Source organism: Coptis chinensis, chromosome 9 (genome assembly GCF_015680905.1).
Source record: "Coptis chinensis isolate HL-2020 chromosome 9, ASM1568090v1, whole genome shotgun sequence".
In the NCBI taxonomy this organism is placed as follows: Eukaryota; Viridiplantae; Streptophyta; class Magnoliopsida; order Ranunculales; family Ranunculaceae; genus Coptis; species Coptis chinensis.
The window spans coordinates 22809093-22881181 of record NC_141464.1 but is presented as its reverse complement, the minus strand read 5'-3'; the positions used below and the strand labels follow the sequence as shown (position 1 = coordinate 22881181).

The 72089-nt window shown below is 35.5% G+C and overlaps 3 protein-coding genes and 2 long non-coding RNA genes across 19 annotated transcripts; 4 read left to right on the top strand and 1 right to left on the bottom strand.

Annotated features, from left to right (window-relative positions):
• Window positions 1–42929: 42929 nt before the first annotated feature.
• LOC147475238 (uncharacterized) lies at window positions 42930–43868 on the bottom strand. The gene is made up of 2 exons (XM_086585330.1): window positions 43832–43868; window positions 42930–43750 (listed from the first exon to the last, which is right to left on the bottom strand). The coding sequence occupies exons 1-2, from the start codon at window positions 43866–43868 to the stop codon at window positions 42930–42932; spliced, it is 858 nt and encodes a 285-aa protein (XP_086441456.1).
• Window positions 43869–45347: 1479 nt separating this feature from the next.
• Window positions 45348–49240, top strand: LOC147475237 (uncharacterized). Its single transcript, XR_015207988.1, has 3 exons — window positions 45348–48742; window positions 48815–48866; window positions 48946–49240. It is a non-coding gene; the product is annotated as an uncharacterized LOC147475237 (long non-coding RNA).
• A 689-nt stretch (window positions 49241–49929) lies between these two features.
• LOC147475236 (uncharacterized) lies at window positions 49930–51117 on the top strand. 5 transcript variants are annotated; one of them, XR_015208814.1, is made up of 4 exons: window positions 49930–50231; window positions 50383–50511; window positions 50673–50796; window positions 51062–51117. It is a non-coding gene; the product is annotated as an uncharacterized LOC147475236 (long non-coding RNA). The 5 variants fall into 5 exon arrangements; XR_015208812.1 differs by having other exon boundaries at window positions 50634–50796; XR_015208813.1 differs by lacking the exon at window positions 50673–50796.
• A 168-nt stretch (window positions 51118–51285) lies between these two features.
• On the top strand, window positions 51286–55370 carry LOC147475235 (BRAP2 RING ZnF UBP domain-containing protein 1-like). Of its 9 annotated transcripts, XM_086584164.1 has the most exons (8): window positions 51287–51727; window positions 51814–51878; window positions 52073–52127; window positions 52220–52410; window positions 52830–52946; window positions 53984–54096; window positions 55059–55168; window positions 55311–55370. In XM_086584164.1, the coding sequence occupies exons 1-4, from the start codon at window positions 51533–51535 to the stop codon at window positions 52307–52309; spliced, it is 405 nt and encodes a 134-aa protein (XP_086440290.1). In that variant the 5' UTR covers window positions 51287–51532; the 3' UTR covers window positions 52310–52410; window positions 52830–52946; window positions 53984–54096; window positions 55059–55168; window positions 55311–55370. The 9 variants fall into 9 exon arrangements, 6 of the variants coding, with proteins under 6 accessions (XP_086440294.1, XP_086440290.1, XP_086440292.1 ...); XM_086584168.1 differs by having other exon boundaries at window positions 51286–51727; window positions 52872–52928; window positions 53984–55168; XM_086584166.1 differs by having other exon boundaries at window positions 52872–52946; window positions 53984–55168.
• A 14-nt stretch (window positions 55371–55384) lies between these two features.
• Window positions 55385–58125, top strand: LOC147475234 (uncharacterized). 3 transcript variants are annotated; one of them, XM_086584161.1, is made up of 6 exons: window positions 55385–55456; window positions 55566–55641; window positions 55715–55807; window positions 56726–56827; window positions 56929–57282; window positions 57800–58125. In XM_086584161.1, exons 1-5 carry the CDS (start codon window positions 55404–55406, stop codon window positions 57154–57156), a joined length of 552 nt encoding a protein of 183 aa, XP_086440287.1. In that variant the 5' UTR covers window positions 55385–55403; the 3' UTR covers window positions 57157–57282; window positions 57800–58125. The 3 variants fall into 3 exon arrangements, with proteins under 3 accessions (XP_086440287.1, XP_086440286.1, XP_086440288.1); XM_086584160.1 differs by having other exon boundaries at window positions 55545–55641; XM_086584162.1 differs by lacking the exon at window positions 56726–56827 and having other exon boundaries at window positions 55545–55641.
• Window positions 58126–72089: the final 13964 nt, after the last annotated feature.

Below are 72089 nucleotides of genomic sequence, written 5' to 3'. Positions count from 1 at the left end.
GATCTCTTATTGTTGTTGTTGTTGTTGTCTGAATATTGATTGCTTTATTTGGGTCCTCGCCTGTCGCTTACTGCGAGGACTTATTTTCCTTTGCACTGGGCCATCCATTCTTCACATTTTATGTACTTGTTGACTCTGTGATACAGATCCTCTAGGGTCTCTAGCTTGTTGCGCATAAGGGACCCTGCTAGGTCGGAGTCGTTTAAGAGGGTGTTTGTGAACGCAGAAGTTGCAAAGCTGTCTTTGAGTCATGATTCCAGTGAGAGGAGGTCCTTCTTAAAACGTCCTAGGAACATATGGATTGTCTCACCATGCTCTTGTATTAGTTGGAGCTGCGAGTCTAGGTTGGCTTGTTTCTTCCTATTGTGGACAAATTCTGCTGCGAATGTTTCAGCCAGCTTGTCGAAGTTGCTGATGGAATCAGGAGGGAGTGTGTAGAGCCAGTCTATTGCTCCGTCCTTCAAGCTGGCTGGAAAGAGTTTGCACTGTAGGTAGTCATAGTCCGAGGCGCTGTAGAGTGTAAGGATCTGGCTAGAACGAGCTATGTGCTGGCCTGGGCATGAGTTACCGTCATACAATGGGAACTTTGGTTGGATGAATTCTGAGGGAGGCTGCTTGTCCCTAATTTCTATGGTGAATGGTGATGCCTTGTACGTCTGCAGCATCTTCTGAGCGATCTGGATCGCGTTGCCTTTGTTGCTTGACTTCTCCAACCGTTGGGCGAAGTCTTCTAGTCTTTGATTGGTGGTGGTGGTGAGGGCTGTGACGGCGTTGTTCTCCACTACCTCTGGAGTGTCGTTGTTAGTGTTGGAGGTGGTGTGGTCGCGCATTGTTTGGTTCTCTTGTTGAAGTACTACAAACGACTCTTGTAGCGTCTTCATCTGATCTACTAATGCTTGTAATTGTGCTTCCATGGTGGCTTGTTTGTAACCAGCTTCGTGGGCTTGAGAAAATGGTGTGTGTATTTTCTCAAGAGAACAAACTGGCAGACGACACCAATGTAGATGTTTGTTGTTTACTGGACAACGACCTGATGATTTGTATGATAGGGAATGGCTGCACTCTTCTTGGGATAAGAGTTGCCTACGTATCAAGTTTCTTGGGGTAAACTTGAATCAAGCCTTACGTAGTTCATCTCTCTCTATTTATAGATGTTTGAGCTGACCTTCCATATTTGCTCTAGACCGTTATAAAGTGTAGATCCACCTTGTGTGCTATCTTGATGATTCGTCATTACTTTACTGTTACAAAGTTAATGTCTCCTTGATTGTGGCGTTGATTGAACTCCAAGATTGCGCTATTTGATTTGCTTCCATAAATGGCTATAACTGATGCTGTGGACGACCTAGATGTTGGGTCGTGGGTACGGTCTGATGGTGTGGGGCGAGCTGAAGGAGGACGACCTGGTATGTGGACACGTGTACTGTAGTGTGGAATGGAGGGTACTTACAGTCATTATATTCAATATTCTGTTTAGCAAACTCCATAGCAAGACTACCAACATTGCCCATAAACCTACCTGCACCGCTACCACCTCCATTGAGACGATTTTTGAGTTTGTCCACATAATAATTCATGGCTTTCTTAATCTTAGGATTGGTAACCTCTCCAAAGATGTCAAACAATGCAACCTTCATATTCTTTACAGTTATGTCTTTCTTACTTGACTTCTATTTCAGTATTTCTATCAGTTTTAAGAGAGACAAGGAGCATTGTTATCCCATGTTTTAGTATTTCTATCAGTATTTCTATTTTAGTATTCTTTACAATAATGTGATCTCCCATGTTATCATGGTGTACCCTGCTTCATTGGCAACATTGTGTGTCGTTCACGCCAAGTACTTTCTCCAATTTGCTCTTTTGCATTGTCAATTAGTCCACCAATTTTAGCTGTGTTGTTTACCTTACCTTGCTTACCAGGCTCTTGCATTTCTAGGAGGGTCTAGTTCGGTGTCTGATATACTTGATTGCACTGAAGGAGTAAGCTAGCAAATTACGAACCTGTTGTAATCGAGTCCAAATGCTAGGTGAAGTCCTAATCTCCTATAGCGCTATGGCTTGTTGATCAATGCTGTTAGGTGTGAGTCCCTCACCATGAGACATAAATAGGTACTGTTCGTGTGAAGAAGTTAGAGCGCGCGCGCTCAGATTGGTCGTGCCCTTGTCTTGAAAAAGAAGATAGTTTTTTTTTCAGCATCTCACAAAACATGTCTACTGGAGTTTGGGAAAACTGGAAATATAAGAGGGCGCACACGCGCTCCATTTGGCCTTGCCAAGAGTGCGCCCGTGCTCATGCCTATTCATACCAGGGTTCGATATTTTGCCAAAATATCGAGAATGTGTTTTTACACAGATTTTTTACCCCCAATATAAATAGAAGAGTTTTGGGTTTTGGAAAACCAAGTCTTTAATAGAAACTCAATGTTAAGAGCTAACCAAAATTGGAGGAAACCCTTGCAAAGAGAAAAGTTTGTAAGGAAAGAGGAGTGTATTGGGGAAAACGATACCAATCGATTCCCACTAAGATAGCTTGTACTTGGATAATCTACTACTCTAATAAAAAATCTAAACTTTAACTACAACTAATAACCACAACCTAAACTATGGATATAACTATCACAAATAGGCAATAGTAATATAGATAAAGTAAAATATACCACAACACAAGATGTACCGTGGTTCGGCCAATGATGCCTACTTCTACAAGAGCTAATCCTTTTATAAGTATGGGAAGGAAGATTGTAATCACTCCTCTCAAGTCTCTCCAAACTTACTAGATCACTCATCTCTCCTTACAAGCTTTTTCTCTTTGCAAGGGTTTCCTCTCAATTTTGGTTGCTCTCAAAATTGGGTTTCTATTCAAGACTTGGTTTTCCAAAACCTAACTTCTGTTTTTATAGTAATCTAAAATTTCGGCGTGTCTGCGAAATTTTGCGTTTACTTGTAAAAAAATCATAACCTGAGATGTTAAGGCATGAGCGCGGGCGCGCTCCTGGCAAGGCAATTTGAGCTCATGCATGCCTTCTTATTTTTCCATCCCAAAACTCCAGTAGACATGTTTCATGAGAGGCTAAAAAAAACTATCTTCTTTTTTTCACGGCAAAGGCATACAGCCCCGTTACCAATCTGAAGGTCGCGTCTTGCTCGGACTTCTTCACACCTAACAAAGACTTGTTTTTCTCCTTCTTCCTCATGTGAGGGATAACTCCAATAGAGTGATCTAGTAAGTTTGGTGAGACTTGAGAGGAGTGATTATAATTTTCCTTCCCATACTTATAAAAGGATTAGCTCTTGTGGAAATAGGCATCATTGGTCGAACCATGTTAGATCTTGTGTTGTTGATTGCTTAGGAAGTTGAGTTGGTTGTTGGTTGTTGGTTGTAGTGAAAGTTTAGATTTTTATTGGAGTAGTAGATTGTCCAAATCCAAGCTATCTTAGTGGGGATCGATTGGTATCGTTTACCCCAACAAGTGGTATCAGGGCCGTGGTTAGATTAATCATAAAGGAGGTTATCCAAATCTTGCTCGGAAGGTATTTGATAAAATTCTGAGAGGAGGTTTGAGTTGAAATAGCTTGTTAAGATGGATCATTCTATAAACACTCTCATGACTTGTCTAAATAGAGGTAACTACACTATTTGGAAAGCTAAGATGGAAGACTTGCTTTACTGCAAGTACTTGGCACAACCCATTGAAAATAGAGGAGTAAAACCAGACACAATAGTCGCGGCTGAGTGGAAGATGCTTGATGAAAAAACGATTGGGTGCATTAGATAACAGATTGACAACAATGTAATCCGCCTTGTATCCCAAGAGACCACCGCTTTCAACTTGTGGAAGACATTAGAAGACCTCTACGAGAAGACAAGAAAGGACGCACAGAGTAGCTCCTGTCACTCAGAGATCCTTGTTATAGAAAAGCAAGAGAGAGGCAAAAGTAGAGAGCCATCTCATTCTAGAAGTGATGACAAAAGAAAATCTAGGAGCCCGAGTAGACCTCCTAAGAAAGACTTGTCGTGCTATCATTATGGTATCCGTGGGCATTTCAAGTATGAATGCATAGAATTGAAGAGGGATGAGAAGACTAGTACCGTACACGAAGACAAGTTAGAGTTGAAAGAAAGCACCACCAGTCAAGACTTCACTATTATAGCTTCAGAAGGTGAAGTAGGAATTGTGTCAGATGGTGACGAGTTATGCTTGAGCACTTCATGCTAGGGTACATAGTGGGTGGTAGATACAGGTGCTTCCTACCACGTCACACCCTACAAGAGTTTCTTCACTACCTACAAATTGGGTGATTTTGGTGAGGTGAAGATGGGTAACAATGAAGTCTCTAAGATTATAGACATTGGTGATGTTCATGTAGAAACCAATGTTAGCTACACCTTGACACTCAAGGATGTAAGACATGTCCCTGACATTCGACCAAGCCTAATTTCCGCTAGGAAGTTAGATGATGATGATGGCTTTCAAAACTTGTTTGGTAACGGGGTATGAAAACTGAGCAGAGGTTCCATTGTAGCAGCCAAAGGGAAGAAAACTTGCTCGCTTTATAAGACACAAGTTAGTTTGTGTAAAACAAAGTTAAATGCGGCACAAGAAGAAGTTTCCTCCAAACTATGGCATTAGAGACTGTGTCATATGGGAGAAAAATGCATGGAAGTTCTTGCCAAGCAAAAATCCTTGCCAAACATCAATGTACGCATTTAAATAGATGTACTCATTGTTTGGTTGGAAAGCAACACAGGGTGTCTTTCCAAAGATTCCCCTCTCACCGAAAGGAGAATGTCCTTGAGCTAGTACACACAGATTTATGTGGTCCTATGAAAGTGAAGTCCCACGGGGGAGCTTTGTACTTCTTGACTTTCATTGATTATGCGTCAAGAAAGATATGGGAATATAGTCTGAAGACCAAGGATAAAGTACTTGGCATGTTCAAGACTTTTCATAGCATGGTGGAAAGAGAGACAGGGAAGCCTTTGAAGTGTATTCGCTCAGATAATGGGGAAAAGTACATTGGGTCGTTTGATGAGTACTGCAAGAGTCATGGGATTCATCATGAGTAGGCAGTTCCCAAGACACCGCAACAGAATGGTATTGCCGAGAGGATGAATCGTACCATTGTAGAGAGGATGAGATGCATGTTGTCTCACTCTAAGTTATCAAAGAGTTACTGGGTATATGCAATGTGCACAGCCGTACATGTGATCAACCTATCGCCTTTGAAGCCTCTGAATAGTGATTATCCAGAGAGAGTATGGTCAGGTAGAGATGTTGATTATGGATACTTGAGGGTATTTGGGGTGCAGAGCATTTGTTCATATTCCCAAGGATGAGAGATCCAAGCTTGATGACAAAGCCAAGCAGTGTATTTTTCTGGGTTATGGGGATGAAAAGTTTGGTTACAAACTTTATGATCCGATCAACAAGAAGATAATCCGAAGGCGAGATGTTGTGTTCTTGGAATACCAAATAATAACAAACTTTGAGAATGGTGAGAAGCTAGAAGTTTTCATTGATGATCTTGTGGATTTAGAACCATAACTTCCTATTATGGAACGTTCAGAAGGCATTGAGAATGTAGATAACTATGGGTTTGAGGCTCATGATGATGATCCCATTGCTCATGATGGGATAGAACCTATTGATATAGAAGATGCAGATGAAGTGCATGGACCACTACCTGAGCAAGCATAAGTGCATCCTCCTGAGCCACAAGAAGATAGGGTAAGGAGGTCCGAGAAAGAAAGACAAGCTTCAACTAGGTATCCACCACATACGTATGTTTTACTATCTGATGGTGGAGAACCTATGTACTATCAAGAGGCTCTTGAAGGTACAGACAAAGAGAAGTGGTTGAAGGTCATGCAAGATGAGATGGGTTTTTTGCATAAGAATCACACTTATAACTTAGTTGAGAAACCGAAAGGAAGAAAAGTTCTTAAGAATAAGTGGATCTTCAAAGTCAAGCATAAGGAGAATAATCCACATCCAAGGCACAAAGTTTGCCTTATTGTGGAGAGATTCGGTCAAAAGAAAGGTACTGACTTTGATGAAATTTTCTCTCCTGTAGTTAAGATGACTTCTATCAGGGTGGTATTAGGTCTGACCGCAAGGATGAACCTAGAGGTTAAGTAATTAGATGTTAAGATTCTTCATGGAGATCTTGAAGAAGATGTCTACATGGACTAGCCAGAGGGGTTTGAGGTCAAAGGCAAGGAGAACCTGGTATGCAAAGTAAGAAAGAGTTTGTATGAGTTGAAGCAGGCACCAAGACAATGGTACTTGAAGTTTGAGTCCTTTATGGTGAAACATGGATACAAGAAGTCCATTTCTACTCATTGTGTGTTTGTTCAGAAATTTCCAGATGGAGATTTCATAGTGCTCTTGTTGCATGTGGATGATATGTTGATAGTTGGCCAAAACATCAACAAGATATCCAAGCTGAAGAAAGACTTGAGTAAGTCCTTTGAGATGAAGGATTTGAGTCAAGCAAAGTAGATACTTGGTATGTGGATCACTCGTTATAGAAAGAGTATGAAATTGTGGCTTTCTCAAGAAAGTTACATTGAGAAAGTGTTGAAGAGATTCAACATGGATCAAGCAAAGCCAGTCAGTTGTCCGCTTGGTGGCCAATTCCACATGACCAAAGATATGTGTCTAAAGGGTGAGCATGAGCATAATGAAATGCAAAAGATTCCTTATGCATCTGCAATGGACAGCTTGATATATGGAATGGTGTGTACAAGACCGGATATTGCTTTCGCCGTTGGTGTTGTAAGCCGATTTCTGTCACATCCGGGTAAGGCTAGGAGCATTGGGAATGTGTTAAGTGGATATTGAGATATCTTAAGGGCACTTCCAAGGCGTATTTGTGTTTTAGTGAGAGTAAGACCTTACTTGAAGGCTACACAGATATATGCAGATATGGCAGGTGATGTTACCTCGATGAAGTCCACTTCCGGTTATCTGTTTACTTTTGCAGGGGGAGCAGTTTCTTGGCAAAAGAAGTTGCAAAAAATGTGTTGCCCCTATCCACTACAGAAGCTGAGTATATTGCAGCCACAAAGTGTTGCAAAGAAATGATATGGATGAAGAGGTTCTTCGATGAACTAGGGCTAAAGCAAAAACAATTTGTAGTTCTATGTGACAGTCAGAGCGCCATCCATTTGAGCAAGAATTTGAGTTTTCATTCTAGATCCAAGCACATATATGTGCGTTATCATTGGATTAGAGAAGTTCTCGAAGACAAGCAATTGTGCATTGAGAAGTTCCATACCGACAAGAATGGGCCAAATATGATGACCAAAGTTTTACCGAAATGTAAGTTTGATGTTTGTGTGCTACCGCCGGAATGGTAGCACACTCCTCCTGTTGATTCACGAATGTTTGGAGTACCCCCCTCATGGCTCGAGAGGGGGAGATTGTTGGTTGTGAGTCCCTCACCATGATACATAAACAGGTATTGTTCGTGTGAAGAAGTCAAAGCGTGCGCATGCTCAGATTGGTCGTGCCCACGGCGCGCCCGCGCCCTTGTCTTGAAAAAGAAGATAGTTTTTTTTTCCAGCATTTCACGAAACATGTCTATGGGAGTTTGGGAAAACTGGAAATATAAGAGGGCGCGCATGCGCTCGATTTGGCCTTGCCAAGAGTGCGCCCGCGCTCATGCCTATTCATACCAGGTTTCGATATTTTGCGAGAATATCGAGAACGTGTCTTTACACTGATTTTTCACCCCAATATAAATAGAAGAGTTTCGGGTTTTGGAAAATCAAGTCTTGAATAGAAACCCGATTTTGAGAGCAACTAAAATTGAGGGAAAACCCTTGTAAAGAGAAAACCTTGTAAGAAGAGAGTAGTGATCTAATAAGTTTGTAGAGACGTGAGAGGAGTGATTATAATCTTCCTTCCTACACTTATAAAAGGATTAGCTATTGTGGAAGTAGGCATCATTGGACGAACCACATTACATCTTGTGTTGTGGTATGTTTTACTTTCTTTGTTTTATTATTATCATTTGTGATAGTTGTTGATTGCTTAGGAAGTTGAGTTGGTTGTTGGTAGTAGTGAAAGTTTAGATTTTTATTGGAGTAGTAGATTGTCCAAGTGCAAGTTATTTTAGTAGGGATCGATTGATATCGTTTTCCCCAACAAATGCAAGTGATGGACGGTGCCTCCAGAATTAGCATAGCACGAAGCCCTCCTCTGCTCCCTAACTATACCTCATAACCAGCCCTATGTGGTTCAGGAGACATCCTGAATTCATGCTTATGCACCTAACTGCTGTATATAGAATTAGAAAGAAAGAAGTCTACTTTGGTATGCTTCCTAAGACACATAGAATTGGGATGTGTATCCCCGTCTTTCTCTATACACATTTCCTGTTCTGCGTTCATAAAGTCAGCCTTGTCTGGCTGTCCATGTAAAACATCATATAGTCAAGATGATTATCGCCATCATACCACAGACTCAAGATGTCTCAACGTGAAATTTGACCTATCTGGTTTGATATTACTGTACTGGTCCACCCTGCTGGGACTTCAGCCTCTTCTTATAAAACTGACTGGATCATCACTGATTTTTTATTTTCAGAAGTGACAAGACTACAAGAGTGTCTGTTCTAGAGAGCTGAGTTGCAACTAACACGAATATTTTCGATGCTATGCACCAATTGTAACTTAACACCCTAGTGATGGAAATTCGAAATTACAAGTATTCCAGTTATTTCTATCAACAAATAATCATTCATATAGAACAAATTAAGTCACAATCACTGAAATAACCACCATATATCAAACCAAGTCACAACACACTAGATATTTAAAAGAAGTTGTCCCCAAACACAGTTGATATCCTAGACACACTTGGGTCGCTAAAATCATCAACGACGATAATGTTTCCAAACTCTAAGTGATATGAATTCCAAATTATTTGAATAACAGCAACAAACTAAAATTATGAATCCCAAAGACCAATTAGTCATGCGCGCCGCAGCAACTTATCTAGACTGGTTAGAACAAAAGCCATAATTCTAACTGACTAGCGCATGAGTTTCACCATTGGTGGATCTACATTGATGTTGGAAAGTTGCCTTGTAGCTGAAAGTCGCTGAGACTGAAGCTTGGATCCATGACTGGTCCCCTAACACCATATTCCTGCACCCACCACAGTAAAAGAACATGACTTGAAAGAGGAAATAAGTTTAGTATTTACTTTTAAAGAGAAATAGAGCTAACTTTGAAGTATATGACATGCCTTGCCGCTCATGTTGTCCTCATCGGAAAGAAATTCAGGAAGGTCGTTGCAAGGAGGGTCCCTTAGGAAGTCAATCCAACCATCACTTTCGCCTCCTTCAAGCTGATGATTCTGTTGTATTTCTGCTACAGGCATCGCCTGGAAAGTGTTTGGGTTCACAAAACCATCGTAAGAAGACCCAGCTTGAGCAGCATTGTTGTAGTTGTTCGCGTCAAAGTTGGGAATGGGAGTATTCTCATCAACTGCTTCCATTGGTCTCTTTCCGTTGTGAATGTCATCCCTTCGGTTCATGTTCATATTTGTGTTTGATATACCATTGGCATTGGTTTCTGTCTGTCCCAATCTGATCATTTCGGCGTTGTTAAGCAGTTGAAGTCCAACAAAGTTGCTTCTGTAAGTGGAGTTGTTGTTTGCAGCTTGACAAGGACCTAGCGCTTCATTCCCTAGGCCATAGTATCCCAAGGATGCAGGATTGTTTTGGGCTTCAAGGTTTGCATTGCTGAAGTCCTGCTGATCGACTAGTACATAAGGAGAAACACCTGCATTCATTTGCATCCCCAAGTTGTCATAGCTATAAACATTATCACCTTGTAAGGGCGCAGTCCTTCCAAAAGTCGGGTAGCTCCCAGCATTTAGTTGGTTCATATCATTATTGACTTGTAAGGGCGCATCCATTCCAAAAGTGCGGTAGCTGCCAATATTTAGATTGTTAACATTTGAGCTATAGCTCATCCATGGCTGCTGTAAGTTTAGTTGGTTGCATCTTGAAATTGATTGTCCACATGTTGCTTGATCCATACGATTCTTTTTTGCTGCTGCTTGGTGGTATTGAGGAGTACCAATTTCAGGGTTGTCAAGAAGAGCATTGAGACCAATGCCTTGAATGTTGCTTCTATATCCTGGTCGAGATGGGATCAATAGATTATGTTGCTCCTCTTGAGCTGGTCCTTCTATGGAGTTGTAAAATACTGAAGAATTATGACCTAGTGCATGGCATGTACTAGGAGCCCTGTTTGTCAAGCTCAATAGATTCCTAAAATTGCCGCGAGATTGGCTTGGATCCTTTTCGGTTTTGAGATACTGACGATATTTCTGCAGAAATTAAAATTCAAAAATGAGATCTAAGCTCTAATAGAGTAGGAAAGAGGACAACTGATACGATTCTATATAGTAAACAAGAATCATCTCCACGTTTACTATAAACTGTACAATGTTATAGCCAAAAAGTAACATAACAGAAGTTTAAGTACTATCAGGTCAAATGAGCTTATTTATTGATCAGGTCAACAGAGTACTGCTGCGTGACTGCGTCTCCTAACTCTAACCTGGCCGTAATTTGGTGGTGTTAATAGTGGGTTTATGAATTTATGAATTTGGCAATTAAAAAATGGTTGATAAAAAGTATTTATTAGTAATACAAAAGTAGGTAATTCGTTTACTCAAAACACTAATTTGGTATGTTTTTCTTCCACTTTAAGGTTTTTATTAGAGTTAGCTATTTTTCCAACCAATTATTGCGACTCACTATTTAAATAACGTTAATTTGCATTGTAGAATATAAATAAACTATGATTCGTTGGTAGGTTAGTTGAATAAGCAGGCCCGCCTAGAGTTACTATTTTAAGGGAAAACAAATTTTTTCTAAACTGCTTTGTTTAAAGAGTGCCAATCCTGTTCAATTATAGAGAAAACCCATTCCTTTTTCTTTTTCCTTTTCTTTTATCATCAATAATCATGGTTTTCTTGAAAACTAGGTTTTCTGAACCAGATTGGCACATGGAGATCCCGGTTCAAACCGTTGGGTTATAAGAATCGTTTGTGCTGAAAAAAATCATTTAGATTACCATGGCTAAAGAGTAGAGAATCTGTTGGTCTCAACAAATCTTGCATTGGTGAGCATCGAATAACTTCTCAGCCATTTATAACCTAATTCGAAAGAGAAGATATGTATTACCAATTAAAACCATCAAACCGTTTATATGTTCTCTTTATTCTAGAAAAGATGCATAAAAATGTTTTGATCTTTTGTTCCCGGTGTTTTTTTTTTCGATAAGAAATTGTTTATGATGTTTTGATTAGGTTTTTCTTGTGATCCCTTAAAATAATTGAATGTTTAATACAAATTTTGTTATTTATTTTCAATTCGTAGAGACTTAATTTTGAATTGGGTATCTTCAAACTTGTTCTTTATGGCTTCTAGTATGCTACTATCAATTACGTAGTATTATCCTCGAACTTTTAAAAAGAAAAAGAAAAATCCCAATTTTAAACGTTGATCTGTGTGTTTAAGGAACTTTATTACGTTGCCAAACTTTTATAGTATGCCGAGTCAACTAAACCGAGTTGAGTGAAACCATGTGACTCCAAGCTTCCTTTGGTTTTGAACCACTGAAGTTTTATGGCTTCTTTCATGAATTGGCCGGTTCAGTTCAAACGTGTAACAAATTCGGTTCTTTACCGAATCAATTTAACATAAAAAAAAAATAGACTTGCACAACTCCGACTCATGTTCAAACCGACTAGTTCATAATCTTGAACTGGCCAAGTCTCAAAACCATGTTCTCCATTGACTAAAAGAGTGTTTTGGATCTTTATGAGCATGCTAACATGTGGCCGCATTATTGCTTTTGTACGATACTTTTTCTTTAAAGGATATAATTATGATTTTTTTTTTTTTCATAAAATAATGTTTTTTATGGTTTAAGTTATAAAAAACACACTAAAATATAGGTACAAAAAAGAGAATATGTACAATATATATATATATATCGGGCTGGCTACGTCGACATATAGAAATGACATACGGAATTGACTTACGCAATCCTACCTACCTATACAATGAACTAAAAGCTGATTTTATGGGGATGTGATCCCCACAACATGGAGATCATATATATATATATATATATATATATATATATATATATATATATATATATATATATATATATTTTTATTTTTTGGAATTTTTATTCTTCATTTATTGAGGTTTTTGGGTGTGTTCTCATGGGTTAATTTGACATGTGTTATGAGTACTTTGGAGGATGTATGAGTGTATTAATTATAGTGTACATGTACAAATGTGGACAACTATTACAACTATTTTTATATGTGAATTTAATTTGGAGGTTGATGTGTTAATTAAAAGGGTTTAAATTAGGGTTTGGATTTGTTATAGGCCTTTGTCAAATTGATGAATGTACATTATATATATATATAATAGGAAGGAGGGAGCAGATCGAGCCTAAAGCACTGCATTAAGAACAACGATAACCAACAAGTCATTGTCGCGTGCTAACGTCTTCCTTAAGAAAAACAAATAAATATTGAACTTAACAACTGGTCGTTTGGTTATTTAATGTTTGAGTGCTATGTCTCATATCATTTATATGCACAATATCATAAAGTGTACAGTATATACTTTATGATACTGTGCAAATATATTACTTCAACATTCCACAACAAATCAAATTGATAGTATCATACAGTTCAGAGGTCGTCACAGATCGGATGGCAGATATATAAACTAAGACATTCATTCTTTTATTTTTAATTTGTTACATTGATTAAATCTATATAGACAGATTACCGTGATTATAATTGCACGCCTAATGTCAAACTCAAATAGAAAGTCTTAAATTCATGCATTTAGAAGACATTAAATCTTGATTGTCTTTTATGATTCTGAACTACTTCTTGCATGAAATTTTATTAGGGAAAATGGAAAAGAAAAATGTTAAAACAAATATTGTTGGTAGATGATAGCGAACCTGCAAATGGCTTGCTATGTTTGTCCTAGATACTCCTCGAACGTTCATCATGTCAAGAATTTTCTTTGGAACAGCCTCTGATTCAATACAATATATAATGCATGAGTTTTAAAAAATCAATTAAAACCAAAACAAAATTACAAAAACATATAAAGCAAAGAAAAGTTGATTAGTATGGTCATGCAAGAGATGTCTTACTGTGGAGGCCTAAATTGTTGATTGCTTCTACAAATTTTCCATGAAGAATGGGTGTCCAAACCATCCTTGACTTCTTTGGTGGTTCTAGAGTTTTATCACTATTCTCTGTATTTATTGTTGTTGTTCTGTCATCCATTTTCTTCCTCTTAAGATCTTGTTGTCTCACTTTTTCGTGGTTGCCTGAAGATGAACACTCAATACCCACTCTCACTTTGTTCACATGGAATGAAGTCTCTTGATGAAAACTTTGTTCGACCTCTAAGGACCTTGGGCGTACTATTGTTTGGTTAGTTATAAGAACATATTGCCATATATTTTGAAGAATGCCTATAACAAGAGGCTTCACAAAGAAAGAGCACGCTCCATGTTGCAATCCTTTATAAATCACATCTCTTTTGTCATCTGCAGAGATCACTGCATTTGAAACTATCCAAGTTAGATATAGCCGTCATAAGGTTAGTTTTAGAAACAAAATAATCAAACATAACAACTCACTTATAACCGGAATCTTGAATTCTTTCCTCACGATAGCAAGAAGCTCGAATCCATTCATTATTGGCATGTGGACGTCTGTCAAAACTAGATCAAAGCCACCTTGCTTCTCATAAAGAATGTTTAAAGCATCCATTGGTCGACTAACAGCAATAGCTGAAGCATAAGATGTGTTGATATTCATGTTTAAGTCCAAGATGGAAATAAGTAAGGCAAGAATCTAGCCACTAATAAATCCATAGAAGTAAGCCATTTTTTGTTTTCTCAAATCTGTCACACTAAAATGACTTTAGATCCAACAAATATTAAGGTTTGATCTAAAGAGTATTGTTGATAAGCTAATTTAGAGATGGTTTTCAAATGCTAGCTATATTGAATACTTTCATGTTGAAAAGCATACTTGCATGTTAAATTCAATTAGAACAAACCATGTTTTTAGATCTGAATATCAACATGGAAGAAAAGCAAATCACTTATCAAAGTTTTTCCTGTTTGCTTGATTTCCATTTCTTGGCTTTTCAAAGCATATGATCATAGAAAAGAAGACTTTAAAACCCTAATTTCACTAATAGCTTAAATCCCCATTTTTTTTTAAAGGATTAGACGTCAAATGAATATTAAATAAACTCTAAATTGACTTTACCAAAAGGAGTTTTTTTTTCGAGAACCATAAAAAATAAACAATCAACTCAACCAAAAAATTTCTTTTGTATGTATATCACTGAAAAAGAAAACAATGAATAGAGTCAACCATATTATTCTTTTGTGGTTTACAAAGCTTAGCTTTTCGATTTGATAGCATAAAAGAGAAGAAAAAAAAATGCTACTTTCTATTATGAATGTGAGAGGCATGGATTCTCCGAGTAAAGCTACTTAGCATAACCATTAACCTTTAATTGGACCACATACGAAAAAATAAAAAATATTTCAAAATTAATAAAAATATACTCTCATGTGCATATGCATGCCTTCAATTAAATCATAAACAAAATCTCTTATGCCTTTAAACATACACGAGCTGAGAATCAAACCACCCTTTTATGCTCACCTTCATATCTGCAAATTTTAAGCATTCTTTCAATAACTTTAAGAGTTAGTATGTCATCTTCAACAAGCAAAACACGAAGACCGGAAGGATTATAGATGGTATTACTCCCGGAAGGATCAAATGTGGTATTACATCTACTTGTAACAATAGTAGTACTACCGCCTGAAAGAATTTCAACCACTTTTTCATCATCAGCCATGATAGGAGAACTCGTGTTCATAAAAGTCAGAGCTGGGGTTATAGAAATGAAGAAAAAGAACTGTGAAGAAAACACCAACACTAGTAAAGAAAACACTGAAACTATATGACAGGTAAGAGAGTGTATAGTCAATATATATAAAAAGTGACAAGAAAAACACCTTCGGTCTTTAGAAACTTTTCTTTTTCAGACAATGGGAAAAGAGTAATTTAGAGTTAATACATTAAACAACCTTAAAAGAGAAGTTGCCACTTGGCATGTGCATGTTGTATATAGCACCCTAAATATTTGGATGCAACAAATAGGGGTAAACTTGGAAAATAGAGATTAAAAAAAGAAATAGAATAAAAACAAAATGCTTTGGTGCCGGTGTTGCTCTTATTTTAGTGGTTACAGTGAATTTTCCGTTTAATTAGTATTTTTTTTAGCACACTACAAAACAAAATGACTAGTTTATCCTCCAACTTCAAATTGAAAATTTTCATACTCAATTGTTGAAATTAAAATTTTGCTTAATTTGAAATAGAATAAGATCTTGAAAATTAGATTTGGTATATCTTGCTCTAGCTAAAAAAGTCACCTATAAATGGGTAAGTTCTTTTTAAAGTTACACATCAATGCATCCAATTTTAATTTTTTTTTTTTTGTACTCCATTAATTCTTAAAATTAACCAAATAAATTGAGATATGGGAGTGGATTTGTACTAAAACTAGGTAAAAAAGATAAGAACTCCAAGAGATAGTGCATTTGGTATTTCAATGCACAATCCTAAATAAAATCTATTTTTTTTCCTCTTTAAATTTCCACATCTATGAATTAACTATTTGTTAAATTAATTACTTGGTAAGTAAAACTGCCAAAAATTGACATATATACTGTGTATTGTTAGCACATAGTTTTATGATACCATGTGGTTTAGCAATTACTGAAGGGAAAAAAAGATGGCCCACAAAAATAAAAAAAGTAAACCATTTAATTTAGCTAATAATCCTTTTCTTTTTTTTTTTTTTTTTTTTTTTTTTTCAAATTTTAAGATCATTCGTTTAAGTAATAAGAATCAAAATGTACAAAGAAAGTTTCTTCTACAAAAACTTACCTTCAAGAACCAAAATTTTATTTGGATAAATCATTAGTGTTTGAACAAAACAATTGGAATGTATCGAATTTTAATGCCGATTTGGTAAGAATCTGCCCAAGGATTAAATTATTTGGTCAAACAATATATGGGCATCAAAGTCCATTGATGGCCCATGGATTTGAGGCCCCTTTTGGTATGTGTATCGAAGTTAAATTAGGAAATAATGATGCCTACGCTATCCAGATTTTGTTTTAAACACCACTTTAATGCAATTAGAAACTAATTATATGGCAAATGAAAGTGAGCACCCTCACAATTTTCTAGGACCAAACGGTTGAAGTTTTAAGTCTTCATCAAAACACCCTTATTGGAGCCTCGAATCGAAAAAACCCACCCTCGCTCTAAATATTTTAATTTACTCGTTAGTTTAAAAAAATAATAGAAAATGACAATATTAAACAATTTAAGAAAGATATGTGCCCACAGCCTTAACCCTCAACCCACGAGCGTGAAGACTTGGATGGGTCGGAGCATTGGGTATCAAATACCCATACCACTCCTACCCTCAATGGGACATGAATGTCTGAGCATAATAAATAGTCTAAACGGCAATGAAATCAATGATATAAACTATTCACCAAACTTAACACTAAGTAGTATAATATATATATATCCCAGACTCATCATTAAAATTCATCTTATTCATGCTAATGATATAAAAGAAAACAAAGAGATTTTTGTTTTGAAAACTAATTTTTGAAATTCATTTATCTAGTACACCCTCCCCCCAACTTAACATATACATTGTCCTCAATGTATAGAAATTAAGTAAATGAAATGAATGAAAAAAAAAAAATGTTATCGGCCATTGATGCCGAATATCAATACATAGATCTTTATCTATAAGATAAAGGTTAAGCTTACAAAAATGGAGAAAATCATATATAATTAGTCCAAATCAAAATTAATCCTCATAATTAGCAAAAAAAAAAATAATAAATAGGTCTTTTTAAGTTAGATTCCTAAAACTATATCATATCATGCATTATCAATTTGGAGTGAGGAGATCAAATTTTCTTACCCAAATCTGAGGAATGTTCGGAGGACGTGGAGGTCTCACCTCTTGTGGCCCGTGAAAAATACTCCTTGATATGTTGGAAAAATTGCGAGTGAAGTTGATTCTCTACCTTGAACTGTTTCATGTCTAAAGAGTGTGTGGTAGGTCTTGTAGCTCCTTTGTGTACACGATTGATGAAAATCATTCCTTTTAACTGGACAATAGTATCTGATGTGCCTTTTACTACCAGAGTAATGACAGTGGATATCAGGCTTACTGCGCTCATGGTAGGTGGTAGACTCGTTCACACACGGCTCTCGTTCAGGCAATGATGGTGTAGAAGAAGCTTCAACATTGTAATGCTTCTTATCAATATGGTCCACTTTTTGCTTAAGGAAACTCATTTCAGTTTCTAGATTCTGTTGTTTTTCCAAAATTTCTTTAAGTTGATTCTCTAGCAACTGATTTTTCTTGGAACTCATATGTTGTTTATTCTGTCGTGCCTTCTCAAGATATGGTACTCTGTCAGCTATTTTTCTATTCTTCTCACTTAAATCTTGAATTTTTTGTAGAGATTCCAAGAACATGGCAAGCCAATGCCTCCATGGTGGGATTCTTAGGTTCATCACAACTTTCTGTAGATTAAACACTCTTAATTTTATCTTCGATTGGGAAGAATTCTAGTATCATGTTATCAAGGAAGTAGACAGCTTCACCTTCGTCATCATAATCCTTATTCAACAGGTGAAAAATATTTATTTCCATAGATATCTTACCAAAGTTGAGTTTTATTTCACCATTATGACAATTTATCAAAGCTTTTGCGGTGGCGAGGAAAGGTCGGCCTAGAATAATTGGCATTTTATCAAAGGCCTCCTGGGTGTTTAATGATATATAAGTGCAATTTTGAGATGTTATGCAATGATATGATTTACAACACAACATGACACACTCGTACACTTACATCAACACCTTACTCTCAAAATACATTGGAGTTAAATTCAAGTAAAGGTTCATTCTCATACCTAGACTTTGGGCACATGTTAATATTGGACTACAAACTAGAGAATCTTAGTGAGAGAGAAGGATTTTGACGGTTGATTTTATATTACAACTACTTTGCTTGAATTACAAGTTACTTAAAACAGGTATGATTTTACTTAAATACTAAAGAAGAGAATGAAGGAGAGAGTTGTGGAGAGTTAAATCCACTCATATAAGGATTACACTCCACTGTTTTGAAATCTAGTTCATTGCATCTCTAATCTTTCTTAGGATTCCTAAGAAAGGATTAATTTTGATCCATAATAGCATAATATCATCTCTGAGATCATACTGCTCGCATGAGAAGTTGAAGTGATATCTTATCTACTTTCAACTTCTGGCCAGATGAACATACACCAACTGCCATTTTGTGGCAGGATGCAAAATCTAACCTATTTTTCCTAAGCAATTAAATCACCAAAACTCTATGAATGGAGCATGTTCCTCACATGAGCTTCAGTAACTGATAAACACCTAAAATTGTAGTTTAAATCCCTTAATAGTATTCTACTTATGCCAATTATGTTATTAATAACGTGAGTTTATCACTATTTACTTGTTTTTATATATTTCAGGCTTTGGAGTTGAATAAATGTTGAAATAATGCCAATTGTGTGTGAAAATAAGCTAAATTGATTGCTAGGTGAAAAATATGGAGAAAAACCAAGATTTATGTAGAAAAAACATTCAAAAATCCCAAGTCAAAGGACTTAATTGAAAGTCAACCCGTAATAGAAAACTGTTGAAGAGTCAACAAAACTTCAAACAGTCATATCATTAGACTCAGAGCTTTAATTGAGGCTCATTTTATATCAAACTAACCGGTTCGGAAATAGCTTTCTAATGGTCTAGGGCTCGACCTATTGGAGTAGTATAAGTAAACAAAAAAGGCACAATAATAAAACGCTGCAGATTTGGACCTTGATTATTGGACTCCTAGTGAAATATTTTAGCCCATGAGTCTATGGAGAGATAGAATTTCGATCACAACATATAAAATCCTACTTGTTCTCTATAAAAGTAGAGGTTAACTTCAAGTCTAAGTATTCATTGTCGCATTCATTGTATTATCCAATATTAGTTTAGTTTTTAGGGTTAGAATTAGGATTTGTAGCCTCCATTAAACCTCCTTTAATAAAACTTCCATCTTTCTTTTTCCATATAGTCTAATGTCTTATTGTAATTATATTAATATTAATTTTCCAATGACATTAGGCTAATCCTCCCATTAGAGAGAGAGTGATTATGAAACCAAATGAGAAATAGATTGCTTGAGTAGAATTATTTAATTGTGATGTGTTTCAATGAGTTTAATTTATTGTATAATTTACAAAATAAGCATATAGTAAATTAAACTAGGGGTTGTTATGATTAAGTCGAGAGATTTAGTTGTAATAATCCTACATGTTAGTAATAATGATTATAGAAATGTAGGTTGTTGCTAGGGATGACAAAATTTGAGGCTTTAGGTTGGATCATTGCAAGAAAACCTAGAGAAATATTACTTTTCAATGAATAATTCGATTCTTGTATGAAACTAATCATTAAGTGGATTGTTACTCTTCTATATTAACTTCTATTCTACCCAAACCCTATTTCTATTAGTTTAGTTAAATTAGATTAAAGTTGAATCCATAGTATAATCATAGAATAGAAATTCTCAATATACTATTACTTTTACATTGTTCCTATTGATTTAATTAGTTGAATTATATTTAGTCTTGGTATTTTAAGAGTGGATTTGAACATTTACTGGATTTATATTATGTGAGAGAGAGAGAGAGAGAGAGAGAGAGAGAGAGAGAGAGAGAGAGTATTGATTTAAACACGTGTTTATTTGAGTGATTGTTTGTATTTTTCCATTAATAGTTATTCTTATAAATTTGTGTTTATCAAATGGTGTCGCTGCCATTTTAAATATATCAATACAAAGATTTTATTGTTTGAATCAAAGGGGAAATCCCCCATTCTCAATCCACCCACCCTTTTAATTTTTCGTTTTTGTTTTTCACGTTTTCGTTAATTGTTTACTGGATATTCTTACTGTTGATTATTTTTTGGCTGCAGGTTGTAGCGTACGATTGAAAAAAGGTTGTCCAGATATCTATGTGAGTTGTCTGTAAAAGTTTCAAGTTCAATGGTTAAGGTTAGGGGGCGCACACCCTCCCTTTTGCCATAAAACAAGGGCGCACACCCTCAGCTTGATATTGCGGTACTAACAGTAAAGAACACTCCAGTAAATGTATTTCTAAATGTCTGAAAATTCTGAAAATTTTCAGGCACAATCAGTAAGATGTTGGTGATTTAATTGAATATTTTCATATTTTTTGAAGTTGTTTTACCTAGTCAACTAATTCAATCTTTACAGTGCTGCATTTCAGTTTTCAAAAACATAAGTTTCTAGAAATCCTGTCGATCGGACGTACCTAGAAAGTTCCAAATAATTTGAAATTTTTATAGGAGAATCTTTGATAAGTCAGTAGGTTCATGTGAAAATTTTAAGATTTTTCAACCTGTTTTGACCACCTAAATAGTTGCTTGTTTCGAATGTATTTCTGCAGTTTTGCGACACTTAATTTTCTAGAACAACAGCCAATAAAGAGGGTCTTCTGCATTCCAATTTCTCTCAAATTTTTATAGGAATACACATGATTTGTCAGGAGTTTCCAGTAAAATTTCGGAGATTTGTGGCTCTGTTTTGATTGGTTACGCATTCGGTTGTTTGTATTGTGTATTGCAAATTATTTCACAGACTTTGCAGTGCAGTAGAAGGACTTTCATAGCTTTGATTGTTTTGAAATTTTACAGGCTACTTCCTGGACATCTCAGGATACTACTGTACAATTTTCAGATTTTTTGGAGGGTGCACACCCCTAGACCAGTATTCAGCCTGTCAATTTCTTAAGTCTGTCATAATTTAGACTCAGGAGTACAATCCAGTACTCGTGTGAGCCCAATCAAATCTAAGAAGCCCAGTATACAAAGCCCATAGTATTTTGATTATAGCCCAATTAAGCACAGAAGCCCAGATCCTCAATACGACCAAAGGCCCAGTCCTTAGGAACCATCCGAAGCCCACTGGAGAGAACTTGTCTCTCCAATCCACAATTAAGGGGGCGCACACCCCCTATTTGCACTTGAACTAAGGGCGCACCCAGCTTATTTATGATTGTTCTAAATCTTTATAGGTTATACACAATTAACTTCCGAGATCCAAAATAGTGCTGGTACGGTGCTCTAGTCGTCTACAAGATGTTGCAATTCATGTTTGAAGGCGCTAGGAAGCGTAGCTTGGAAGCGATATAGGTTCCCTCTTTCTACCTTTTCTTGAATCCCTTGCCAGAGAAGTATTTAGGTGTTGTTTTTCTCCTAAATTTGATTAATTAGAGTTTTTGTATATTAGTTAACATAGAATCTATCTTTCAAGCCAATATGGCCTATCAATATGTAAACCAACAATCACGTGATTATTATGCAAATCTTTTACCATGTTCATGTTGTAATAGTCCTTACCATTGGGCTCCTCATTGCCCATCATATCAAGAGTTTGTGCCTACTATAGGAAATAATTATAATTACGAGCCTCAATTTTCAAACTTCTATAGTAACAAATGCAATCAAGAGTTTTCTAGTCATCCAAATTATTTATTGAGTTCCACCACAAACAATCAACTAGCCATTAAACCTCAACCTAGTCCATCACAATACGCGATCATCCAGAGTCACTCACAAGCCATATCCCAACAACTAGCCATAGAGGGACTTATATTGAGTCCATTCGCCAGTAATAATGACTATGAACCGGCATACCAACTAGAGCCACCAACATATAATATGCCTACTCAGTGGCCTACAACCAACCTTCCACTCTGCCACTTTCATTTGACCAAGTTTCCCAACAAATGACTGACTCACCAAAGACATTTAGGGAACAAATGGACAAAAACATGCAACTACTTTAGAACATAGCACAAAACATTTTGATGCTCTTCCCACCTAACACAGAGCTTTCAACCTTGCCCGAGTTCGCCCACCAAGTAGAACAACTTAACACCATAACCAAACCATTTGACCTAGTTAAGACCTACCCTGAAATTCACGAGCCATTACCTTACCATGAACTTTCCATTAACCAATATGCTAACTCAACTCCTCACCTAGATGAGAAAATTCTTGAAGACGATTCTTTAGGACTTATTTTGGATGCCCACTCAAATTTGAATGATGGCTCTAAGGAACTTCCCATTGATCCATCTGACAAGGAATATAATGATGACACGTTAGAAGATATTTTATAATGATGTGACGGAGGAAGAGTTTTTTAACTACTGGCATTCTCTTAATGTACACCCTCCTATTGAGCATGTCCAGGCCTTTGTGAATGCTAAACGCACTGGGATGGACAATCCCTCAACACATTTGAATAATGACATTGAGGAAACTTATATTATTTTAGAGGAAGAGGGTGAGAAAATAGAGATCAACAATTCTAAACTAAGGTATGAACAAGTTAATGTGCAAGAAAATGATGATGAAGCATCTTTGGAGTGTTGTGAATCTCAATTTAGTTTGGCAGCTGAAAACGTAACGATAGAAGACATAGATGACTTTCTTAAGGATGAAGCCAAGGACCACAACCTTGTGGATTCAGCCAAGCTAGATGTAAAGTTCTTAAGAGCGTGTGAGGATCCACCACCAACCGACCACCATCCACCTGAGTTACTGAAGGAGTTAGAATAGTGGTGTTGAGGGTGTTGTTCATCTTGAATTCTTCGTTTGGAGGATGGTTTTGATGGTTGAAAAAACTAGACTTGTAACTCTTCTCTCCTACTTTCTAATGGATATTTGAAACTACTTCTTAATGTGAAACTCTTGGTTAATTGGTAGATGGATTTAAAACTTGTATTTTTAAGACTTGTAGATTAAAACATGAACTAGAGATGGATTTGGTAAAGTAGACTAACTCACCAAACTACATTCATTAGAACTTGTCAAATGAACATAGCTTGGTTTTGGTGGTGATTGAAATGAACTAACAACAATGACAAGGTTGTATGACTTGAAATAACTTTTGTAGAGAATGAAAACTTGATTAAAACAATGATTGAAGAACTTTGAAATCAAACTTGAAGACAAACTTGGACATAATTGAAGTATTGTAAAGGTAATAAAATGCACATTTGGGGACTGATCAACTACTCCCAAACAGCAATTTGCTTGTCCTCAAGTAAAATATGAGAGAGAAAAAACTAAGATCACAAATGTATGATTTATTATACTAGTCTCGTTTCACGGAGTGCGATTGCATTGACCATATGCAACAAGACCTTAAACCACTAGGACTTCCCTAGTAGACGAGTTTAAGCCTGATGAGAGTTTTCCAGAGAAGGTACTCACAAACTTCCTCTATTTAGTATAAGGGTCTCGTTTCCTTATTTATTCTCAGAGGTTTATACATCTCATTAGCGGGGGAATAAAGAAAAGCTCATTTGAACTCAGAATAATATATAAACAGTAGTTTAATCATCTAAAGATAAATGTGCAAAACATGAGCGGTGAAATGCAAAAGCAGAGTCGTTTCCGAAACTTTTGGAGAGCGTCATTAAGTTGGGTTCTGACAGGGGTGTGTTGCAATCACAACTCTCTGATAGATTCACTCAAGCTTCATTTTCTCAAGTACAGAGGGCACTTATATTCCTCATATACTCGATTGATCACAATATCCACTTACTATCACACCATCCTATTCCTAGTTGAGTTAGAGGTCTTTTAGTAGGAATTACGGGGCTAAGGTAGTGGTTTAGAAATAAAGGGAAGAGAAAACAAACTCTGATAAGCTGAGAAATTGGGTTTTTAGGATATTTGTAAGTAGAGAAGAACCTCGTTTTGTTCTTTGCTTCCAAATTTGTGATTCATTCTTTAGCCCTTTGGCTTTGTGACTCCATATGATTTTGATTTTTGGGATTTCTAACTTTGCTTTTGTTTCTTTTGAATTCGACTCCTTTTGATTTTGAACTTTTTGGGAGATTTTGATTTTTGAATATTTTCTTTCTTTTTCTTTCTTTTGAAGCTTCTAACTATTTTGTTTTTATACAAGGCCTTCTTTTCTCTTTTCACAGTTCATCCAATTCTCAACTCGTCAGCTGGGTACACTTTTTATTGTGTATATAGAAATGGTTCAGGGATTGATGACGAAGAAATAAAAAGGCTTTTAGAAATTGGTGAAGGCTCAAGGGGGGTAACTAGAGAAAAACTATCTGTTTGGGTTTTTAATGTTTATTTGGCTATATCGATCCAAAAAGGGCCTAAATTCTCTCCTAGGATATGGCATAGTGATCAAGCAAGTGGATGTGTTATTTTTCTATCCGGACATCCTTGTGTCATCACTCAATAATCATTCAAATGAGGCTTTTGGCTAGATTCTCACAGGATATGGAACTTAACTGTTCTAACCTTGGTCTCGGAAACTCACTGCTATATACAATCAAATGCTGATGCATGCCATTCATGAAAAAGTGTAGAAACTATTGTATGTATATTAGTCTGAGTTTAAAGAACAAATCTTTACTCTATTGCTATAATGAGACTTCTAAACCATTTATTCGCCATAGAAAAAGGAAAACAAGACTTTTAGTACTAAACAGAAAAATATTTTTGGTCTTTTCGAAATATTTTAAGAAAGAAAGAAATATAGAAATATACTAAATCTATTTAATATAAGAATACTATATAATAAATACTTAGTTTTTGCAGAATGTTACTATATCACCCCCAAACAGAAATATGCTTTGTCCTCAAAGTATGAAGAAAAGGAAGAAGATTATCTTCAGAACATGAGCAAAAATGGCAATAACCTGTACTCTGTTATTCATGATGAGAATATACCACCCCCAAACAAGTTTGGAGCGTGGGTTGATAGATATATAACAAGATGTACATGGTTTATCTAAATAGTAAGCTACATAATTATTATACCATGAAATTTTTTTTTTTTTTTTTTTTTTTTTTTTTTTTTTTCAAAAGGTATCTCTAACCATATAGAGGGTTTTTACAAGAAGATAAAATTATATGTTTATCCAGTATCATTTTGGTTACTTTGGGGCATAAGATTTTAATTTTTATATCCTCAAGTTTTTGAAAAACTATGTAGAGATGTTTTAAAGATAACTCGTACAAAAGCTGTGATTTCTAAAGCTAAGTTTGAAAAAACAAACCATAACAGGTGATCTTAGGCAACTTTCGTGTGGTCTCTTTATTGAACCCAATCCAGTCAGACTGTGGCTTCAGTTATGTGTGTTGGGGAATTACTGTACAAGACTTAAGATGTCTCGTACGAATATCATGGTGATATGGATAACCCTTAATAACATATAACTGATCCTCAAACCGCCCTTAGAAGAATGGAGAATGCGTACTTCTAAGGGTTGGTCTATATGGAATCCATTGCTCGTGTTTTAGAAAAATCACATAACTATTGATGTATCGAGAAACTCTATTATAAGTACAGGAAAAACAATAACTTTTATGAAAGGGTGAGAAAAGGGTTTTTCTTTTTGGCTTTTTGGGTTTTTGTTCCTAAATTACTTAAAACAATAACAGAAAAAGAGAAAACTACTACTGAGCAAAATCACTATAAGGAGAGTGATCCACCCAATAGAAGGAAAAGATTTTTGAATTTAGGGTGACTCAAATTGCGAACCAGCCCATAGTTTGGCCTCCCTAGATCTTCCACCTCTTGTTTTGTAAGTAAGTAGGTTCTCACAAGGAATGTGTCAAGACACATAACACTCTGATTTTTCCACTCAAGTTTGCTAACTCCAGCGTGCAGTGGACACATATTTCCTCACAATCTCAATGACAATCCAAGGAAGCCGAGGTTGATCAAACACATCTACAACTTACTATCACACCAGCCTATTCCTAATTGAGCTAGAAGTTTTTATTAGGTGATACCGGGCGTAGGTGTTGGTTAAAGATCGAAGGAAGAAAATCGATATTCAAAAAGACAAGTCTGAGATAATAGGGTCTTCAAAATATGTAACTAGAGAAAACCTTGTTCTTACGTTGCTTCTACAATTTGTTTCAATCCTTAGCCATTTTGTTTTGGCTTTTCACTCCTTTGATTATATTTTCGGAGTTCTAACTTTTTATTTTACTTCTATTTTATTTTTCTTTTCTTTAGATGGAAACTTTATTTTCTTTTCTTTTTCTATTTCCTTTTTTCTTTTGAAGTAACTAACTAATATTTGTTTACATAGGTTTTTCTCTTCTCTTTTCTTCACTCATCCTATTTCTCAGACTTATCTAGATAGGTAGGCTGATTTTATTTTATTTGGTAAAGGATTTGTGGGTTGTAAAAAAGCTAATGAAAAGGCTCAGTGGGGCGATGTCACACCCTGAATTTCGACAAAATCGGAAAAACAATATTTGTTCTTGACTCTTCAATTTTTGAGGTGTGATGCACTCTCAACTTTCAAAAACCCATTATCCGTTTGATTATTCAAATAATTTGAAACCAACATTTTTTTTAAATAAACAAAAGTCCTCTACATTACAAAAATTCTCAAATATGATTAAGTTACAAACTTCCCCTTAAACATTGTTTCAATTATAATTACAACTGAAAATACAAAAACATTGTCTCAACTGAAAATCTATTGCACCTCAAGGGAAAACAAAACATATTCTATAATGAGACGCTAACGCAAACCATAATTAAGCAGCAATCAACCTTCTTCAACACTAATCCTATCAAGACTTATCGACTATGTTCATTTTATGCACACACCCGATAATCAAACATGCAAATCGGGTTAGCATTATAAACAATGCTGGTATGAGTAGCCCTAAAATACAAATCATCCTTATACATATATATACACAATCAATAAGGCAGTTAGTTCCTCTACTGAGGTGCTTTAACATCAAACGAATAATACAATATTCTTAAGTACAATAATTAAGGCAGGTAGTTCCTCCACTGAGGTGCCTTAGCTTCCAATTCAATAATAATAAGGCATTTCGTTCCTTCATTGAGGCGTCTTAGCTTCAAACCGTACTAGATCAACTGCATCTAATAATAAAATAACAAAACTAAACTTACTTTATACTAAAACTAAAATCACAAAGTGGGTCACACCTGCATAAATAATCAATTCAACCCAGCCTTCTGCAAAATCATTGTGAATGCAAACTAAATTACAATAAAACAAACATTTCCTATACATAATTCCAATCATCTCATTGAACAAACAAGAACAATCTCAATGACCAATTTCACAACCATAATCAATCATTTATTATAGATTTAATGTACACTTTGATATATCATCACAATTATTGTTTAGAGTTTCTTCAAGTGTTTTTAGAATCACGTCGTTTCTATGTTTTACCTAGTTTCCCTGGCTACCACAATCGCTTCCCAACACCAAATATGTACATCCACATGCCTCTCTCATGTAATGAACCACTCCGTGCGTAGTTACCCTAAGTAGGATTCACATACAAGGTAACCCTCACAAGAACGCCATTATGTGGGTACTGCTACTATTCGGCATAAAATATCGTGCGTCTCGTTCTAAATTTTGCGAACGAGATAATCAAGCCACTATTTGGGTACGATTGCCCTACACATGGGTCAATCAACATCTTATATGCCCTATACAAGGGCCAATCATATTACGTACGCCCTATACAAGGGCTAATCACATGAGTTGTGGTAGCTAGGTTCTAAGATTTTCGTTACGTAATTTATTAAAATATCTTATCATTATATCTCGTAATCATTCCACACTTTATCATGTGCCAATAAAATATATGGCACTAAAACACAACATTTGGAAATATCACCATCCATCTCCTAACCATTTTATTCTTTCACATGCCAAATAAATTTATTGTACTAAACCACAATCACTTTGGAAATATCCACAAAGGCTATAATATCTCATATAACATCTCACAAATATAATAATGGATCATTTATATTTATTTCTGAAAAATGTCGCATTTAATAGATATCATAACATATCATATCATTTAACAGAACAACAATTATAACATACAACATTATGTCACCATTGCTCTAAACATAATGTATAATATTTTCATAGCATTTCAGGGACGTCATGTCACACTGAAATCATACGTACACTTTAATTTACATTACAAATATTTCTAATTAATCCATCCAAACCCCATTTAGTCATCAAACATGTCTTAACAATAAATAAATTTCCCAATTACAACATTTCCAATTTGTTACGTATATCACATGCTAATAAAATCTATAAATAATTATACTCATACGAAACCAACATTTAATACATATACTGTCATCATCCGAAAATCTTTAATTTATTCTGGTATCAATATATGCTCTATACATACAATATTCATCAAACAATTATGCATGCAACTCTTATTCCAATACACGTAATAGAACTCTTTAGACAAATAAAATAATTACTCCTCCAATCAATACACATTTATTTGAAATATTAATACGATACAAATTTCATGATTATTACATTTTTTCTTGTACAACTAAAACCTACACTAATAAGTTACGTATATTGTTCTATGCATGAGAAATTGGTTAGGACAGTTTGACCTTTGTCCATTCTAAAATTTTTAGAGAATTCATATAATCAAAGTTTTGAATCAATTATGCCATTATAAAAATTAGACAGAAAATCCATTTTAATGCAAAAATTTCTAAACACTAATTCGTTTAGTATGTACCCTAAACTATGTGATGGAACAGACCCAACAACTTAAATTCTGCTATTCAATTTTCTGACGCACTTTCTTGTACAATTAACATCAAATAGAATATAAAATGGAATCAGTAAATGTCAATTGGAAATGAAAGATGACTTAGAGAACTAAAATTGTTTAGTTTTGTCAAAAAACTAGTTACATCATCTAATTAGTCAAATTCAAGTCACAAGTCAGTACTTGTGCAGAATTTTGCAAACATATTATCGTTCCAAACGACAATTAAAATTTCAAAACAAATAACAAACATTCATAATAAAATATAGAACTTTTATAAAATGATAATGAAGCAAACAAGATAAAAATCACAAAAACAACGATATATATATATATATATATATATATTGAGAAAAATATATCACCCTTTTGTTGTTGTCATCAAAAGAACAATCATATAAAAGAATCAACACCATATAATATCCATATCACCAAGCAATAGAAATACTTTATTTATTCTTTTTTTTTTTTTTTTTTTTTTTTTTTCCTCTTATTCTATTTAATCTTCTTTTGTTTTTCTTTCTCTCTTTTGTTTTCTTCTTCTTTCTTTTAGATCTAAAACAAATTCAAGACATTTCCACATTTACAAATTATCTACACAATATTTTCAAATAAAAACTTTTCTCTCTCCACAAATTATAGACATTTTCTTTCTCATCAAAGTCTTCCCATATTTTATCCCATAAATTATGAAATTATTCTCTCCATATTTCCTTATTAATAAAATCTCTACACATTATTTTAAAACTTAAAAACTTTCCTATTAAACCATTTTCAAACTAAACAAACTATTTTCCCTCTTTTTTTTTCAAAAAGTCAAACATACATATTCACTTCAATTTAATAGTCAACTTAAGACATAGTCAATAATATATTAAATTTTGTGAAATAATTAATTTTGGACATTAATAAAAATAGAGGTGTTACAGGCGACTAGCAGAAAATATACTTAGGCCAGAATTTATGTCTATATCGATCCAAAGAGGGCCTAAATTCTCGCTTAGGATATGGTATGATGATCAAGCAAGTGGATGTGTGATTTCTCTACTTGGATTTTACTTCTCCCTTATGTCATATCACTCAAATATTTCACTCTTATGAGGCTTTTTAGTCTAGATGCTTACAGGATATCTATTAAGTACTCTAATCTAGGTCTCAGAAAAATACTGTCAAGTACAATCATAGATGCTCATGCAAGTTATTCATGAAAAGATGTAATGACTATTACCTACATATTAATCTAAGTTTAAAAAATTAAATCATAATTCAAGTATTACATGAGCTTTCTAGACTAATGTTTCAAAAATTAAATCATAATTCAAGTATTACATGAGATTTCTAGACTAATATCATAATGGAGAAATGAACAATACCATTATCACTAAGTGCATAGTATAAACTATTTTTATGATTATTATACTTTTCTAATTTTTATACGACAAATAATACATAATATATCACATAATATACCACATAATATGTACTTAAATATTTATAGCGTGTTTCTATACCAACCCCAAACAGAATCATGCTTTGTCCCCAAAGTATGGAATGCAAATAAATGATAGAGAGTACCATAGAAACATATTTGTAAATGGGAGCACCTGAAAAAGAATGTTAATCTATACTAATATAAAGAAAAAAAAACATACGCAACTCTTATATGACTTCCTCCCATTATGGGATAACATGAAATAATAAATAGCGCTTGGGACATAAGCGGACTCTAACAGAAATAAAATAATAATACCATACGTTCACAAATCAAACATGTGTATATCGGGGGTCCTATAGGATTAGCTTACGAAATTCCACAAAATAGTAGAATTTCACTTAATTAAGGTACCTAATTAAATTATGCACCCCAATTAAATCAACAAGGCATATGGGTTCTATATTTCGATATTTATACATGCAATTTTAATACGTGAGCGTACAATGTGTTAAAATTAAATATACTACCCCCAAATTTTTTGGGAGAAGGAGGTTCATGAAATAATTCAAAATTACGTAACTAACTAACCTAGACTCTACAGGAGTAAACATGACAGACAAAAGGGTGGAAAAAATTTATGAAATGAAAGACCAAAATCGCCACCCCCAAACAAAATTTGAAAACTCTTTTTTAAGTTTGAAAAATTTTGTGGCTTATTCTCCATTAAGGTGGTATGTTACAAAAAATTATATGAGTCTTTTAAAGTCAGATTCCCTAGACTTAATGTGGGGTCGTTTTAAGTCAGATTCCCTAAGACTGTGCACACCCCCAAACAAGCAAGAAACTGGGGTGGCACAAGATGGATGATGTGTGATCAACTATAAACTAATAGTCGAAAAAGTTGGGACTCTAGCCATAAAAATATGATACTAAATGTACCCCCAAACAGAATGAAGTGGTATAATTAGAAGTAATCATGTAGAAAAATGAATGAAAACTTATGCAACCCATCAAAGAACATATGCAAACCATCATGTTGTAGCTGTTTTAAGGAGTTACACCATAAGAGTCATTTTGTTTATTTTTCCAATTATTATGTAAGTATAATTTTAATGTTTGGTAACAATTAATTTTGTTAGGAAACAAATAAAAAAGAATAAAAAACATCTAACGCAAAGACCAAAAGGGTATATGTGGAACTAATGGAAAAGATTAGAACTAAATAAAACAAAGTTCTCCCCGACGCTCATCTCTCTCAAGTCTTCAAGCCTCCATGAAAACCTCGTCAGCTCTGTTAAACCCTCGCTTTCTTTCTCATTCTCTTGATCTATTTTCTCTCTCCTTTTACCCAAACCCTAGGTAGTGAGTTTCTAAGTTTTTGGTTTTAATTGTGCTCCTTGAACTGATCAAGTTAGGTTTATTTCATTGCTAACAAATTTGGGGGAATTAAGTTTTGTGTGAGAACTGTAACATTGGGGTATTTTGTTGGTTTGGGGTTTGGTTGGCTCATCAAAATCACCATTGCTTGTCCAGTAGAACTCTAATATCTACCATTGTTAAGTTCATTGTTTTGTTTATTAAACACCTTATAATTATCTAGACAACCAACAAGGTTACTGACGCTTAACAGTAATCTTGAGTCAAATATAGGTATTTAATTACGAACAAATTCACATTTGCACTGTTGGTTTCCAGTTGTGAGTAGTATGAAGTATGAACTGACATCAATTTGTGCCTTCGCATTCTTTCATCAATTTGTAGTTAGTTAAAATCTTCTCATCATGCTATTTCAACCAAAAAATGTACTTACATAACCTCTAGAATACTTTCTACAACATCATGTTGGTTTCTATTTTTCATAACTATTTTTCTCCCTCACGCTGGTTTCTCTCAGTCGCGAACTGATTTCTCTCATCACAAAAGCTCTAATTACAGCAGCAACTAGTCCGAGATGAGTGTTGCCAAAGTGTTCAATCCGAGAGAATAACTAAGATTAACAGCTTGAGAATGAGATTTGATGATAATATTTGAGATGAATCCAATTAAGAGTACTATTAAAGTCCCCATGTATGCAAAGTAAAATAGTACGTATTTGGTGGAGGTTTCCATTAGATAAAGAATTTGTGCTCAAGAGTAGGTTTCCTATTTATGTTCTGTGTTAGCTTTTGTTGAAACTTAAAGCGTGTAACGCTGTTTTCTATTCCTTTTGCATTTGTTGGGTCCATGAGAAACTTAAGAGGAGTTTTCTCTTGATGTTAATAGCAAATAAAACTGTGTAGAGTTTCCACTTTAGATGTGTTAAACTTGTCTGATCAAGCACAAATGAAAGGTATTAGGTTGAATGCTGATGTTAGGTTCCACCTATCCTCACTAATTGCTGCTGTAATTACAAGAATTTGGGCACTCTCTATTTTCCAAGAATTTGGATTCCTCGAACCAAACACAACCTAATTGCTTTTTCTTTTGGGTTATAAAATTTAGGCATTAGAGATTCTTAAAGTAGGTATCTTTGGATTTTGGTATATGTTATTTATTTTGTTTTTTGTTTTCCATCTGCCATTTTTCAATTTGAGAGAACTTGGAGATATTGGAATCGCCTCAGTCGGATCTTGCAACTCCAAGCAATAAGAGCTCGATTGCGATAGGCTTGCACTTGAATAGCATTGTAAACATTTTTTTGCTAAAGGGTGATTTTGTATTAAAATGAAAAAAGATACAAAAGTAGCAAAAAGAAAAAGATTTACATTGTCTCCTGGGCTGTTTGGGACAGCCATCAATTCCTAACTAATTGAGAAACCTGTAGTAGGTTAACTCAGGGTTCTCAAGCTGGGTCAGAAATGGTGGTTTGCCATTCCACCACTATATACATCCTCTGTTAAGGCATAGGCCTTTGTTTGCGCAGTGATCAGCGGCAAAGTTAAGTTCGCGCCAAGAGCATGTGATCCTCAACTCAATGTTACAGAGTTTAATTCTATCCCATATTGCCCGTACTTTCCACAAAACCTTGTCAGTTTGGAAGGCCTTAACCACTGTCGTAGAATCCGTGTCCACCCAGATGTGTAGCCAACCTTGCTCGGTAGCTTTCACTATACCCTCCACTATAGCAGTAGATTCAGCCTCATAATTTGTTGCCACTCCTAATCCTCCAACATATGTACCAATGACAGTACCATTATGATCTCGATACACTGCTGCCCATCCGGCGTTTCTCGGATTCCCCTTTGACGCACCATCAATGTTCACTTTTATGTACCCTGGAGGAGGAAGATACCAGTAGCACTCCAACATTTGAGGGGCACTCCTTGTTCTTGTTTGAAGATGGAAGTTGTGCAAAGTAGTGAGGTCCTTGGTCGTGTTATCCATATTCCCTTTGGACTATTCGTATGCATATTTCACTGCCTTTGAGATACAAGGCACCATGCTATGAAACCTCCCACTTTTGACTTCATCATACACCATTTAGTTGCGGAACTTCCAGATGCTGACCATCACAGTGACTGCTCATGCTTTCCATATATCTTTGATTAATGGGCTTCTCTCCTGAAATGCTCCCATCATATCGGACACTTGCTCGATGCTTTTCCTTTCGCAAAACCAGCTGGTAATCAGTTCCCACAACCTGCTAGAGAGTGGGCAAGTGAAGAATAGATGATTGAAATCTTCAGCACTGTTTTTACACATACAACACCTGGATGCCAGTTTGAACCCTCGATCTATTAGGCTTCCATCATAGTAGATGCCTTTCTATAGAATCTTCCACCCCAGTGCGGTTGGATGTATTTAGGCCGTCCAGAGGAATTTGTTCCATGGTGGTGAGGGCCGTTTGTCTCTGATGACTTCACATGCAGATCTAACCGTGAATTGGGCATTAGGAGTGTGTTTCCATACTCTCTTATCCTCCTGCTGTGCCACTGGGTCTTGCAGCTGTGAAACCTTAATACCGACTCGACTGAGAATGTAAGTCATAGTGGGTGAGAAGTTCCACCCAGTTGGTTTGATGTACGCACTCAAAGTGTTTGTAAATGTCTTCCAAAAGGGGTTGTTTGCCATCAACAACTCACACACACTCTTCTCACCAGCCCACCTATCCTTCCAAAGATGTATGCCCTTTCCATTGCCCACGACCCATGTGGAGTGATCCTCAATAAGTTTTAGAGCTTCTTTCAAACCCCTCTAGAGCGTAGAGGATTTCTTCATGATTTCTCCAGCCCTGTTAAAGTATTTCCCTCTCATGTATTTTGCCCAAATGCCATCTTCGGTGAGGATGCCCTAAGCCAATTTCATCAACATGGACCTGTTGATGTCTTTGAATCTCTTAAGCCTTAGCCCTCCCTCAAACTTAGGTTTGCATACCTTGTCCCATGCCATTATAATCATCTTTCTCTCAGTAGCTTTTCCAGTCCAGAGGAAGTTTCTGATCATCTGTTCACTCTCTTTTCTTACCGCCAATGGCCATCTATAAATGGCCATGTTATGCACTGGGATACTATTCAACACATGCTTCACCAGCAGAATTGTTCCTTGAAAGGATAAACTTTTGCCAATCCAACTAGAGATTCTAGTTTTTATCTTATCCAACAATGGAGTAAGCATAACTTTCTTGACTCTTCCTTGGAATAGAGGTACGCCCAGATACTTTTCCGGCAGTTCACCTTCTTTGATTTCCAGTAGTTCTTTTATCTCTGTCTTTCTTTGTCGGTGCATCTTGTATGTGCACTTTTCCTTACTGATTCTCTGCCTCGATGTCTCTTGGTATCTGTCTAGGATGTCCAACAGATTGTTAAGAGTCCTCCTTTCAGCCTTACAGAACAAGAAGATGTCATCCACATACATTAAATGTGTTGGGCTACTGTGTCTTGCATTATGTACCATCCTCTTCATTTTATTTTCCCTTTCCAGCTTATGGATGCTCCTGCTTAGGCAATCCTCCGCAAAGGCAAACAACAAGGGTGATAGAGGATCACCTTGCCTAAGACCCCTCTGAGCTTGAAATAGACCGACTGGGCCTCCATTGAACATAGTTGAGAGAGAGTTATGAGTGATTTACCCCTTGATCCATCCAATCCACTTGTCATTGAACCCAAACTGCTGCAGAACTCTCCACAAGAATTCCCAGTGGAGTATGTCAAAAGCCTGAGAGATGTCAAGCTTTATGCCGATGCTTCCTCCATGTCGTTTGGTCTTAAGCTCATTTATCATTTCAGAGGCCAGTCCTATATTTTGGTGAGAGTTTCTGTGCCGGATGAACCCACTTTGCTTCTCTGAGATGACCCTCATGGATATGCTACTCAACCTTTCTGCAAGGACTTTAGTAATAATCTTATAGCAGAAGTTAGACATACAAATGGGCCTAAATCTATTCACTTTATTTGCATTCTTGTCTTTGGGGATAAGGACCAAGAAGTTAGAATTAAAGCAATTTGGCATTCGACTTATCTGAAAGAAATGTAAGACTGCATTTGTTACCTCCCTTTTGATGATATCCCAGCAAAAGTGGTAAAAGACTCCATTGAATCCATCGGGCCCAGGAGAACTGGTGGGATCTAGATTGAAAACCGCATTTCTTATTTCCTCCTTGGTTGGCATACCTGTGATTTGTTCATTCTCTTCCTTCGTGATCATCTCGGGTACATTTTGGATTAACTCCTCGTCCATGTAAAGCTTATCCCTCTTGAATTTTCCTGTGTAATGCTTCACAAGGTATTTTGATATTTCCTTCTGGTCTGTCATCAAGTTTCCATTCTCATCTTGCAGTTCTCTAATCAAAGCTTTGCTTCTCCTTATTCTGGCCATAGTGAAAAAGAAGCTAGTACATCTGTCCCATGTTTGTACCATTTGTTCCCTGACTTTTCTTTCCACATTGTAGCCTCTTGATCGAGCAAGTTGTCTAGCTTAGTCTCCTGCTGTTCGACTTGTTGTGCCAAACCCTCATTTTCACAATCAGTGTCCAGCTATCTCTGGATATTTTCTAGCAATTGCGTTTCCACCTTGATGTTGGTCTGAAGGTGACCAAAGGTTTATTTGTTCCATGTCTTAAGAACTTTCTTCAGTCGCCTGAGCTTTTGTATGAGAATAAAGAAAGGATTCCTCTCAATAGGTGATAGGGTTATATACTAAAAACATTACTTTTGTATTAACTCTAATTCTTTATATTTTGAATGAGAATCATATGGGCAAATGTTATGCATATATGTTATTAGTTATATGCAAGCATCTAATACTTTATGTTGTAGATGATATGGTGTGTGGTGACGCACAGAAGATCATATCATCAGTACCTTAAAAAGTATAAGTAATTAAATGTTCACAACCTAGATAGATTTGGACAAAGCATTGGTACGGTTGTAGTATAATCTGTTATTAGTCTATCTTGACTACAAGATTTCACTAGTACACTTTGTGTGTATTGAATAGGACCAAGTGAGGTTGTTTCTCTTTATACTGACTATATAAGAGAACAAACACCTCTGTTATTATGGATGCTTGTCCTCTTAATCCAGATATAATAACTGACACTTACGTGCATTGTACATTGCTTTAAATCATCAATGAGTGAGATTCATTTGTGAATCAATAAACTCGATGGATTGGGTAATGACATTGTATGTAAGGTGTGCTGTTGATTATAGAAGGAATTCGTGAACCGCAGGAAGTCGGGCTGATGATGTCCCCTTGAGGAGCTCATAAGGATTGTCATGTAAACCCTACAGGTGGATTTAATCCGACATGACAATGAGGTTGAGTTGTACTACTCAAGGACATAAGAAATTGATTAATGTAGTTGTCAGTAACTTGACTTAATCAACGGGCATTCGATATTTTAAACACGGGGAGATCAACAAGCATATAATATGGAGCCCATAAACATAACACATAATTTGGGATTAGGGCGGTAATGCAACAATGGCATTTAGTGGAATAAGCCATTTGTTGACGGACTTGGGCCGTGTGTTCTGGGTGAACATGGGAAGCCTAAGCCCGTCAGGAGACTTAACCCTGATTTCTCCTCATGATCCCTATTGTAGCCTATAAATTGAAACCCTTCTCTTCTGGCCAAAATACTTAAGGTTTTCCTCAAGAAAAGTGAGATCCGAATTCGGTTCCAACTTTGTGAGTGAGAGAGGCCAAGAGAGAAAGAAGAGGCTGGAAGATCGTTGCCCACACAACGTCCATTCTAAGGATAAGAATACAACATAAGATCAAGAGGTTGCTAATTTCGTAGATCTTGGATTCTCAGAGATATCACAACTGATCTAAAGGTATGAATTCCTAACCAAAATCGTGAGAACCTCTATTCTGCTGTGCATGGTTTTCATGGTTTATAAATCATAACTGCGACCATAACGATTCCTACAATAGGAACCTGCCAGTTCTCCTTAACCATCGCCTTGAAGTTTTCATGAGAGCACCACATTTTCATGAATCTGAACGGGGCGTTCCTTGGCTTCGGTATATTATGATTCCACCCAATAAGAGGAGAGTGGTTAGAGGTAAGCCGATTTAGGGCTTTATAGGCCCACCCTATATGTACGAGAGAGCCATTCTTGGTTAATTAGCATCCTATCCAGTTTACCAATGATTTTATTTCTACCCACTTGCTTTTTCCACCAAGTGTATGTGACTCCAGAGTGCACAACCTCTACTAACTGGTTGTTATCCAAAGCTTTTCTAAAGTCATCCATTGCCGCTTGAGCGGGACAACCACCCCCCTTTTTCTTCGATGGTGATAAATATGCATTAAAATCCCCTATCACAACCTAATAAGTATTATGAGGGTTCAGAGTTTCCAGTTCATCCCATAACCTTTTCTTTTGAGGGTAAAGGTTGTTGGCATGCACAAAAGTGACCAAATTCCCTTGGAAGTAGATAGCTATCTGTTGCATAGAAGTGCTTATTACTGTGGGTTAAGCAAAGTTTTCCTTCCAAAGGATCCAGATGTTGGCCTTTCGGTCTGCAGTTTCGTTAGATATAATAGAAACTGAGCATCCCTGAGAGTTCAAAAATCCATAAGCTAAGTTTCTTGTCCAGATTTTCGGCTCAGCAAGAGCTATGCAATCCGGACTATACTCCTGCACAAGCTTGAAAATCCTGTCTCTTCTTTTCTGATTCGCAAGACCGTGAACATTCCAAAAAATGCACCTCATTATTAAGTGCTTATTAAGGTTATTCTGAAAATGAGTTATGTCTCCTTCCCAGACCTACGCCTAGTATGTGGAGGAGATAATTCTTGTTGCTTCCATTTTAAGTTGTGTGGCGTCTTGCCCTTGGTCTTTTGTTTTGCCTGTCACAGCCCGAATTTCTAAACAATTACAAAGTGAATATTTGAAATATAAATATCTCAAACATCACTATGTTCAATTGTCCAAAAACCCAAGCTATGACGGGGTGGATATAACTCATGCCAAAACTGAAAACCCACATCATAAAAGCATCAACTTAACAACAAAATATCTCCAAAATTTCTCAACCATCACTTTATTAAAAGACTATCTTCCGCCCAAAAAAAATCCTCAAAACAAACTCTAAGAATAAAAGTCTTCAACATTGTATTCTCATGTCATATGAATATGAAACTACATTATTACATACTTAGAAAAAGAATTGGACCGAATGAAAGAACTAACAGACTACTCCAGGAAAGAATCCAAATCAAATGTCATGGTTCCACTGCCTTCCACTTATGTTCAGAAGAACACACCCATGTTGCCAAAACAAAGCAAACATGGGTCAGCAAAATGGAATTTGCTGGTATGAGTAGATTAATAACATAAAAACATTTCCAGGCTTTAATTATCCAGATCACACTTTATATGTACCTATAACTTAATCTTTCTTAGCTTGGAAGACAGGTAGTTCCATCATTTCAACCGGCATAGTTTCTTTCCAAGCAAGACTTCCATTCTATTAACTCATTATAATAACTCATCTTAATAACTTAGTAATTGAATTAAATCTTATCGATATCCACTTCTGTATAAGGGTAGGACAACGTCCCTGCACAAAATATTATTAAGTCTTACCCTACTGCAAACGGAAGTTAGAAATTCTAAATAAACATATGTAAATATCCTATCAGTATTCAAATGTAAGTCCAAGCACACCCGTACAATCAAATCAATTTCTCTTATTAATTAATCGATTACTTTTCTTATACACCCACCCTTTAGTATCTATGTACCTTAGGTCATTCCCGCCACATTCAATGAATACCCAGGTCATTCATGGCACAGTCAATGAATACCCAGTTATAATGCTAACGGACCATTTATGACACATTCAATAAATGCCCACCTATCACATGACATCTTCAGTCATAAAATCTCATTTCCAAAACTTGAGGCGTGGAGAGATTCTAAAAGGGTGTGGTAAATTTGTTTACGTATTATTGAACTTTATTGCATATATTATTTCAAAGAATGGAGGCATATCTTGTTTCTTGTATTATTGTTTACATGTTATTAATATATCGATGTCTAATTGTCATAGCATCGTATATCATAAAAAACTGAAATATCACATATACAATAACTAATAACTAATATATAATATATAATATAGTGTAGGGTAGTGGCTGCACTTTTGCTCAAAGGTGTCTATGGATCCAAATCCAAGATTGGAATCAAGCCTTTGTAGTTCTTATCAGCCACAGTGTCAAAGTCAAAATCCATCAGTGACAATATATATATATATATATATATATATATATATATATATATATATATATATATAATACCACGTCAAATCTTTATTAGATAATTATAAACATGTTTATACAAGTTTCAACAACATCCTATTATTAGATTTGTCCACAAAGTTCAATCTGTGGAAAGCTAGAAAAAGTCAACATTCCACAGTCAACGGTCAATGGTCAGCGGTCAATGTCAAAGTCAACACGTCATTTCCATATATGTTCAACATGTTCATGGTCATAGCCATGGTTCATGGCTAAGGTCAAGGTGCATGGCTCATGGGCTCATGGCTAAGGTCATGGTTCGGACCCAACTAGCCAAGCCCAGGACTCAAACTAGCCGGATCCACATAACTAAACAGAAAAGCCAAACCAGAAACCAGCTCAATAACAGATTTAGCCCAACTAGAAATATCTAAAAGGAACAGATCCACTTAAAACAATAATGACCCAGCCCCTAACAAAAATAGAAACCGGCTCAAATGAGACAAATCAAATAAATAGAAAAAAAAAACCGGCCTAAACAACTGAAATTAGATTAGACTCATAACCTATGACCGTACCGAACCTTTAAACATAAACTCAAGCCCATGCCCAACACATATCAGGCCCAACTCAACCCAACCCAAGTAAGGAAAACTAGAAACGAGAGTGCTGGATAATCCTCACGGTCATCTCCTCCCTCAGACCTCTCTTCCACTGCCGAGACAGTATGCCCATCTCAGACCACCGAAACAGTTCGGTTTTTCTCTCCATCAAAAACCTAATTTTATGACATAACCAAAACACAAATCCATCACTTTCCAAAAAACTCGATCTCGACTCCATTAATAACAATTCCAAGCCTCCGCAGTACGCATCCAAACAAATCTCAATATACCCCACTCACCACTTCAACAGCCACCCTATCCCATTCAAACATCCACACAAATTAACCCGATAGACACCAATCACAGTTCAACCAGAACCCAATTCAACCACCGACAGTCCTATCCAAACAATAAATTTAACACACCCACACTCAAACAGAGAATCAACAATTCTAATGATGCCCTTTGTATCTTGACAGTATATACGAATAACTAAATGGTTAGGTTAATTAATTATATTCGAAATCTTTTATCACTAAAGTTTTGCTTAGCGTTATAACAATATGCAGCATGGTTCGAGAATAAACAAAACAAGACAGAATATAAAACTTGTATTCTCGACAGAAGTCTAGTATAGTGTAATATAGGTTGTAAGCCACCGGAAAATCCAATAGTTCAGTAAATGGTAAAAAAAATCTACTCACCAGCAGTACGCTCCGACTATCATCTAGCTATCAGTAGATTTCCAGAAAAACTTTCTTTTCCTTTCTCAATAAAACTCTCCCTTTTTTTTTTTTCTGTCTAAAACTCTCTGTGTTTTCAAAAACTTCGTGTGAACTCCTTTTTGTTTTCAAACCCCCCTAAAAATAAGAAAGGAAGGTTTATCTCCTAACCCTACTGGGTTTCCTATCCTTACTAATATCTATCCTATTTTTGTTTTATCTATTCTCTATTATTATTATTATTATTATTATTATTATTATTATGGTAATAGGAGAAGTAAAAGAAAAACACGGGGTGTTATAATATACACACCTTAAAAAGATCTCGTCCCGAGATTCAAAGTAGAGTGTAGATTAACCAAACAAACAGTACGTCAAACAATAAATCTTTATAGAGTATAAAGTTAACAAATTATATCCCAACAACTAAACTTTAAGTAATAATGTAGAACATGTCAGCAAGGAGATTAAATTAAACACATCATTTACAGCTTGCACCCAATGATCATAGTAAACCAATATCAGAAATGAGACATACGTGTATACGCAAATATACACACCTTAAAAGGAATACACATATACAATATCCTATAGATAGGCATACTAATATGCAAATCACATACTTTGAAAGTGTGTCCATATACGTATAGAACCCAAGAAATACGTGTATACGCTAGCATACACAACTCAAAAGAATAAACGTAATTAGTTTCTTCAATTGACAACACTTAAGTAAACTCATTATTTTTCAATTTAGCAAAACTCATATTCTTCGAGTTAAATCATTCTAAGAAGGCAAGGTAGTTTCTCTCACATTGAGGCAGTTAGTTCCACTCTTAGTATTTCCCAACTAACCTAAGTCGTTTAACAATAAATATACATATAATAATTTCCTTTTCAACGATTTTCCCTGTCAAAACTATTCGTTTAAAAACTCATATATTTCATCCACCATCTTGGTGTTTACAAATATATCAACATTTCTCTCTGTGCCTCACGAACACCACATGTTCGAATATGAATATAGAAAACATATAGGCTGATTCATATCATCAACGACCTACACTATGTCTACCATCATATAGGATCAAACACCTACAATGTGAGGCATGCACACTGGCTCACACACCAACGATATGCAAGTATACACTGGTTCACACACCAACGATGCATACAAGCTCTCTACCATCATATAGGATCAAACACCAACGATGTATACAAAGAGATGTTATGTATATTGCATCACACACCAACGATATACATAACTTAGACAATATCAACAATTCCAAATCCAACCTTTAGCAAAAGGGTTTCTTTATTCCTTGGATAATTCCAATTTACTCAAATATGAAATTTTAAAATAACAATTTCTACTTTAGCCAATACTTATTTAAAATAGAAAACTCCGTTAGGAAAACAACATTATAACATGCTGAACAATTTCGATTATAAATTTCATAAGAAACTAACCGTTAAAACAACCAGCATTTCATTTTCATAATCATACAACAAATTCTTACATGCTAAGTACCAATAGAGGAACTAGTAAACAACAAATTCAAACATACCTAACATTAACCAGTGCAGTTCTTCACATAGTGTCCCAACTGTCCACATTTATAACATTTGCCTACTAGTTTATTTGGTTTAGAACATCTTCGAATAGTATGCCCAACTTCCCCGCAGTTCAAACAATTACCATCAAATTTCTTTAGCAAAGTACTAACGTCCTTATTCACATGCTTACTTGTTTGCCTATTATATGGGTGATGCTGACTTTTTCTCTGCCCTTGATGTGGTTGACTAGAAATAAGGTGTAAGCTGACTTGTTTTGGGGCATTCTCTTTAAACCTCTCATCTTTGGGTTCATTATCCAATTGTTCATATTTTAATGACAAATCTATCACGTGATCGAAAGTTTCTGAATCAAAAGGTATCAAGTAACTCGATAGATATGGCTCTAGTCCACGGATGAACTTCTGGTTCTTCTTTACTTGGGTATCCACTAGATAAGGAGCATACCTCGATAGTTCATTGAACTTAGTCACATACTCCGTAACAGTTTTCCCTCCTTGGGTCAGATTAAAGAATTTCTCTATTAATTGCTCCTTAACAACATTAGGAACAAACCTTCCCTCAAATCTTACCAGGAAATCCTCCCAAGTCATAGTTCCTACATCCACATTATCCTTGATAGACCTCCACCAAAATAAAGCTGACCCCTCCAACTGGTGAGAAGCCAACTCTTGCTTCTGCACCTCAGTGAGTTGCATCTTAGCAAACATGGACTCACATATGGTAAACAAATTCTCAGCATCAATGGCCCCTTTCTCTCCCTTGAACTTCTGGCCTCCTAAAGTAGCAAAATCCTTGTTTCTCCTAGCAAAAGGATCCCCTAGATTAGCATGTTGACCACTCTAAATAGTTTGCACCAACTAAGTTAATATTACTTCCAAATCAACGGATATGGTATTACTTTCGGTACCAGTAATGTCATTGTCATCTCCAGCCATCACCTTAAAACAAAACAGATTTCTATTAGTACTCCAAACATCTTAAACTCAAACACACCCAATCACCACATTCCGAGGATCACCTAGACTTTCCAAATCTAGGCTAACCAAAGCTCTGATACCAAAATGTCACTGCCCATATATCTAAACAATTACAAAGTGAATATTTGAAATATAAATATTTCAAACATTAATATGTTCAATTGTCTAAAAACCCAGACTATGACGGGGTGGATACAACTCATGCTAAAACCGAAAACCCACATCATAAAAAAATCAACTTAACAACAAAATTTCTCCAAAATTTCTCAACCATCACTTTATTAAAAGACTATCTTCCGTCAAAAAAAATCCTCAAAAGAAACTCTAAGAATAAAGGTCTTTAACATCGTATTCTCATGTCATATGAATATGAAACTACGTTATTACATACTTCTAAAAAGAGTTAGACCTAATGAAAGAACTAACGGACTGCTCCAGAAAAGAATCCAAATCAAATGTCATGGTTCTACTGCCTTCCACTTATGTTCCCAAGAACACACCCACGACGCCAAAACAAAGCAAACATAGGTTAGCAAAATGGAATTTGCTGGTATGAGTAGACTAACAACATAAAAAAATTTCCAGACTTTAATTATCCAAACCACACTTTATATATACCCATAACTTAATCTTTCTCATCTTGGAAGACAGGTAGTTCCATCATTTCAACCGGCATAGTTTCTTCCCAAGCAAGACTTCCATTCTATTAACTCATTATAATAACTCATCTTAATAACTTCGTAATTGAATTAAATCTTACCGATATCCACTTCTGTATAAGGGTAGGACAACGTCCTTGCACAAAATATTATTAAGTCCTACCCTCCTACAAAGGGAAGTTAGAAATTCTAAATAAGCATATGTAAATATCCTATCAGTATTCAAATGTAAGTCCAAGCATACCCGTACAATCAAATCAATTTTTTTTATTAATTAATCGATTACTTTTCTTATACACCCACCCTTTAGTACCAATGTACCTTAGGTCATTCCCGCCACATTCAATGAATACCCAGGTCATTCATGGCACAGTCAATGAATACCCAGTTATAACGTAACAGACCATTTATGGCACATTCAATAAATGCCCATCTATCACATGACATCTTCAGTAATAAAATCTTATTTCCAAAACTTGAGGCATGGAGAGATTCTAATAGGGTGTGGTAAATTTGTTTAACCATTATTGAACTTTATTGTATATATTATTTTAGAGAATGGAGGAGTATCTTGTTTTTTGTATTATTGTTTACACGTTATTAATATATCGATGTCTAAGTGTCATATCGTCATATATCATAAAAGACTGAAATATCACATAGTAGTTAATACACGTACACAATTAAGTATTAACACTGTTCACATATAGTTATCACAATAACTAATAACTAATAACTAATAACTAATATATAATATATTGTAGGGTAGTGGCTACACTTTTGCTCAAAGCTGCCTACGTATCCAAATCTAAGATTGGAATCAAGCCTTCGTAGTTCTTATCATCCACATTGTCAAAGTCAAAATCCATTAGTGACAATATATATATAATACCATGTCAAATCTTTATTAGATAATTATAAACATGTTTATACAAGTTTCAACAACATCCAATTATTGGATTTGTCCACAAAGTTCAATTTGTGAAAAGCTGGAAAAAGTCAACATTCCACAGTCAACGATCAACGGTCAATGGTCAGCAGTCAATGTCAAAGTCAACACATCATTTCCATGTTCAACAGGTTCATGGTCATAGCCATGGTTCATGGCTAAGGTCAAGGTGCATGGCTAAGGTCATGGTTCGGACCCAACTAGCCAAGCCCATGACTCACAGTCTCACACTAGCCAGATCCACATAACTAAATAGAAAAGCCAAACCATAAACCGGCCCAATAACAGATTTAGCCCAACTAGAAATATCTAAAAGAAACAGATCCACTTAAAACAATAATGAACCAGCCCCTAACAAAAATAGAAACCGGCTTAAATCAACTTAAATGAGACGGATCAAATAAATAGAAAAAAAACCAGCCCAAACAAATGAAATTAGATTAGACTCATAACTTATGACCGTACCAAACCTTTAAACATAAACTCAAGCCCATGCCCAACACATATCAGTCCCAACTCAACCCGACCCAAGTAAGGAAAACTAGAAAATGAGAGTGCTGGATAATCCTCATGGTCATCTCCTCCCTCAGACCTCTCTTCCACTGTCAAGACAGTTTGCCCATCTCAGACCACCGAAACAGTTTGGTTTTTCTCTCCATCAAAAACCCAATCTTATGACATAACCAAAACACAAATCCATCACTTTCCAAAAACTCAATCTCGACGCCATTAATAACCATTCCAAGCCTCCACAGTACCCATCCAAACAAATCTCAATATACCCCACTCACCACTTCAACAGGCACCCTATCCCATTCAAACATCCACACAAATTAACCCAACAGACACCAACCACAGTTCAACCAGAACCCAATTCAACCACCGACAGTCCTATCCAAACAATAAATTTAACACACCCACACTTAAATAGAGAATCAAAAATTCTAATGATACCCCTTGTATCTTGACAGTATATACGAATAACTAAATGGTTAGGTTAATTAATTATATTCGAAATCTTTTATCACTAAAGTTTTTCTTAGCGTTATAACAATATGCAGCATGGTTCGAGAATAAATAGAACAAAACAGTAATATAAAACTTGAATTCTCGACAGAAGTCTAGTATAGTGTAGTCTAGGTTGTAAGCCACTGGAAAATCCAATAGTTTAGTAAATGGTAAAAAAAATCTACTCACCGGTAGTACGCTCCGACTATCAGCTAGCTATCAGTAGATTTCCAGAAAAACTTCCTTTTCCTCTCTTAGTAAAAATCTCCCTTTTTTTCTATGTAAAACTCTCTGTGTTTTCAAAAACTTCGTATGAACTCCTTTTTGTTTTGAAACCCCCCTAAAAACAAGGAAGGAAGGTTTATCTCCTAACCCTACTGGGTTTCCTATCCTTACTAATATCTATCATATTTTTATTTAATCTATTATCTATCATTATTATTATGGTAATAGGAAAAGTAAAAGAAAAACACGGGGTGTTATACTGCCTCTCCCTCCATGGATTCTGCCCAACTTAAAGGTGCCTTATCGGGTGGAATTTGTTTTTCCAACACCTGTAAGACTTGCTCGGCCTCAGGATCAACAACCCCTTGTTCTTGTGATGTGAGTGATGCCTCCAGATGGCCAGAACTGGTCTCTACCATCCTAGTTACTAGTTGTGCATTCTCATGTCTTCGAGCCTCTATCTCTGAATCATCTGTTTCAGCTGCTTGGATGAGATTCTCAGCCCTTTCATCTGCTTGGAGAAGATTCTCAGCCATCTCAATAGCCAAGTGTTCACTTGCTTCCTGCTGCATCCCAGATTGGACACAAGAATTCCTCTCTGCCAAACTTGGCCTTTCGTCAGTATTAGGGATTTCTTCCATCTTTTTGTCCTTCATTGCTTCCTCTTGTGCTGTTAAAGGTGATTCCTCTGCTGGTATATGCTCTTGAATCTCACCAGCCTCCACCTCTTGTACTTCGATGTTCCCTTCCTCCGTTTCCTGTAGCACTTGGAACTTGTTACTTGCTATGACCGCGTCGACCACCTGAGGGGTGCTTGTACCTGCCTTATCTCCCCTTGAAGAGTCAGCCTCTTGGTTTTTTTTTTTTTTATTTTGCACCTCAGTCTATTTTCCCCCTTGCTTTTGTTTTATGTTCTTTCTCTGCATATTGTTATCTCCATCGTTTGGCGTGTTGTCAACCACCACGCCTTTGTTCTTATCCTGTGTTAAGGCAGACTTAAGCTTTTTGCAGTTACCCACCAAGTGCCCCACAATTTTGTAGTGATTACAAAACTTGGGCAGTTTGCCCACTACTATTGTCTGCCAAAACTCATTGTCTTTTGCTTCCACAAAAACTTGTTCTGGGATGTTTTTGGACGGATCTACATCTACCTGACAGCTTGCATAGTACCCATAGTTCCTTCTCATCGTATTTTCGTCGACCTGTATGGGATAGCCCACCGATCTGGCCCTTGACATGATTGTCACCTTATCCCAATATTCCATTGGAAGTCCAAGGAATTTAATCCAGACTGAGGCATGGGTTTGCTTTTGTGTTTCTGGGCAGAATTTCTTCTCCCATTTGCTAAGTCGAAGAATTTGACCTTCAAATTTCCATGGCCCCCCACTCCAAACATTGTTGAAGTCAGTTGCATTATCAAATCTGATGTACATATACCCTTTTCCAATTGGAGTGATAACCCATTCCCCACTGGGTTTCCATGATTACGCTGCCGCAGAGCGAAGTTCCTCTATAGACATCTTATTTAGGTCGAAACGAGCAAGTAGAGAGCCTCTCTCATAGGCAACTTCCGAAATTTTAGTATATGGATATTCTCCCTTGTGACCAGGAGACGGTAGATCTGAGAATTTAACTGAAGTGCTATCCTTCGTCTTGGTAATATTCGCGTAATTGACAAACGTGTCTGTTCCACTACTGTTTCTTGTCTTGTCCTTCCATCTTGTTTGATTCCTTTCCTGAACTCACACTATTAGCAATGGGGGATTTTACCAGAAAAGGAAAGAAAGCATGAAGATTTTGGATAAGGGAGGGAAGCCTAAAAAGTTTAAACTATTTGCGGTAATAAAAAGGGTACTAATAGCATTGTAAACACTACAGCAATGGTCTGCCTCTTGTCTTCAAGCATAAACTCTACTGAAGATGATCACACAGAGAGAAGTCACTATCCATATTGGTAGCATAAAACTCGCCCACTTCTCCGGTTCCTTACGGTAAGAGTAAACAATTTGATAGTTTTTTTCAATTTTTTACAAGTCATTGTAGTGAGATTTTTTTTTCTCCAGATGATGCTAATGGAATTTAGGAATTTAACCAAATGAGCCCCACAAAGAAGAGGCAAGTCATTTTATGTTTATTTCCTCACACTCTTATTTTTTTCATTGTGGGTCTGGGAATAATTATTTGTGATATCCAGGAAGAGGACATACAACATTGAGGATGATTGCAAACATTGCAATTGTAGAAGGTCCAAATGCTTGAAACTGTAAGTCATGCAGGATGATAATAACGAATGGATACTAGCAAGCCAATCCCTGCAATTTTCGTTGACATGTGCGCATTATTGTGGGTTGTTATTGTGAGTGCTTTGCTACTGGAAAATAAAAAGGGATGCAATTGCAAGTCCATCTGTTTTAAAAATATTGTGAATGCTTTCATCATGTTTAGATATTTGTTCCAACCTTGGTCTTATTGTCAATTGTAATATAATTTATTCTCTTACCATTGGGCATTCTTAGATGCATACATGTGTGGTGTTGGTCTGTTGGATGCTCGGCTGGATGTATATGTTGAAGGATGCACTAGTACAAAAAAGGGTTTTTGTGACTGTTTTAAAAAGTTATTTGTGACTGTTGTGTTCGAAACGGTCACAAATGGCAGAAAAGGGTTTGTGTGACTGTTTTAAAAAGTTTTTTGTGACGTGCGTTTTCGAAACGGTCACAAATTGTTTTTTTCTAAAAAAAGGTGTATATGTGTGGATAACTATTTGTGACTATTTCACTAAAATAGTTATATTTTTTAGGAGTTTATGTTTTTTCTTTTTCTTTTTTAAGTGAAAATTTTATTGATAAAGATAACGAGTTTTACAAATAATTAGGACAAACATGCAATAAGCTGCACCGCAAGTCCTTTATGAATGGCAAATCCTATTCTTCTAAATACAAACTCGTTAGAACAGTCATAACGTTACAGTCCATAACTTTCTGAAGTCTCTTGAGAAGCTCAACAGACTGTTATGCCAAGAAACTAAAAGTGTCAAAACTAAAATGAATGAAACAATGTTGGACCGTGGAAGACTAAATTCTAATTTTTTAGTCCCGCCCCACAACTGCACTAAAAAAAACTACTACAAAGCCCACGTTCAGTCTCCGGGCCCGCTTTCTTCAAACACTTGCAGGTTTACCTCTAAGAAATGCTTCACAAAAAACAAACAAAATGAATCGCACGATCACTCACGACTCTCTCTTTACTTCTGCCGATTAGGATTATTTGTTTTTGGAAAATTAAGAAAATAACAAAAAAAAATCCTTAAGCTAACTGTTTGTCCTATCTCACTCACTCAACCAAATACAAATTCACTCCTTTTTAGTGTTTTTAAAATAAAGATTTGATTTGATTTATACTAATATTTTGTTTCGGAGTACCAATACTATATTCACTAATCTTTGAAAGGAGTCGTGGAGGAAGAAGCAAGGCAAACAGGTTTAGAGCTCTCTGTCTCTCTCATTCTCCCCCTTTAATATCCATTAATTGTTCTTCAATTGCAATAATATAGCATTGCTGTTCTCTTGATTTGGAAACACAAAGAGTTTGGGATTATGTTGGTGATAACTATGTTCACCGTTTGAATCAGTCAAAAGCTGATGGCAAATCGGTCGAGTTGAACTCATACTGCAGGCCATATAATGGAGATTTTGAAACTTGTGAAGGTAGTGAAGAATCTGGAATTAGTGGAGCTGTGCTCAGCAGTAAAATTGAAGCGGTGACATTCTTTTCTTTCAACCTCAGTCATTTTCCTGCATACTTGCCTTAACATGCCTGTAACTCTCATAGTCAGATCCATACAATTTCATCTTGCAAACTATTTTCTTTCTGTAATATCAGTCTCCTTCCCTTGTGTGCAACTGACTTGCTGACTAAAAGGTAAAAGGAGTTCCAATGGATGGGTAGGGGAGGTAGTCTCAAAGAGGCTTTTCAACGTGGATTGACAATGTCCAAGTTGGTCTGCTATTTTTTTTCCAGTGCCATAGTTGCCGACTTGTCTCATGTAAGATATAATACAAGCGGTTTCAAAATCTTTATATCAATTTCAAAATTTTTATTGGTGCTTTGAGTCATGTACATCCTTAAATATTTGAGACTAGTGCCATCTGTTTCTTACCATATGTTAGTGATTATTGGGCAACTGAGCTTGGTTAGAATCAGGATAACTGAAACTACTCAGATTTTTCTGTGTTTTCTATAGGATTTCTTCGCTTGGCACTATTCTTTGATTGTATGCATGTGTAAATGTTATTTCTACATTTGGACAGAAAGTTGATGAGTACAACCATTTGCTTGCAAGCGAGTTTGAAAATAAGAGACAGTACTTAAAAATGCTTCAAAGATGCGCCTATATATGTTTTTTCTCTAACCTTGCTGAAAGATTACCAGAAATGGACCTTTGAAAATTTAAAGTAATTGTCGTAGATGAAATAAATTTTTAATGCGCTGTAGTGGTAAGTTCCCAACAATATAATTATTAACCTCGCCCTATAGGAGGAGCAAAAACGGTTGGGGAGAGGAGAGGGAGGACCATTCACCAAAGTAATGTGATGTCCTTGTCGATACATTCAACTTTTTCAGACAATTTGCCGAGTTTAGGTGATTTTGTTCTGCAAAAGTTGAGATTGAGCAAAACATGGCCTTACTTAAGCGTCTTCAACGCTGCTGTTCTGATAGGCTCTTAGAGTATTAGTTAATGTTGCTTACTATCATCCTTGGTAGCTTACATTTCCCTATTCATGGTATTGATTTACAGGTTAATGTCCCTAACCTCTTCATTCACTTCACAGTATTATGAAAAATTACTCCTAGAAGCCAGAAGTAGAAAGGAGAAGTCCATTTCTGAAGTAGTGGAAAAAGCTGTGAATTCAAAGCTGCAGGAGATCCAACTTAACATCGAAAGAACTATTAAGGAGAAGAAAGTTGTTGCCAATGTTTGCTCTGTTTATTTGCTACTCCATTCTTATTTTTAGAAGTTTAGTTTTTGATATCGTACATTGTTTGGTATATCTTTTGTTAGACCAACGAGAGCCTTATTAAGGAACAAGAAATTTGGCAAAAGGAGGTTAAGGAAATTGAAGAAAGGTAAAATGTCATTTCTCATTGATAATCATAACCACTCAATGAATGGTCATAGCTACCTTGTGCATTGAACTTGGTTTACATTCGCTGTTTGAGCGTGTCAATGTTTGACAGTTGAGACTCCATCATAGAAGTTTGAGTATGGCCATGGCTGTTTTTCAACTGGGCAAAAATTCAACTTATGTCTCTTCTTTTAGGGAAAGATTGACACTCAGATTGAAAGATGAGCAACTAGTGGATTTGGAAGAACAGGTATAGTATATATGTAACCACCTCTAAACTTCTTCACGTACTTACTTAGTTAGAACTGTGTTTTATTTTATAGTCTCATGTTAATAATGCAGATTAGAGATCTTACGGTCTACTTTAAGTCAGGTTCCTACATACACCTAGCCTTTTGCTGCTGTAGTGGCTGCTACTCAAGCTATTCTTGATGAACAAGCACTTCAAGCTCATTGTTACCATAGAGAGGCGGCTTTGTCTTTGAATGTTTTCACATTGGGTATTAAAGAAGAGCGAAAGAAAAGGCAATCAGGTGATGTTGTTTCACTCAGCCTAAGATTTGCTCAATATTTATGTTCATTCAAAGTTTACTTCGTATTGGGCAGTTAGGCTTTTCACAATCAAAAAAATCCTTAGTTTTACTGAAAGTTTACAATTAATGGAATGCACTCAAATAGTCAAGGACTATATTAGTTTGTGGTATTTAGAGTTGCATATAGCCTGACAGTATAGTATTAGTGATGGTTTGACATTGTTACTAAGGCATCTTGAATATAATGCATAGTCAAGTGCATGTCATATTGTCACGATTTGATATAGGGCTACTGCCAAGGAATAAGTTTCAGTCAGAACTCATGTTAGTTATATTTGGACGCTACCTAAGTCCTGGTGATATGAAGTAGGTGATGGTCGCCTGTATTCTAGCTTAAGCTCTTATGTTATTTTGTTTAGGGTCAAGGAAGTAAAGAAGGAATCTACTTTTGTTGCTTGTAGTTTCATGACTGTGCTTTCTGAACAAGGACTTGACTTTGGCCCCTTTATGAATATCAGGTGCTTCTTAATTACTAGGTACTTTTTTTTTTTCTAATAATTCTTTTGTTTATGCTACTATACTTGGCTATATGTTTTTTTTTCTAATAATTCTTTTGTTTATGCTACTATACTTGGCTATATGATGATTATTTTCTTTTGTTTCCATGTTTATATGATGATTCTACTATAGAATGTTTCTTATATTTCAGTGAACATCATCACCAAGTTGATGCTATTAGTTTCTATTTGAAAGGCCGATATTTGGTAATGTTACTAGCAAAAGTGATAGTAGTTGTGTTTAGCAGTCTGCGCAGGGCAGAAAGTTTGAGTCGTGTTCAAGCTGGGATTCCACTACCTACACGAAAACGTTACCCTGTTGAGTCTACATTCAAGCGAACCAAGTTTCATTACTTGTTGATGTCTATGCTGAAAAATACAAAACTAACAGGATAGACTATTCAAATTGAAATTTTCATCGTTTATATACTTAACACTGATAATAAATTATCGTAGTTTACTTTTCGACTCTTAGGCACTTAAAATTGATTAAAGTGTACATATACATTTTTTTTCATCTCCCTGGGGTAGGCTAAAAGCATTGGTAGTACGTTTATTTATTTATATATAGGTGCTTTGTATCTGGTTGTAAGTGTTTGAGTTATTCACAAAGGGTTTGAGTTGTACATGTGTTCCCCAAGAACAATTAATGGGTATTGGACCTAAGTCTATCTTGGTTTAACTTAACAATGGATAGATTGTTTGTTTGCGATATCAGGGTTTCTTATAAGATGCTTATAATGACTTGTAGCTTGTTTCAAATAGTTTCGGTCAACTTACCCCTTAGATATATTAACAGTTGCAATTCTGCTTATTCACATAGGTATTTATGATCTTGAGTTAACTATTTTGCATTCAACTATCATACGTACTAATAATTTACTTTAAATCGTTAAGAAATATCTTATATATAATTTGTGCATGCCTAGATTACTTGGTTACCTTGTATATCGGTGCATTTACTGGCTATTTTATATCAAGTTATATTGAGTGTCACCACCTCTTTTCAATTACAGAATTCAAGTGGGCTAGTATGTTAAAAGATGTGAGCTAGGATTTTGGGGCTCCCTTGGAGGAATGAATGCTACCAGTTGGGAAAGTAATGTGGATTTGTCCAATTTGTTCATATGTGGGTGATCGACTTTGACAAAATTATGTTATTTTTTTCATTTGGATTTGGATTAGGTTGATTATATTTATATGAATTAGATGGGAAATGTGTTATTTACTTCATTACGTTTTACGATTAAGTACAAGTATATATTGGTTATCCAAGGGGATTGGAATGTTTCAATGAAATTAGCAATATATATGAGTGTTACTTGAAATTTAATGGATCATATTCAGGTATGTAGTTTATTCAGGTGTGTAGTTTATTGCAGGTCCCCAATTTTGTGAGTTTTCATATATATATATATTTATGTATGACTAACGATACTTTTTATAACCGTTCAAAATGATGAATGTATAACAGTTTATTTAAAACCGTCACAAATGATACATTTCTTTGTGACGGTTTTTTAACAGTTGTTACCGTTTTATGTGGTGGAGATAGGCTAGTTTGGAACAAATATTTGAAACGGTTTTGGGAAAAAAAAACCGTGACAAAAGACTTTTTGTCACTGTTTTTAACAGTGATATAAAGCCTTTTTTCTTGTAGTGATGCAAAAATTCTTTTTGGCATCAAAGAAGGTAAGTTCTAAACTTTCATTAAAAAATAGATACTTGTGCAATATTGAGATGCATAGCCTGTCTCACATGTATTTCATCAGCTAGGTATAAGATATTTGAAAGGTGTATAAGTGTAGCTACTGATATGTAGTTGTTTTTTTAGTTGATATAAAGGTTTATTTTTAGTTATTTTTTTTCCTGATATGTAGAAGCAGTGAAAATCTTAAGTAGAAGTAGTTGATTTTTTTAGTGTACTCTATGTCTCTACCAAGGAAATAAGCTAATCGGGAATTTTGGTGTAAGAGTTTCTGCAGTTTCCATAAGTAGTATATCTTTATTTGCTGATATAACTAATTATATTGGACACAACTGTGAATGTGGTTATCGACACAAAATAACTTCATTTTCATTAAGTTCCAGAGTTGGGATGATGAAGTCAGATCCAAAGAACTACGTGCACTCACCAGCCACTGGTACTGCTAATGAACTTAATGTTTCTGAAGGCTATGATAATGGGGCTTTTCCACGTTGTATGTAAATTATATCCTTGTTAATCTCATCCAATGGTTAGTTATAGTTTCTCTAGATGTAATCACTACTTGAGATCTATAACACTTTTATTTTTTGGAAAGTTTGAGACTAATGTGATATTTTTTTTATTTGTAAAAATAGGTATACTCGCCTTAGAAGTGCAGGCAATGGTGCTACTTCTGAATGTGGTACTTTGTTTTTGCATTTGTATAATCGAATCTATAATATCACTTAATGGTTAGACGAGGAAGCGCTTCTGTAGATTTGCTAGTTGCTACCATTGTTATGTATGTTGCACCTCTACCTTAGATTACCTACGCTGTGCACTTGGGCTCTTGGCCAATAATTTACTTGAAGTGTTGAATTTACTACAAGACTCTCAAATGATCAGCGCAGACGGAAGCCATATGACAATGTCACACAAGCATACTGGGAGCGCCTTTGTGATTGGTTTGAAACAGACAAGTTCAAGGTAAAAAGAAATGCTATTATTCAAACTTCAATTGTCTTCTGTTGTACTTCTTACTAACAAAAATCTATTGTAGAAATTTAGCACAATTAACAAGGCCATTCGTGCAAAGAAAAAAGTTAACCACTGTGGTGGTTCAAGATCGTTTTTGAATCATCGAGCTGATAAGGTAGTATATATGTTTATATATCTTCCCGTGTCTGATTTTGAGATTTGAGTAAGATCTTGGACATTCATTATTGGATTTCTCATGTATATTATATTGAATTGTTTCTGGAGATGGTTTTAGCTTAAAGAAAATTAGGTAATAAGGAGAATTGGTTACATAATAGGTTACATGTATATGAAAGTTATGATTTTTTGACATGTACCTTTGCTATGCTAACTTTGTTAATCTTGGTTTGTTGGACTATTCTGCCATGTGTTGGTAAATGGAGTGTAACTTTCTCCTTTGATGTCGGCTTTTTGAACCATTTGTTGTTCTTGAAAGCAGACATGTCTAGCTTTCCAAAGGTATCAATTGTGCCTTCTATCTTCTACTGATTTAGTATAGAACTGCCTGCTAAATTTAAGGTATTTTTCAGCATGTAGTATTTTTCTGTTTTCAGTTTTAAGAGATGTCCAATATGGTGCAAATGACTAAGCTCTTCTTCCATCATGTTTATTCATTTTCAGACCTGTTCTTGCTTGTTTAGACTACTAGGTTTGTTGTTCCACTAAGATTTAGAAGTTTATGATCTGTTTGGTGTTGTTTAGACGTTTGCAGGTGTCGTTCCTTTGCGGTCTCAGTTCCATTTATGATAAATCATTTCTAACGACTCTAGGCATTGTCTCAGTGCTAACAATGTTTTAGCTTTGCTAAGATGGTTTTATAGAGGTCTAGGTAGGTAAGGGCTTTGCATTAGTTTGGTGGAGTTTTTAGAGCATTTTACATAGGCTACGGCTTAGGCTTATATGGTATTCATTGTCTGCATTTTTTTTAGTAATCATTACAGAACACTTAACTAACCATCAAGATGTAGTTATCTGGTATTAGCATCAATTATATTCCTTGTTCCATGTAATATGTTCATTGAACTTGTTATAGCGTGATGCACACACACAACAAGAGCCTGTCAGGATTGAATTTTATCGCATGATGTATTATAATCCGGGCAAAGGTTGGAGTGGCTCTGCTCAAGAAAATTATGTGAGGATCAAGTTTTATTTCCCCTTTCTTGTCTGTAATTACGGTTTGTCGTCTAAAATATTATTTTTGTTTGATACATGCCTCTTTTTTTAAAATTACAGGATAAGATGTTGGAGATGCAGGTTGAGTCCCTAGAAAAAGGTTGTACTGCCATGACTGAGGATGACATTGCTAATAAAGTCTTAGGTGCAAAACCAGGTTACATCGGTGGTCTTGGTCATGGCGTGGACCCAATAGCATCCTCCTCTTCTTACTGTTATCCAGAGATTGAGGAACTTAGGAGGAGAGCCGAGGCCGCTGAGAGACAGGTTGAGGAGTATGAGAGATAGGCACAAGAGCTCACAACTCGTTTACACGAAAACGAGGGCAAGGTTGAGGAGTTACAAAACTAGAAAGCAGTTTCTGAAGCTAAATTGAACTTTCTCATGGCGCACATTGGGGCCAACTTTTCTGTGGTATGTATCTACATATTAAAATGTGTTCATATGTATCTTTATCTATGGTATGAAAGTATATAAAGTCTTATGCCTGTTGGTTTTTGTTTTTTGTTTAGAAATTTTTTATATACTTTTTTTGCATTGATTAATATGTTGGAGTATAATCTGATATAAAGTGATGGATGTATTATGATGGAATCTACTTGGAGAATGGATTGTAGGGTTTCTCTCTCTGTCAAACTGATTTTATAATAGTATTAATTGTTTTACGGGTAAAATGAAATTGTGCATGGAAGTATATGTTGGAGTATAAACTCTCTCTATCAAACTGATTAATATGTTGGAGTATAAACTAAAATTGTTTTACTTACTGATTCTATAAGTGCATCCATTTTACTTGTTGATTTACCTAGTGGGGGTTAGGTTTGTATTAGTGCATGGAAGTTGGCAATTTACTTAATTGTTATTCATTTGTTACTGGCTTTATTCCTTTAATTGCATGCATGTGCCTTAATCAATTTCTTATCTATTGTAGATACTCAAGAAAAGGTTGCTGCTCGTGTTTACGACATTGTAGCAATTGAATAGAGGCCAACTTTGACTTGAGAATGCACATAAATGAGTTGGGACAAGGCCAGGGGCCATTCACCAAGCAAACCCCTGAAATTGATTGGGAAGACGTACTTTGAGAGAAAATTAAAAGGCCGGCCAATACAATGCGATCCTTTATGACAAGATATTAGACATCCCAAAATTAGGTTAAGTGAATTTAGTTCTATGTAAGTTTGATTTGTAAATTGGGATATAGATTGATGGCTATATTTGTATCATAATGTTTAATTGATTGGTGGCTTTGTTTCTTGTTATTCATTTGTTGATTAAGTATGTGGAATGTGATATTTATATCATATTTGCTAGAGCTAGATCTGTAGGGTGGACACTATTTGACCCAATTTTTATTTTTTTATTTTATTTTTAGTGGCTATAGTTATTAACGGATATTTCCGTTACAACAAACAATTATTAAGTGGCAACTGACACATCCATTACTAATGGATATATCCGTGACTTACAAATTTCTTTTCCCACCAGAAAAAAAAAGCGCACCAAATTGTACTGACATTAATATCTGTTTGAAATGACAAATTTAAACGAGTTTTCAATAGTTGGCTATCTATTACAAAGAATTTTAGTAACGGATATAACCGTTACTAAAATTATTATCCGTAACGGTTATATCCGTTACAAAATTTGGTCGAAGTGAGAGTGACGCCCCAAAGGTAATGGATATAAGCGTTAGTAAAAATATAAGTAACGGATATAACCGTTGGAATATGCCTTTTTTGATGTAGTAGAATGACCCAAAAGATGAACTAGTGATACTTTAGGTGAGAAAGGAATGAAGTATGGATCATGATGTCTTTCATGAGGCTTAGATGATGAAAAATAAGACATACTAGGTTTCTCACTACAATCAGTCAAAGTTTGGCTCTCAACTACATGAATGGTGGACTTATGGGTTTGTGTGCTAGGAAAAAACTCTTCACCGTGAGGGTTGAAAAAATTATAGAGGATCTCTGAGGCAAAAGGCTCAAGTGCAAATTTGAGGTTCCTTTCAAATGGTGGAGGAATGGATCGATTAGTTATGGTAGATGGTTGGATTTCATGAGGTTGTAACTCAGGTGGATGGTGGTCGGTTGGTGGTGGATCCTCACACGCTTTTGAGAACTTATAGAAATTTTCATCTAGCTTAGCTGAATCCATAAAGTTGTGGTTCTTGACTTCATCTTTAAGAAATTCATCTATTATTTCCTCATCTGCCAAACTAAATTGAGATTCTAATTATGCTAAAGAAGTTATTCCCTTTAATTCTTGCACATTAACTTGTTAATGCCTTAGATTATAATTGTTGATTTCTATTTCCTCACTCTTATCTTCTAAAACAATATAAGGTTACTCAATGGCATCATTCGAATTTATTGAGTGGTCATCCAAAACAAGTCCTAAAGAGTCGTCTTCAATAATTTCCTCATCCAGGTAGGGTGTCGAGTAAATACAATTGTTAATGGGAGGGTCATGGGAAGGTAAATGGTTCATGAAATTTAGGGTAGGTCTTAACTAGGTCTAATGGTTTGCTTATGGGAATAGGTTGTCATACTTATGTGTCAATCTCTGGCAAGGTTGAAAGTTCTGTGTTAGGTGAAGGGATCATGGAAATCATCTGAGCTATGCTCTGAAGCATATTTATTTTATGGGCCACTTGTTCCCTAACCATTTTTTCATTGTTAGCCATTTGTTCCCTAAACATTTTTTCATTGTTTGCCATTTGTTCCCTAAAAGTTTTTTCATTGTTGGCTATTTGTTTTGTTGAGTCGACTACTAGTTGGGAAATTCGGTCTGGGTAGGGTGGTTCTGGTTAATTGTTTTTGGTGGAACTCCATTAATAGTTTGGATGACTAGAAAACTCTTGATTGTATGGGTTACTATGAAAGTTTGAAAATGGAGGCTCATAATTATAATTATATCCTATAGTACGCCCAAACTCTTGGTTTGATGGGCACTGAGAAGCCCAATGGTAAAGACTACCACAATATGAACAATGGGAAGGGTTTGCATAATAACCACATGATTGTTGGTCTACATGTTGATAGGCCATATTGGTTTTAAAGATATATTCTATGTTAATTAATATACAAAAACTCTAACTATAAATTTCTTGATAGGCGATTATTTTTGCGTTTACGAGAAACTAATATGGCAGGTTTATGCGTACTAGATCTTAATCTCATGCAAGTTTTAAGTATAATAAGCAATTCTTAATGAGCATGCAAAAATTAGCCTGATTATTACTAGAAATAGAATCCTCTGGCAGTAGATTCAAGAATGTACAGAGGTGTTACCTGGAGAGTCCTTGCTACGGGAATAAATAGCGCCTTCAATAGCCTTGAAGCACGTTATTGTGCTACTGGAACACTTATACGAGTATTGGATGTGGTTATGTACTAATTTCACTACTAAAATCTTTTCAAACCAACGGCCAGGCCACTTAAGAATTGAGAGAGGTTGTCCGTGCGTGCACGTTCCTTAATTAAATAACCCCAATCCTTTAAGTTTTCTAGACACTGTATAGTATGAAAAAATGTTATTATGAAATACTGTAGTGGGTATGCATACGAGTCTTTCTACTGCCCTGCAAATTTCCGGATCAGCTCCCAAATGTGCGTTTTATTACCCTTATATTGCTGTATTACAGCCCTTCTTAAGCTTAATGAAAAGACAACTCATATCTTTTGTTGCCTTTTTCAGGTTACAGAGAGCCTTAATCACGCTTATTATGAAGACCAGAAGCTACTATGAAAAAGTATTGAAAAAGGCAAAGTCATCGGTCAAAGTCAAAGGTCAAAGGTCAAAGCCCTCAACTCAAAAGATTAGAGATGGAGGCCCTTATCTCAAAATATGGCATTCTCAAAAACCCACCTTGGTCAAGAAGAAATCAAAAAGCAAAAGAAAAAGCAAAAGCAAAAGTGAAGTGTGAGGTGTCTCAAATGTGATGGAGAATGCAAATTAGTAAAAGACAAAAAGTAGGGGTATATAATCTAAAAGTGAAGGAGAGAGAAGGCATCCATTGCATTTAGGGGTCCAAACCATTTGGTTTGTAGGAGTAGAGAATGCACCCAGACTTAATCTAGTGTCATTAGGATTTATTTTTCTTGTTTTTCAATTCAAGTCTTTTACTTTATTATTCTTCATTTCTTTCATGTCAATCTTGTTCTTGTTTTTACATTTTCAATCAATCAATCAATCTTAATTTTTTGTGTTAATCAGCCTCCTTTATTTGTTTCTAAGTTATGTTTCTTTCAACCATTCAACAACTTTAACTTTACTTTCAATGTTCTTCATAACTTAGATAAAAACACAAGTCCTAAAGATAAGAACTCTACATTCCTTTCTTCAAACTCCCATCATTCAAGCCCAAACAATCTAGGATGAACCTCACTTCTTACACTCTTTTGAAGACTCATCAATATACATAAACTTCAAATTATCTAGTTAACCCTCTTGAGCTTTCACCGTTTACTAAAATGCCATTTTATTCTTCACCAAAAATTCCTAACCCGTTACAACACAAAATAAAAAGCTTACCTAGCTGATAAGTTGAGAACTCGATGAATATCAGAAGAAGAGAAGAGAAGACCTTGTACAAAAATAGAACAGTTAATTGCTTCAAAAAGAAAAGGAAAGAGAAGAAAGAAAGACCCATCAAAAACCAAAACTCCAAAAAATTCAAAGGAGTCAAAAATCGAATCTCCCAAAAAGTCAAAATCAAAAGGAGATGATATCAGACACACAAGCAAAAAGAAACAAAAGCAAAGCTAAAACTCCGAAAAATTCAAAATCATATGGAGTCACAAAACCAAAGGGCTAAAAGAATGTATCACAATTCGGAAGCAAAAGAACAAAACGAGGTTCTTCTCCGGTTACAAATATCTTGAAGACCCAGTTTCTCTATTTTTCAGATTTTGTTTTTCCCTTCCTTTTTCTTTCTAAACCATCACCCTTACCCAGTAACTCCTAATAAAAGACCTCTAGCTCAATTAGGAATAGGATGGTGTGATCGTAAGTGGCAAGTGTGATCAATCCCCACTCTAGTTTCTTTGGAAGTCATTTGAGTATACGAGGAATATAAGTGCCCGCTGTACTTGAGAGAAATAACCTTGAGTGAATCTATCAGAGAGTTGTGATTGCAACAAACCCCTGCGAGAACCCACCTTAAGGACACTCTCCAAAAGCCACAGAAACAACTCTGCTTTTACATTTCATTGCTCATGTTTTGCATATTTATCTTTAGATGATTAAATTACTATACATATGTTATTCGAAGTTCAAAGGAGCTTGTCTTTATTCCCTCGCTAATGAGATGTATGGACTTCTGAGAATAAATAAGGAAAAAAAGACCCTTTGTACTAGATAGAAGAAGTTTGTGAATACCTTCACTGGAAAACTCCCACGAGGCTTAAAGCTCGTCCACTAAGGAATTTCTAGTAGTTTAAGGCCTTGTTGCATATGGTTAATGCAATCACACTCTGCGAAACAAGATTAGTATAACTTATAATAAATCACTCGTTTGTGATCCTAGTTTTTTCTCTTATCCTTGCTTGAGGACAAGCAAGATGCTATTTGGGGGTGGTGATAAGCTCCCAAATGTGCAATTTATTACCCTTATATTGCTGCATTACAGCCCTTCTTACGCTTAATGAAAAGACAACTCATAGCTTTTATTACCTTTTTTAAGTTACAGAGAATTTCAGACCACTTATCATAAAAGTTGTGTCTTAGCACCTAAAGGACCCTTAATCACACTTATTATGAAAACCAGAAGCTGCTATGAAAAAGTGTTAAAAAAGTCAAAGTCAACGGTCAAAGTCAAAGGTCAAAGCCCTTAACTCAGAAGACTAGAGATGGAGGCCCTTATCTCAAAATATGGCATTCTCAAAAACCTACCTTGGTTAAGAAGAAATCAAAAAGCAAAAGAAAAAGTGAAGTGTGAGGTGTCTCAAATGTAATGGAGAAGGGAAAATTAGTAAAAGGCAAAAAGTAAAGGTATATAATCTAAAAGTGAAGGAGAGAGAAGAAATCCATTGCATTTAGGGTCCAAGCCATTTGGTTTGTAGGAATAGAGAATGCACCTAGACTTAATCTAGTGTCATTAGGATTTATTTTTCCATTTTTTCAATTCAAGTCTTTTACTTTATTGTTTTTCATTTCTTTCATTTCAGTCTTGTTCTTGTTTTTACATTTTCAATCAATCAATCAATTTTATTTCTTTGTGTTAGTTCTTCAATCAATTAACCTCCTTTATATGTTTCCAAGTTATGTTTCTTTCAATCATTCAACAACTTTAACTTTGTTTTCAATGTTCTTCATAACTTAGATAAAAACACAAGTCCTAAAGATAAGAACTCTACCTTCCTTTCTTCAAACTCCCATAATTCAAGTCCAAACAATCTAGGATGAACCTCACTTCTTACACTCTTTCGAATACTCATCAATATACACAAAATTCAGTTCCCATCTCTTCCTACTTCAGTTAACAACTGACCTTTGCAAAATCCTTTCAAAAAATACCCATCAAGATCTATCACAGGTCTGCAACCAAATGTATACCCTTTCTTGATTGCATCAAAACACAAATACATCCTCTGAAACATTACCTCAGCATCATTTGTAGGATTAGATTCTACTTCAAATTTGCATGTTGTTCTAGGATTTGACCTTAGGATCTCTGCTGCATAACTCCTCAGTTTAGCATAAACTTCTTTCAAAGTGCTCTCAACCTCACATAATGCCTTATTCTTAGCCCTAAAACATGCCATTAAATTCACATGCAAAGAATAGTTGTGCAACACATCTTTTTGGAAATATGCTAACTTTCACTTGGGATTATCAAGTATTCTCTCACAATACCTTTTTGCCAACCATACTGAATTAGCAATTATGATATTCCAATGTCTCACACATGCATGTGCAGTCTTGAGCGTCTTAATCTGAAAAATGTGTTCATCTTTCATGCATGAAGCCCACAAACTGAATCCACTGTTAGGTGCACATCTAACTAATAGTTTATTACAATTGTTCTTCTTAAATCTAAGTGGATATCTATCCAAATGCCACAGCAAAATCCTTGATACACTGTTTTAGTTGTTCACAATCTGCAAACTTCAACCCTACCTCTAGTTCAATTTTTTTCATGTCAGTCCTCATTACCATCATCAGTTACCACCCCTTTATCTTTATTTTCCTTTTTTTTTTCTAGATTAGTTTTTGATCTTACATTCAATCAACTCCTCATCATCAGAAGAAACATTATCCAAACTTGCAGCCTCACTTTCAACATCACTTTCAGCATCGTCTTCATTCAAATCATCATCTTCTATGTAGTGTTCAATGTACACCCAAACTCTTTCTCTAAGTTTGGCAATATTCATCATCTCATTTGTCTGTGTGTCATCTCTAATCAATGTAAGACCAGACAACAAAGGTAACAAAGGATCACAATAGTACATATTAGTCATGTCTTTTATTTTTAAGTCATCAACCACACCCTTTAGCTCAAAGTAAGACATCTTATCAGAGTTTATTTCATCATAGTATTCAATTTTTCCATGTTTGTAGTATTGGACATCTTTCTTCACAAACTTGTTGCCATCATAGAATTCTTTGGTATAAATATCAAATCTACCCCCATGCCACAATGTAACACAAAATCATCACCTAATATAAAGAATTCAATTAAAACTAATAGTTTAAATAGTATGGAAATAAACTAACATAAAATAAGAGAGCAAAAGAATAACCAAAGAATAACCACTTACTTGAAGCCATAGCAAATTGTGTGCGGTTTCCCCAATTAGAGATAAAATATTGAGATTTTCATTTTTTAGGGTTCTAAGTTTTGCAAAATTGGAGGGAATTCCAAATTGGGGATAAAAGATTACGAGGGAACAAGAAATTGGGTGCTTTCCCACGTTCTATTTTCCCACATTTGCCACATCATTATAATTTTGTCACTTGTCACGTAGATTAATTTCTTGATCTTTTGATTATTTTTTTAAAAAAAAAAAGCAACTGTTAAGTTAATTTGGTTGGAAAACTGACAAAATCCCCACATTGTTAAAATTGAAAAGTTGGATGCCCAAAGTGATAACAAAAAAAGTTGGTTGCCCACTATGTGAAATTGGCCATAGTTTGATGCCCAGAAATTCCATTTTTCCTTTACATTAAAAGGTGATGCAACTGCCTTTGTTACCTTGGATATTTTGAAACCATTGAACTATATATAGGCCCTTGGCATCTGAAAAAAGGGGAGTCCTCAACATAATTCCACTAATGAATTCAATTCTCTACATGAGAATGACTATCATTTTTATCGAATAAGAACAAAGTTACGTTTGTGAAATTTTTTATGCCCATTCACCTATAAATATACTTGGGTTATAATTTTTGAACTTTTTGATGATATTTTATATATTGTAGATTCACGATGCAACAATATTTTATCAAAAAATTTCTAGGTTGTTAGATATTTTTTCCTTAAAATCTTTGCATCTGTAAGACTATTTCATACTCCATTTAGCAATGACATTTTCTTAGTTAACATTGTACTTTATTTGGAGTAACCTTTAATTTCTAACAAAACACAAGGGAAAGACAAAGGGCGGTGGGGATTTCGTGGGGATCTGTGTTTGATGGAGGGCAGTTGTGTGGTGGGGATCACTTTAGATTTTGGCTTGAATTTGCCAATTAATTTCCACCCGCTGCAAATTAATTGGGATTCAAAACACTTATTTTAAATATATAGAAATGGAAGAGTTTAATGAACATCCTTCATATTCGCCTTCCCAATCAATCACTCCTCACAGCCCCTCTCCCCCAATTGGCTCAGAACAAGAAAGAAAAAAAAAATGGAAAAATACAATTAAACACCATTAAGCTTCTCCTCACTCTCTTAAAGAATTTGTAACTCCCAAAACTTTTTAGATTAAAAAAAAATCAATTTATTCCACCTTTTGCTTTCTTCCCTTTCTATATATTTATTGGGAACTACTCTTTCTTCTTCCCGGCCAGCAAAACTCCTCCAACCATTACCGCCATCGAAGCAACACTCTACCTAAGCCCAGTTAATTTTTATTGCTAGATTTCATTAGTTTTTTGCGATGATAATAATATTTTTACTCCCAATTTTTGGATGTAGGATTGCTTGCTTGGAGTTTCATGCACAGTTGCACAAGAATGGTGTGTATATCTAAAGTTTTTCCATTAAAAAAAAACTGAGGTTCTTTCTTGGCATATTTTAGTTTGCAAAATTGGTAAGCCTGTTACTTCTGTCCCATGTATCATTGTAACACCCTCAACATTTCTATGAAAATCCAACCTCACCATTTAAATTTTATTGTTATTTTCAATTGAAGGCAGAATGACACACTTATAAATTAAGAGTAATAGATTTGACACTTTCCCTGGCCCCTAGCTATTTGCCTTCAACGGCTTCATGCATTCTTCAATATCGATTCCAACTTTTCCATTTGGAAAATTCTTATTAGTCTACTCATCTTTTGTTAACTTCTTTTCCATATGCTAGAATTCTCAAGTTGTTGTTGGGCAGGGGATAGACAAGAAAATAATTGAATTCTATATAATTATATGTCACACTGCTCGGGATTAAAATGACCATTTGAAACAGTCATTGCTATGGACTACTTTATCCATAGATTTGAAGAAGAAGAGGAAAGTCCTCTGCCTAAATATTTGATGGACAAATAAACACATAAGCTATGTTCTGAAAGGGTGTTTCATTTATTTTGACCTTGGAAAGCTTTTTTTTTTTTTTTGATTCATTGTGTGTAGTGGCGTGGTGGGGAGGGGTTGCTAAGAGGAAGAAATACATGATGTGAACTTGCATGGTGAAGGTCTCTATAACATGTACCATGTTTTCTACAATAGTGTTGACTTGGCTTAAGGGTTGAGGGCTTTGTAATTGTGATTGAGGAACAATCATTATGCATCGTTAATGATATCAGTTTTTCGTGATAAGCATCAATAGTAGAATATACCAAATGCGTAAGTTGGTAAATGTTTATTGTGGATTTGTTTTGAAGATGCGTAGCCAACTTCACTTACATGTATACCATTTTGCTTCAGTATTTCAAACATAAATAGTTAAGTTAGTTATCAGGTATCCCCTATGATGTGACATTTTTTTCATTTCGAGCTTCATTCCATTTTTCTTTTGGTTTTTTGCTCTAATCTTTTTTCTTAATCATGATGCGATCAATATACTCAACTTTTATTATTATTTTTTTGTGAGTCAGAACTTTCTTACCATTTTGGAAGTGGTATGTACGTATGTGTATATATATATATTCTCAAATTTTTATAACATTGTATGGTGTTATAATCCTACTATTTGTGTGCATGGTAGAAGCCAGGTAAACAAGGCTATGTCGCTTATGGAAGAAATGGAATTCACAAAAGTTTGCTAGAGCTTGCTTTTGGAAATTCCAATGTAAGAGTAGACTAATTGGATTTGCAGATATGTTCATGGAATTGCCAAATTGGCAACTTTCGTGATAAGGATTACCAGACTAATTATGATACCATGAGTCTTGAATGCCTATTATTGCACGCTCAGGGATTTGGATGCGGTTTGTAAATTCAATGAAAGAACGATTGGAATATTGTTAATAGTGTTGTACACATTTTAGAATTTTCATTAGATGTGATCAATCAAAATTTGGTTATTTAAGTTCAACTTTTACGTACATATATATCAGGGTTTTCATTAATAACCAATTGTTTAATTTTAAATAGGAAGTTGTATGGTGTGGAACAATGATGGGTTCTTTCGGCTGAACAGTGAGTACTTTCTAGGGGATAATGTAATGGAACCGAAAAAATAGATACTTCACATCGTTTTCACTTCAGGGTGAGATATGAAAGTCGAGCAATCGTATAAACTGGACATGTAAAGTTTCAAAGGGAGGCAAGGCTTTAATAGCTCTCCAGATGGTTTTGCTATTGTAAGTTTTCTTCTCTATGAACAATGTGCAAGAGATTCATGCACTCTCAATTCGTTGGTATGGAAGTTTTTTGTTTATCATATCATCTAAATGTCCCCACCGACTTTAGTAGTGTAAATCCATGTTAATTATGGGTTCCACATCTCCTACAACAATACCAGACAAATGCAATTGCAAGAATGTATTGTTCTCCTACTTTTCATTTAATTAAGATTTTTCAAGGACATAACAATACACAAGTGAAAATACAAAGGGTGATCGGGATTTCATAGGAATCTGCATTAGATGGAGGACACGTGTGCGGCAAAGATTGTATTGAGAAAAACTTTGAGGTAGGGTCATAAATGAATACATTTAATTTTGAAACCCCATGACCTTCTTAATAGCCCACATTTAATCATCAAACAATAAAACACGTGAAGAGGAGTTACCAAAACTAAAAAAATAAAAACCATTTAGCATCCACTAAATTTACAATAATAAAATTTGAAACGGCAGAGTACTTTAGAAAGACAATGCACTCAATTCTTTAGAAAGCCTAGCAAACGTGTGCGGTTTGTATTCCAAATGGAGTCATTGAAGTTTCTTTTTTCTTCGACAAAAAAATTATTTGATTTTTCAAGAATCCCATTAGTGTGGCAGTCATTACTCCCTCTTCAGCTTCCTCTCCCCCAATACTAAATCCAAATTTTCCTTTTTCTTTGCCAAAAAATTAATTGGGTTATTCAAGACTACCATTAGTATAGTCCTTACTCTCCCGTTTCTCCATTTTCCTCTCCCATTCAATTCAATTATTCAATAGAACCCACTCTCTCTCCCAAGATCATGTTCCCGAATTTGTTCAAACTTACTTGCTATAATCATCCCCCATAACTCTATCTAGAAGGGTTCTATAAGGTATAAGACAACTGCAATTTCCAATATCATTCTCTAAGTCTTCATGTCTTCGGCAATTTCTTGGAACATTTTTCAGTAATTATTCATTGGGCGAATCTTGATTCCAATTTCATAATTCAATTAAATTTGGTACTTGCAGAGTTTTTCATTCTTTTTCTTTTTATTAATGATACAATTATACAATTCCAATTCACTTAGCAAGGCTTCCATTTTATGATTTCTACAATTGAACAAGTTCAATGAATTCGATCACATTTGGTAAGTTTTCATTTTTTTTCATTTCTAATTCAGCTATTTTAGTTTGAATGAAACTATGCAAGCCTTATTTCAGGTTGTAAAATGGTTTTAGATTGCATCATTCAACTTGGATAACTAATTAAGTTATGCAGAATGTTTTATGTTTTTTGCTTACATACATTTCGTAAAGACAATTATAGGAATCAAAGGTTTCCGTAGATTTTTTGTTTTCGTGGTGTTCTCAACTGTCAATACAATATTGAGAACTAATGATGTAGTTTGTGTGCTCCATCTTACTTTTATAAACCATAGGTCACCTAGGTGTTAAATATACTCGATTTGCGAGTATATTGGAAGAAATGACAACTAAGTTTAGTTTTTTGCTTCTTTTTTGAGTGTATATTGGAAGAAATGACAACTAAGTTTTTTTTTGTTGCTTTTTTTTAGTGTATATGCAATGTTGGATGCTTAAGTGAAAACCAAGAAAGGTCGGCAATCCAGACCCCCCCCTTCCTGCCTCTTGAGTTGATATGCATTATTCAATTGTTTTTGTTTTTTTTTAAAGAAGTGGAAATTTTATTGATAATGATAACGAGTCTTACAAATAATTAGGACAAGCATGCAACAAGTTGCGCCACAAGTCCTTTCTAAATGGCAAATCCTATCCTCCTAAATACAAACTCGTTAGAACCAGCTGTCTTTACGTTGCAGTCCATAACTTTCTGCAATCTCTTAAGGAGCTCAACAGACTATTGTGCCAAGAAACCAAAAGTGTCAAAACTGAACGGAATGAAACAATGTTGGTTAGCCCTACAAGTCTCCTCGTGTTTCTCAATCTTTCCTGCCACTGCTCTATTAGCTGCGTCACCCACCTCAAAGACTCCATTCCCAATCCCTACCAACGGAGAGACTCCAGTTACATCAACACACACATGCCTCCCCTCAGACCAACTGTAGATCAATACATCCATAGGCCGAAGTGTCGATCTTCCCTTATTCAGATCAATGAGAAAATTGACGGGAGCCTCCTTCTTCACTTGTACCCTAGCTTTCCAAAATGCATCACATAAAATGTCTCTGGCATGATCATGTCAATATTTGAAACCTGGAAAGTGTTGACAATGTGCTGCATGGTCCCCGAAAGCATCCAGTCTACTCTTTTTGCAAACAGGGCATAGACCACCATCAGAGTACAAAGGAATCATGAGATGGTATCGGAGAATAGAACGATACTCCACCGGTGACATACGCTGACCAAGTCCCTCCATCAGAATAGCAAGTAGAAAATCCTTTGCGTGTTTCTGACTGCAAGCATCCAATGACTGTTTTTTGATGAACAGATAACTCAAACTCCCTCTCAAGACCAGCAACAATCTTATCATATTCTACCAAAACTTTTTGTGGTTTTGAGGGGACAGTAGCATTCACAGCCAGAGAATTAAGGTCAAGATCAGGTAGACATAGACTCAATGCACTGCTAGCAACATCAAGAATCATATCAAAAGGCACTGGGCCACAACTCCTAAGAATGTGGTTCTGAAGCTCAGAAGTCTGACAATGGGAGGACACGAAAGCAAAAGTAGAGACATCAGAGGCGCAATAGATACGTAACCCACTAAGACGTAATGGGAGTGTCGATAAACGCCACTGCAGATCACCAAAGCCAGGACCATCAGAAACTATAATACCCTAGAGAACACTGCAGAGATGTCTATCAAAAGTCTTAGCTGCCTCTCTGAAAAGCGATGGTGGATAAGTACGAATCACAAAGACCAACATAGAGAGCACAACACAAGCTCGTAAAAGCACTAACTCACATTGAGGATCTTCCAACACAGCTAAACGGTCCATCAAAGTCATAACCTTTTCAACACGCTTTCAACATTGCCCCTGACAATTAAAAGATGGATCAGTGCTGACCGCACCTCAAAGCAACCTGACCCCCTGCTGAGGACGTGATAGATTTGAAGGAAAGAGACCGGGAGTGGAGCGTCATGGATCCAGTGATGGCCAAAATACCTCAGTTTTAGCCACATTAAGAACCAGCCCATAAGAATAGTTGCATACCATTTTGTATATTTCCGGACTCCAGGTTCAAGTGATGCTTACAAGGAGTGTTATGAAGGATTGTGTGGACTTGGTGTTTCAAGACCTCATTGGACTTCTTAATTGGCTTTTGAAATTAGCAACTAGAAATAAAAATGTAAGTATGTTGGAAAGTGTTCCCAGCTTACTTTCACATATTTTTTGTTACTGATGCTTAATTTTGATATTTTCTTGGGTGAAAATGTTTCATTTATTGAAGAGAGGGTGTAATAGCCGAGACATGTGTTCCAGTTCTATGTGAGTCAATAAACATTATGCAAGATTTATAGTGGCACTGAACAAATACCAGCTTTACATAATATTTTAGTCATGTCTTTCTGTAAAAGAAGAGGTGTTTTAGTGGGGATTAACCCGTTAATAATTGTGGAATGACTTTGTATTGTCATTAATTTTGGGGTTGAATTTTCACAGTTCCGGGTCAAAGCTTCAGTAGATATATCTAACAAAAGCTTTGCATGATAACTGACTTGAGAAGTAAACTCATGTGTTCCGTAGTTTGTTTTTGTTGAAATGTTTGCTTGGTGAAGAGGCTTAACTTTGTTATATGAGTTACCAAAGAAAGTTAAGACATGATGAATCTTCAAAATTATTTTTATCCATGCATGGTCAATTCATGAATGTTTTTCATTTTGTATGTTTGCAACATTACTAAGGCATGTAGCTACTTTGAGTAAACACATTTGAAAACATGCAAAGAAAAGAATTGGTTATGCTAATTCAATATTTCAATGAGGTCTAGGCTATGAGACAAAGCTGCAATTACTAGATTTTATCTCATGAAAAGCAATATTTTATAGTTCTTGCTGAAGATAGCCTTGAAAACAACTAAACAAGCTTCATTTTATAGTCCTGAGGTTTTGCCTTAATCAAGTAGTTTATTCATATCTATTGTTTGGTTATGAAAGTGTGTCATTTTACTTGAGAATATGGCTCACAATGTGCTCAGACTACTCAATTTTATTTTATTTTAAAGATTAGAAGATTGTCTTGAAAATCAATATTTATGTG

Bases quoted from the DNA above. Each gene is read 5' to 3' on its own strand.
- LOC147475238 (XM_086585330.1), bottom strand. From the start codon at position 43,868: ATGGCTGGAGATGACAATGACATTACTGGTACCGAAA. The intron at 43,751-43,831 runs GTAATACCATAT...ATGCTAATCTAG, and splicing joins TGACATTACTGGTACCGAAA to GGGATCCTTTTGCTAGGAGA.
- LOC147475235 (XM_086584168.1), top strand. From the start codon at position 51,533: ATGGTATTGATTTACAGGTTAATGTCCCTAACCTCTTCATTCACTTCA. The intron at 51,728-51,813 runs GTTTGCTCTGTT...ATCTTTTGTTAG, and splicing joins AGAAGAAAGTTGTTGCCAAT to ACCAACGAGAGCCTTATTAA. The intron at 51,879-52,072 runs GTAAAATGTCAT...CTCTTCTTTTAG, and splicing joins GTTAAGGAAATTGAAGAAAG to GGAAAGATTGACACTCAGAT.
- LOC147475234 (XM_086584160.1), top strand. From the start codon at position 55,404: ATGGTTAGACGAGGAAGCGCTTCTGTAGATTTGCTAGTTGCTACCATT. The intron at 55,457-55,544 runs GTATGTTGCACC...ATTTACTACAAG, and splicing joins CTAGTTGCTACCATTGTTAT to ACTCTCAAATGATCAGCGCA. The intron at 55,808-56,725 runs GTAGTATATATG...AACTTGTTATAG, and splicing joins TGAATCATCGAGCTGATAAG to CGTGATGCACACACACAACA.